General features: G+C 49.5%; 2 protein-coding genes across 2 annotated transcripts; one reads left to right on the top strand and one right to left on the bottom strand.

The window, feature by feature from the left end:
- Positions 1-2,187: 2,187 nt before the first annotated feature.
- On the top strand, positions 2,188-4,308 carry LOC311202636 (A-kinase anchor protein 1, mitochondrial-like; the record flags this gene model as incomplete). Its single annotated transcript, XM_084277224.1, has 6 exons — positions 2,188-2,242; positions 2,530-2,680; positions 2,859-2,926; positions 3,648-3,721; positions 4,027-4,092; positions 4,227-4,308. 6 exons carry the CDS (start codon positions 2,188-2,190, stop codon positions 4,293-4,295), a joined length of 483 nt encoding a protein of 160 aa, XP_084133350.1. The 3' UTR covers positions 4,296-4,308.
- A 13,881-nt stretch (positions 4,309-18,189) lies between these two features.
- LOC311202637 (ATPase family AAA domain-containing protein 2-like) lies at positions 18,190-27,399 on the bottom strand (the record flags this gene model as incomplete). Its single annotated transcript, XM_084277225.1, has 9 exons — positions 18,190-18,240; positions 19,548-19,676; positions 20,045-20,145; positions 24,249-24,563; positions 25,001-25,091; positions 25,566-25,725; positions 26,060-26,148; positions 26,410-26,584; positions 27,353-27,399. The coding sequence occupies 9 exons, from the start codon at positions 27,397-27,399 to the stop codon at positions 18,190-18,192; spliced, it is 1,158 nt and encodes a 385-aa protein (XP_084133351.1).
- Positions 27,400-71,279: the final 43,880 nt, after the last annotated feature.

Here is a 71,279-nt window from a genome sequence, read left to right on the forward strand (position 1 = left end):
AAGAGCTGGCATGGCCCCCCCACGTGCTGAACTCCCTGTGAAGAGCCCTGATGAAGCCATGGGGAACTGCAGAGTCCCTCTCTGCAGCAGCTCTGTTAGCGTGGCTCTCCTCACGCTGGTAGCTTTGACTTTGTGTCTTGGCTTGACTTTGTGCACCGTGGCACTGTTTGGAAGGAGTCCTGCTGAACTCAGGCCTCTGCTGCATTCCTAGAGCTGTGCAGCCTTTTCTTCAGGTCTAAAAGGAAACTTTGGGTAGGTGACGTGCAGCAGGACTTTCCCCTCTCTGAAATACCCCAGACCCCAGTACAGGAGCCTCCTGGCTGAGTGCAGAGGAGAAGCTCTGTGAAACGCTGCATTTTCCTGGCCTGGTGTCTGGTAGCTGGCTCAGGAGGGCTGTCTGAACTCTGACACGTGTGCATGTCTCGTAGACTTGGATGTCAAAACCATGGACTCTGTGGGCAGTGGCTGTGCCATGGGGAAGATGGTGACAGGCCAGAAGTCAAGGCCTGAAGAAACCTCCACCGAGCCCGACCTGGTCAGCTGGGAAATAGAGGTCCCAAGGGTAAGCAGCCGCTGGCCTGCTCGCACATCCTGCCCTGCGCTCCCTACCCATCTCCTGCTTCTTCCAGGCTGGTGCTGGCTCAGAGCCATCCCAGGGAGATCAACAGCAAATAACAAGGACTGAAGTGTTTTGCATAGCGTTAGACTCAACAGGGGTGAAGAGCCAGTCCCAGCTGTAAGCATGAGGCGTCTCAGGGCTGTGTTCAGGGTATCACTGGCTCATTGTTCCCTGTTATCTTCCATCCATGTTGTTCTCCAAGATGTGAAGATGAATCTATGAAAATGAGCGGTATTTACTGGCCTGTATCTAGCCTGACTTATCCCAGACCAGCTCTGCACTGGTCCAGCATGGCCTTTACTTATCCTGCCTGGCCCTGCGCTACAGGAACTGGGCACATGGGTGAAATAAGCCCCAGCAGGGAGTGTGGTTTGACCTCCATTCCTTCTCTTGACTGCTGCTTTCCTCTCTTTCGCAAAGGGTTTAGTTGGCCGCTTGATTGGCAAACAAGGAAGATTCATGAACTTCCTAAAGCAAACATCTGGGGCCAAAATTTATGTCTCCTCACCACCTCATCTGCGTGACTCTCAAGTCTGTCACATTGAAGGTAAGCGAATCGTCTCTGTGTTTGTGGTCCAATATGTAGCTCGGGGGCCAGAATGAGATGGGCAAGGAATTAAACAGCACGTATCTGCAAATGCAAGCCTTGCCTGTGAAGGATGTTACATTAATTGTGGGTGAAAACTACCTGCCAGTGAACTGGGTTCATCCTGGAAGCTAAAGCGGTGCGATTGGGGCCTGGTGGTCTTGAGTGTCTCACGTTGGTCTGACAGCCACCTACACGGCCGGTCTGTGGAACCTGAAGCTGTTGATGTGGTGCAGACAACTTTTGGCAGCTCTGTTTCTTCACGGGGTGGGGGGTGTCCTCAGCATAGCTGTGCCACAGACTTTCTACGGGACGTTTATCTTCCAGGCTTCCCTCAGCAAGTAGAAAAAGCACTGAGCCTGATTGGCCAGAAGTTCAGAAGTCTGCGCCTCACCAACGTCCACACTCCACCTCCACCAACACCACCAACGCCTCGTTTTCTCCCGACGACTTGCTGGGTAAGTCCCAGCTCTCTGGCTGCGCTGATGTCGGGGGCAAAGGCTGCTGTTGGTCACCGCTGTCGCAGTACACTCCATGCAGGTGGCTGGTTCACAGAGGCCCTCACAGCCAGGCTGGTTTTGTGTAGCTCTCTCTTGCCTGGCTTGTGTCACTGTAACGGGTCAGACTGATCTTCCTGTTGGAAGGTGGCCTTGCCCCAAGTCTGATGTCCTTGAGAGCAGCATGGAGTAACTTTATGCTCCTGATCCAGAGCAGCCTTTGGAAGTCAAATGCTGGAGTGGCAGGGATTTTGCACCCATGGCTGTCAGCCTCAGGCCACGCTGGTGGACCATGGAGTGGCTGTGAATGAAGCTTGTGTTGCAGTGAACTCTAACAAGATTTTCTTTCTTCCACGTGACAGCTGTGCCTCCCAGAGGGAACTGCTGTAGAAGTGGTGGTGTCAAACCAAGTCAATGCTGGCCACATGTTTTTACAGCAGTATACACACCCCACTTTCTGTGTCCTGCGTAGACTTGGCCAGCACATGAATGTCTGCTACTCCCAACCGGATATTCCCACTCTGCCAACTCCAATAGAAGGCAAGTAACTCAATTGCTGAGACGCTGTTCACTTGAGAAACTTGTAGGGTTGTGCAAGAGCCTGATGCCCCTGAGCATGGTGGTGGCAGACAGACTTGAGAGTCCAAGGCAGCTCTGCTGAGTCGCAGCTGCAGGCGGGTCTGATGGAGGGGCAGGGGTGTGGAAGGGAGATGGGAGTAGCAGAAGGAATGCTGTTGGTGCTCAGGAGGTCGCTGCGCAGCGTGGCTGATCCACCCGAAGGGCTCGTTTCTGGGCATCCACTCACCCTGAGCTCTTGTGCTTTGCAGTTGGCACGATCTGCGCGGCTCCGGCTCTGGATGGGGTGTGGTTACGGGCTCAAGTCAATAGGTACTTTGAGGAGACAGGTGAAGTGGAGCTCCGCTACGTGGACTACGGAGGCTATGAGAGAGTGAAGATCCACCAGCTCAGGAAGATCAGGTCTGTAGCTCCTGCTGCTGCCACCGCTTGGATTGCTGGGAGCGTGGTCTGGGGTCTTTGGAGGGTCGTTACTTTTAAACTGAATTCCTGCTAAAGCAATTGATTAATTGCTGTAACCTTCAAGGACACAGGAGAAACTTAAATCCAACTTCTTTGGGTTTGTTCCCTTTTCTTTCAGGTCTGACTTCTTATCGCTGCCTTTCCAAGCAGCAGAAGTTTTACTGGATAACGTGGTCCCACTGGCAGGTAACGGAGCTCTCGAGACGTACCCTGGGTGGTGCTCCGGCAGGTTTCCCTGGGTGCCAGCTGTGTACCAGCCATGATTCTGTCTCAGCCTTCTCCCTCCCCTGGCGAGCGCAGCCTCTGGAGGGACTGGAGTGAGGGCTGGAGAAACATATTTTCTTCCAAATGTGCGAGCGAGTGTGGCACAACCTGTCAGGCTCCAGGGGAGGGATGGGGAAGGGCCAGGCTTTCTCCTGTGTGGAGGGAGGAGAGAAGGAATGACTTTACTGAGGAGCAGGTTGGCAGGATGGGCAGGGTATAGGTGAAGTAGCTGGAGCTACTCTGCCACCTTCTGTCCCGCAGGAGTTCCCAAGGCAAACTTAGCTTTTAATCTGCTAGACAAACACCTGAGATTTTCCTACTAGTCAGAGTCAAAACAGCAATGGCAGATGAAAAGTCTGCTCTTCTGCCTTTCAAGCCTCCCAATTCACCCGCTGCTGGTGTTCACATGAAGGTGGCTTTAGAAAGCGCTCGGTCCTTTCCCTTCGGCAGCACAGCAGGGATAATACTTGTGTGACCTCCAGCTCGATAGGCTGGGTCCAGCAAATGCCTCGAGCGGTGGCAGGGGAGGGTTCTCTGGCTGGGCTGCAGTCGGAGGTCAGGCAGGGTTGGTTGCATAGTCCCTCCTGGCCTGTGAAGCCTGGCCCCATCTCATCTGCTGTCTCCCGCTCTGCTCTCTCCACAGACGAGGACCACTTCTCATCCCAAGCAGACGCTGCTGTTGTGGAGATGACCAGAGGCGCAGTCCTGCTGGCGCAGGTCAGTGGGAGCTGTCTGGGAAAGCCTTGCTGCTGCTTTGAGTGCTGCTGTTGTCCCCTCTCCCCCAGCATCCTGTGTGTGCTCCAGGCCAGAACAAAGGCCCAGCTTGGACGCCCGGCTGCTGGGCAGGGCTCTGTTGGAGAAACCTTGGTGCTGAGACCTTCCTGGTGCAGCATCGGCAGCGCTGTGGCTGACGCTGGCCGTGCCAACTCTGTGGCTCAGGGCAGGGCACTGCTGAGAATCGCTCAGGCTCGCGACCAGGACTGGTGTCTGTCTGCACGCTGATGTCGGTCTGTCTTTTCCAGGTCACAAATTATGACAGTGCAACAGGTCTGCCACTGGTAGAGCTCTGGAACTCGATGGGAGATGAGGTGCGTCTGGCCACATGCCTGTTTATTCAACACTGTTAGAGTTGACGATGGTGATGCAGAGGGTGGCATAGCAACTGGCTGATGGTTCTTCCCAGTGGCCTGTTCACCTTTCTACTTCTTTTCCCCCCCTTTAGATGCTGTCAGTGAACAGAGCTCTAGTAGAAAGAGGACTGGCTCAGCAAAACAGACTCAGCACAGAATAAAAGTGATTTATTACTACTACAACTACACACCCAGTGAACCGGAGTCAAGATAATGAGAAGCACAGCCAGGTCTTAAAGCACCTTCCCCTCACCCCTCTCTTCTTAGCAGCCTAAAGTACTTTCACAATCTTATTCCCTTCTTCCCCCCCTAACATGGTGTGTGGTGGGGCAGGGAATGGGCGTTTTCAGTCTGTTCCTCCTGAGTTCCTTCTTAGCTGGGGGGGCATTCCACACATCCACCCTCTTCACCTGCGGCACTGTGGTGTCCCACCCACAGGGGACAGTCCTCCAACTTCTCCAGCATGAGTCCTCTCTACTGGGGAGTCATCTCCTCACCACAGGCCTCTCAGTAGGACTCCTTTCCATGGGTGCTTACCTTCGGGCCCAGACTGCTCCAGCCTGGTCCCCCACAGAGTCACAAGTCCCCCAGCAAACCTGCCTATGCATGGATCAACCTCTCCACAGGCCATAGATGGTCTCTGCTCCCCATCCTTATCCATGGGCTGTGAGGGGACACCCGCTCCACCATGGTCTTCTCCACAGGCTGCAGGGGAATCTCTCTCTCCGGCACCTGGAGGGCCTCATTCTCCTTCCCCCTCCCTCCTTCCTCCCTGGCTTCTTACATCTTCTCACTCCCTTCTCTGGTGGAAAAATCCACCTGCCTGTGGGGTTTTTCTCCTCACTGTGATTCCCAGAGGTGCTGTGACCATCACCGACTGGCTCAGCCCTGGTCAGCAGCAGCTCTGGCCTTGAATTGGCCGATGTTTCCTCTCTAAGTCCTGCAGAGAGCTTCTGGCTGCTGCTTGCAGGAGCCATCTCAGCAGCACAGCTACACAAAACTGCAACAGCTGTGAATCTGTAAATAGAAAGGAGATTGAGGGGGGCTTCAGGTAGGCAAACGTGGCAGTGCTAACAAACAGGGAGACCACCTCCAGGTAAGGGAGGCATGTGGAAAAGGCTTTGTGCCATCCCTACTCCGAGGGGATCCTCAGCACCGACCTGAAGATCTGAACACAGGACACCATGATGAACACAAACCACCCAAAACCTAAACAATCTCTGACCACAGTTTCACTGAGATAGGGCCGTGAGCAAGAGAGCTTGAGGATCTGGGGGATGTCACAGAAGAACTGGTCAGCAGCATTGCCTTGGCAGAGGGACACTGAAAATGGATTGGCAGTGTGGAGCAGAGCATTGTGAAGAGCAGCTCTGTGACAAGGAGCTGGCTGGAGGGCCGGGCTCAGAGAGTGGTAGTAAATGGAGTTAAATCCAGCTGGTGACCGGTCACGAGTGGTGTTCCCCAGGGGTCGGTGCTGGGGCCTGTCCTCTTCAATATCTTTATTGATGACCTAGATGAGGGCATTGAGTGCACCCTCAGTCAGTTTGCAGATGACACTAAATTGGCTGGGAGTGTGGATCTGCCTGGGGGTAGCGAGGCCCCACAGAGGGATCTGGACAGGCTGGAGAGCTGGGCTGAAGCCAATGGCATGAGGTTCAACAAGAGCAAATGCCGAGTCCTGCACTTTGGCCACAACAACCCCAGGCAGCGCTATAGGCTTGGGGCGGAGTGGCTGGAGGACTGTGTGGAGGAAATGGACCTGGGGGTACTGATTGATGCCCGGCTGAACATGAGCCGACAGTGTGCGCGGGTGGCCAAGAAGGCCAACGGCATCCTGGCTTGCATCAAAAATAGTGTTACTAGTAGGAACAGGGAGGTCATTGTCCCCCTGTACTCAGCACTTGCGAGGCCGCATCTCGAGTACTGTGTTCAGTTTTGGGCCCCTCACTACAGGAAAGACATGGAGGCCCTGGAACGCGTTCAGAGGAGGGCTACTAAGCTGGTGAGGGGTCTGGAACACAGGCCTTACGAGGAGTGGCTGAGGGAGCTGGGATTGTTCAGCCTGGAGAAGAGGAGGCTCAGGGGAGACCTTATAGCTCTCTATATCTTCCTGAAGGGAGGTTGTAGTGAGCTGGGGGTCGGCCTCTTCTCCCGTGTAGACAGCGACAGAACTAGAGGGAATGGTATCAAGCTGCGCCAGGGGAGATTCAGGCTGGACATTAGGAAGCACTACTTCTCTGAAAGGGTAGTCAGGCACTGGAATGCACTGCCCAGGGAGGTGGTGGAGTCACCGACCCTGGGGGTGTTCAAGGAAAGACTAGATGTTGTATTGAGGGACATGGTTTAGTGGGAGCTAGTAGTAATAGGTGAATGGTTGGACTAGATGATCTTTTAGGTCTTTTCCAACCTTGATAATTCTGTGATTCTGTGATTCTGTGACAATATTTTTAAGTGGAAAAATAAAAATTAGCATCAGCTTTTTTTCTGCCAGAGAATGGAGCGAGAAAGTGTAAGGAACTTTGCAGAATACAAGGTCAGTGAAGAAGGTCCTCCAAGCCCTGTAGCTGAGTTTCACCCACAGCCCGTGGAGAAGACCATGGTGACTGAGGCTGTTCCCCCGCAGCCCATGCTGGATGATGTAGAACAGTGATTCTACTCACAGAGTGTAGAGGTCCCCACGCCTGAGCAGATGCAGACACTGAAGGAGGCTGTGACCTCCTAGGAAGCCTGTGCTGCAGCAGGTTTGCTGGCAGGGCTGTGGAGGCCCCATGCTGGCACAGTCTGTTGCTGAAGGACGGCACCCCATTCAGGTGACCCACACTGGAAAAGCTGGTGATGATCAGAAGCTATGTGGGAAGGGCTCATGTGGGAAGGTTCATGGATGACCGTCTCCCATGGGTGGGACCCAAAACTGGAGCAAGGGGAGACTGTGAGGAGTCCTCCTTCTGAGGAGGAAGGAGCGGCCGAGACAATGTGTGATGAACTGACCCCAATGCCCATTCCCTGTCCCTCTGTGCTGCTGAATCGGAGGAAGGAGAAAATGAGAGAGTGACGTGGATCCTGGGAAAAAGAGGGTGGGATGTGAGTAGGTGCTTTAATATTTATTTTTTTTTCTGTCTCTGCCTTTCTCTCCCATTGCTCCTGCCCCTGCTCCCCATCCTGAAGCGAAGTGACACTGTCACCCTTCAGGCACTCGCTGGCAGAGAAGCTGCGATGGGCAAGGTGGAAGAACATTAGACGTAGAGGGGCTCTTTCCAGTGTTGATTGTAATAAAAATGTAAAAGCTCAACAGGCCTTATTCGTTCTCACCACCAGAAATGTTTCTGATGGAAATGTTTTTGAAATATGCTAGGGGAAAGCTTGGCTTGCCCTGTGAGCAGTCAGGAGTTGGGCTCCATGATCCCTAAGGGTCCCTTCCCACTCAGTGTAGTCTAGGATTCCAGGATTTTATTTGGTCACAAGCATCATCACGACAGTTGCCTCCTGACAGCACCACACACGGCCCTGGTGTCTCTGTTGCCCTTATCAGTAACACGGCCGTTGTGCCTCTCTCCCCCTCCATGACAAGTGCCGGGCTCTGGCACTCTTGGCAGCCCAAGGCCTGGACAACCACGTCTGCACGGCACCTCTGATTTCTGGGCGGCCACATTCCTTCTGGTGACAGCTTTGCCCAGTTTGCAGCCATGAATGGCCAAGCCCGTAGGACCGACTGCTCAGACCGGGGTGCCAGGCCCAGGTGCCTCACTCTGCCCCCTTTGCTGGGTCTAGCTCAGTGCACAGGGGTCTGAGAAGCCTCCCTGAGGGTGGGGGTGCAGAGGGGTCGAGTCGAGGGGCCTGTGGGGCCTTGGACCCTCGTTAGGATCAGCCGCAGGTGATGCTGGCTCACCCCGTGCCACCTCAGCAGGCCGCCAGCAAGCGGCTGGCTCCTGGAACAGTCCTGCAGCTTCTCTGGGCCTCAAGAAGCCCCAAAGAGCGCTCTTTGCTGGCCCTTTTTTGCTGCAGATCACTTCCCAGTGCGGGCATCCCGGCATTGGAGCTGGTTTCCTCAGTGAGGAGGAGACTGCAGCTTCTGCTCCCACTTGCCTTTTGTGAAGCCTATACGGGTAACCAGTGTCAGTGGGCTCCTGTGCCTCCCCAAAAGCCATCCCAAGCAGACTCCTCGGGCCAGGCCTATACATAAAACTCCAGGGATGGGGATTGACGAGGAGGGGACCTGGGGGGCAGGCCCTCTGCCCAAGGGGCAGCAAAATAGCACAGGGTAGTCATCCACAGGAAAAGGACGCTCCCCTCACCACAAAACCTCATTATTCTCTCCCATTAAATTGATTAAAGGGGGAATCAAGCAGCTATCATTCCTATGACAGTGTCAATCCTATCAAGGGCTAATTGCACTGAAGGAGCTGATGGATACCTTTAAGCCTGGAGATCAGTTTCCTTTTAGAAGAAATAATGAGGGTTTGAAGGGCTATTCAGACCCTGTCAAAAGGCAAAAGTTAGGGAACAAAATATCTATATCATTTTGAAAAGCCATATAGAATGTCTCCTTAGGTTTTGCACTACCAACCACTTCACATAAAAAAAAAATTGGGAGAAATGGGCAGATAGAGTGACCAATAATGGGAATGCAGTCTCTTTCTGCTAATTAGTGGCTGACTGATCTCTTTCCCATGTGAGTAGGTCAGGTTTCTTGTGTGATTTTAGTCACCTAGTAAGACCAGAAAAAAAAATAATGCATTCCTCTTCCAGACAGGTAAATCTAAACAAAGTCCTTGAGCTTCCCTGGATGTGCACAGTCCTGATCCCGTCTGTAGTGCTGGGGAGCACAGAGCAATAAATCCTTTACCAGTGACAAGTCTCCCTTTGGTCTGATTCCCGGGGTGGGGGGGGGGGGTGGGGGGGTGGGGGGTTGGAGGGTTGGGCCTTTTCCTTTCCAGCTGCTGTCTCTTGCCAGATGAAGAAGGGCCATTCCTTACCGCCCTGGAGGAACCTTTATTTGAATTCCATGGGCTCCCAAGGAGTCATTCCTGGTCTTCAGTTTTGGGTACGGATGAATGGAGGTGACACACAGTTTCCATCACATGAAATCCACACTCATGGAGAAGGGGATCTTGGCAACTCTCCTCCACCCCCAGTAATTCCCATGGGAGCTGGGACCAGCAGCTCCCAGGAAGAAGGTGCCTATTTTGTGCCCACCAGGACTGGGGTAAGAGGAATCCCATCTCTGGTGGGTTTGTGAAAGCCATAGGCCAGAGCTGCATCCCCTTCCAGCCCCAGGGCTGCAAAGCAAAGATGAGGTGCCTGGAGTGGCTCGCCTGAACCCCTTCCTTTCACAGGGGTAGAGTCCCCTCCCTGTCCCTGCCTGGAGGTCCTGCCTCATGCGGAGACAAGGAAAGATGATTATCCTGCCCAGCTCTGGTTTGATCGGGAGAAAGGACTCTGCTGGAGAGAAGGATTTCTCCCTAGCTGAGGGAGATGGGGATGGGATGGGATCACAGAATGATCCCCATGAGGCCTGAGGCACCAGGAGGGAGCCTAGAAGAACTGGTCTTCTCCTGCTGAGCTGGGCCAGGCTCCTGGGATGGAGGGAGCTCATGGCAACCCAGCAGCACTGCAGAGAGACAGCTCTGCCCAGGAGCAGCTCCTCTGCCCAGCGCACTGGCCTTATTCTCGAAGCTTTAAGGATGCTGAGAATCAGTATTTCTGCCTGGGAAAAGGGGAGGTTTGTGGTTAGCCTGGCCTTGGGAGCAGCCAAACGCAACGTACGTAAACATCCAGTTGTACTTAGGGGCCCATTGAGAGTGATAAAATCTGTATTAGCTGGGACACCACCCCCTGACGGGGTGGCACCAAGAAACTCGAATGGAGCGCTTGGATAGAATGTTACTGTAATAGCTATACAGTTTCAGAGGGTGCAGCCAAAACCCTGGCTCTTCAGGAAAGAGCTGCTTTAGAAACTGAAACCAGTACAACTTCCCCTGGGCTGCAAATCCGCCCCCCCCCCCACCCCCCCCCCATTTTCAGAACAGTTACTGAATGCTTGGATACGGATGATGCTGCTAAAAGAGAGGGCAAAACATGGGAACATCGAGCTGTTGCCTTGCAAATAAAGACCAAACAAAAAATCATCGCTGAAGGGGAGGGTAGTGCTCAAGTAGGAGAACTGGTAGTAGTATGGAGTGTGTTTCAACACGAGGCATAATCTCCTTCTCCTGTCCGTATCTACACTGACTCTTTCGCTGCCTTCAAGGGATGTACGGAATCGCTTCCATTGGGAACACAATGGGTGGGAAGTCAACCAAGTACCTGTCTGGCCAAAGGGAAATGGCAAGATATCTGAACTATTGCAAAGCAAGGGAATTGGGCAGTGGCATAGGTCCCTGGCAGCAGCCCAGCCCAGCCCAGACTGAGAAGGAAGAGTGGGAACAAAGGGGAGTGGGGCTCAGGGCAGGGCCCACAGAATGCGGCCCATGGAACATGAGTGATGCAACGAACAGGAGGGCAGGCGGAGTGAACGGGCAGGAAAGGGCTCTCCTCCCATTGGCTCCACGGGCTGCCCATCCAGAGGGTGGAACGCCCCTTTCCCTCGGTTGCGGAGTGCCCGCGTCACCATGCCCCATGGCTCCAGCCGCCGAGCAGCCTCTCGCCCTCATTCCCTGTGTGCCCTGGGCAGAGGCGCCACAGCCGTGCAGCTGTCTGCGTGGTGGAGCTCCTGAGAGAGAGCAAGGAGCAGTATTGCCAGTGCAATTAGAGACATGTTCCGATCAATATGGGATGCCCTGATGGGCTGGGGGTGGCTGTGGCAGGCCGGGCTTCCTCCTCACGCTCCAGAGGGTTATTTTCTGGCACCTCTTGAGGCGGCTCGGGACCCAAATTCAAGAGAGGGTGCCGGTAAAATGGTGAGGGGTGAGAGCAGTGGCCAGGCCGGGTCTTCTGGAGAATCCAGGGCGGGTTCCAGGGTTGGTACCAGGGCCGGTAGGAGGCTGAGGACGAGTGCAGCAGTGGGGCGGCCTGGGCAAGGCATTCAGCGCTGGCCCGGAGGTGACAGGGCTCTCCGGGGGAAGGCTGGAGCTGCCACTGTCAGTGAGGAGCTGTGGTCGGGGTCGTGTGGCGCTGCAGCTCCGCTTGGCGAGGGGTCAGAGCTGCTGCGGGGATGGGGGGGACACTGGAACAACAGGCAGGTCCAGTGACGGGCTCCTGTCACCAATCCGTGACCTTGGTCACAGCGCCATACCCTGCCCTTCCCAAGGGACTCCCTGGGAGCCTTCCCTTGATGGGACACTTGGAAGCGAGCCTAAAACCGCTCCCTGTCCCCCTTCCCCCATTCCCCTCGTGCTCCCCAGGGCTGCCCTCGCTGTGGAACCGAAATGTCTCGCCGGCACTGGCGAGCCCATCCCGGAGAGGATGTGTGCCACTCCCCGACAGCCCTGAACCCTGCCAGGGATCCAGGGGCAGCCACAGCTTCTCTGGGCACCCTGTGCCAGGGCCTCCTCCCCCCGGCCCTTCACCCAGGAAGGATTTCTTCCAAAGAGCTCAGCTAAATGTACCCTCTTTCAGCTTGAAGCCGTCGCCCCTTGGCCTGTCCCTGCACTCCCTGGGGACCAGTCCCTCTCCCACTTCACTGTAGGACCCCAGAGCAGGGTAGAGGGGCAGAATCCCCCCTCCTCATCCTGCAGGCCACAGTGTCTTTGATGCAGCCCAGGGCCCGGTTGGCCTTCTGGGGACTATTCTGTGACACCATTGCAGGAAGTGAGCAGCAAGATGGTAAAAATGGGAGTATTTCACCTGACCTGGGATGACAAGCAGTGGGAAATGAAAGAATAGCTCTTGGCCTGGCACATGCCAAAAGGCCACCAGTCGAGTGGTTCCTCAGGGGTGGTGTAGGAGATACGGTGTGCAGCACATCAGCTGCCGATGTCACAGTACTGACTGAATTCAAAAGTCATCTCAGGAAAAAGGAACTTGATTGTTCTTTGAGACCAGGAGCATTAACAACAAGGACAGAAGCAACAGGGAAGAGTTTACAGGATTTGCACACAGTGCTGGAAAAATAACACCTAAATAACCTAAAATAACACCTAAAATAAGACCTAAAATAACACCTAAAAATAGCACCCATACCCCCCTAAAAAAACCCCAACCAAACCTAAACCTAATTGAACTAAAACGCCATGGCAGTTTCCTTAAGAGTTGTTTCTGCTTTAGAGCTCGTTTTTACCAGTTTGTAAATTAATAGTTGTAAATGGATCCAGTTTGAGCAATGGATGTGATTTAGGGGGTGATGTTGCACCTCTTTGGTGTCATTTTCTGGTGCTCCCTGCCCATCCCATGCAGACACAGAAAGGTTCTGAATAAATGGCTTTTAATGGAAAAAGAGAACAAAACAGTCATCAATGGTACTAAATCTATAATCAACACCGTTCTTCCCTCCCTGCCTTCCAACTTCCCTCCCTCCCTTCCTCCCTCTCTCCCTTCCTTCATTCCAACCTGTCATACCCTACCCATCCCTGCAACAGAGCTAAGAGTGATGGCACTGCCTGGCAGGCTTTCCTCTTCCATTAGGACATCGATGTCCATATATATCTCGCAGCCTGTGACACTGTCCACATCCATGGGGACAGGAGAGATGTCAAAGACTTCCACACTGTCCACATCCATGGGCACAGGACCACCTGAGTGGCTGACGGTGCCCAGGGATGCCCCCAAGGGCTTACCAGCACAGGACTGGCTGGACTGGCTGCAGCGCCCTGGGAGGGGGTGGTATTAGGGAAGGGATGCTGGCAGTCCTGCTGCTGACCCCTGATGGGCGTGGGGCAGGAACAGCTGTGGTTGTCCCTGGGTGCCTGTTGGTCTGAGCAGCCTGCTGGTCATCTGCAGCTGTGGGGTCCCTGAAGGGCACTGACTGATGGAGAAGCAGTGCCATGGCTGATCTTGGAGGTGGCTGACAGTGCAGCATATCTGGTGCTGATCCACTGGAGGTTGCAGAGGTGGAGGTTGAAGCAGCTGCCCCACAGGCCGTTTTGGGGATCTGCAAGGACAGACCTGCTGCTGGTCAAAGCTGAGACAATCAGTGATGGTGTTTGTGCCTCTGTGAAAACATATTTAAATGGCAGAAAAAGCTGTAAGCAGCTGCTTTTTACCAGCAGAGAAAGGAATGAGAACATGTGAGAAGCTCTGCAGCCCCCAAGGTCAGTGCAGAAGGAGGACAGGAGGTGCTCCATGTGCCAGAGGAGAGACCCCTCTGCAGCCTGTGGAGAAGACCATGGTGAAGCAAGTTGTCCCCCAGCAGCCTACGGAGGATGAAGAGAAGCAAAGTTCCCCCCTGTAGGCTGTGGAGGATCCCACGCTGGAGTGGGTGGAGACATATGGAAGATGCTGTGACCCAGTGGGGAGCCCATCCTGGAGCAATGTCCTGTCAACACCTGCAGCCCATGGAGAGGGAGGCCCAAACCAGAGCAGGATTGCTGTGGGGACGTGTGACCCCGTGGGTGACGAGGCTGAAGCAGTCTGGGCCCAAGAGACTGACCCCATGGAAGGGACCCACACTGGGGCTGTTTTACTGATATAAAATGCCAAGGCAGTTTCCTGAGAGGGATGTTTCTGCTTTACAGCTCGATTTTACCAGATTATAAATTAATAGTGACAAATGGATCCGATTTCAGCAATGGATGCGATTTGGGGGGTGCTCTTGCACCTCTCTGGTGTCGTTTTCTGGTGCCCCCTGCACTCCCTGATTATCACATGCAGACACAGAAAGGTTCTCAATAAATGACTTTTAATGGAAAAGCAGAACAAAAGAGTCAACAAAGGTACTAAATCCATCATCAAAAACTTTCTTCCTTTCTTCCCACCCACCACCCTTCCCTCTCATGTTCTCCCAGCCCTGCAAGAGAGCTGAGTAAGATGGCAGTGCCTGGCAGGCTGTCCTATTCCATGGGGACATCGGTGTCCACAGAGATGTCACAGCCTGTGACACTGTCCACATCCATGGGGACTGGATGGTCTGGGTGCCTGCCAGTGCAGCTGCTCTGGTGTTGATCCACTTGGAATTGAAGCCGTGGCGGTTGAATCAGCTGTCCCACGGGCCGTTTTGGAGATCTGCAGGGGGGAGAGGGAGATGCATCAGGCTGGGGGCTGGAGGGAGTCCCCCAGGCACCCGCCGAGCAGGCCCCAAGCGTGGACGTACCTCAGCTCTGTTGCAGGGCAGCAGGAGGGTGCAGGTAACGGCTGCTGCTGCTGCCCAGGCAGTTAGTGGCGGTTGGTGGGTCCTGAAAGAGAGACATGAACACGCGCTGGTGATCATATCCCCGGCTGGGACAGCAGCGTGCGCGAGGGCACTGAGAGGGAGGAGGAAGAGGTGCGATGGAGGAGGGGCTGTGGAGTTCCCCAGAGTGGGTCCCTGAGCAGACAGGAGTGGGGTCAGGCCTTACCTCCCAGGTAGTGGTTCGGTAACACAAATGGCATCATGGTGGGGGCAGAGGGACCCCACGATGTGTGCCACAGAGGTGGGAGCGCCATGGTCGCTGGATGGTCAGTTGCCAACCAACGTCTGGATGCTTCTGTTTGAGTGTATCCTTGGTAGCAACAGGGGCCCTCCCAGAGTTCTTTGCTGTCCCCAGCAGCTTTGCCAGCTCTCCATGGGGATGGAAAGGGTTAACAAGAAGGTTAAAGGAAGAGTTACCCTCCATGGCTCAATGTCCAAGTGGAAACCACTACAAAGTGCTGCCCCTCCAAGGTTCATCCTGCCACCCATCCTATAGAATATTTCCACCCGTGACATGCAGAGTGGGATCGAGTGCACCCTCAGCAAGGTGTGGGTGACACTGAGCTGTGTGGTGCACTTGACACACTGGAGGGAAGGGATGCTGTCCAGAGGGACCTTGACACGTGTTGTGGTTGTGTGTGGCAGGGGTTTGGTGGTGGGGTGGGGGAGCTGCATGTGTGGCTTCTGCAAGGCGCAGCGAGAAGCTTTCCCCAGGCCTGACAGAGCAAACACCAGCCGGCTCAAGGCCGGAGTCTCAGCATCACAGAATTACAAGACTGGAAAACACCAACAAAAGATCTTGATGTCCAACCGTTCCTGTCCTATGCTAAACCATATCCCTAAATTAACACATCTACCCTTTTTTTAAACACATCCAGGGATGGTGACTCAAATCCTGCCCTGGGTGGCCTGTTCCACATCCCCACAACACTTGCAGCGATAAATTTTCTCCTAACATCTGATCTGACCCTGCTCTGGTGCAGCTTGAGGCCCTGTCCACTTGTCCTATTTCCTGTCACCAGGACTCCTTGCTGACCAAGGCTGAGCCCATCAGCGATGGTCACAGATCCTCTGGGAATCACACTGAGGAGATAAAACCGCCAGCAGCCGCTTGTTGACCCCAGAGAAGGGAGTGAGAAGATGTTAGATACTGTGCAGGAACCAAGGCCAGGGAAATGGGGAGGAGGCGCCCAAGGTGCCAGAGATAAAGATGCCCCTGCAGCCCCTGGAGAAACCCATGGTGGAGCGGGTGTCCCCCCGCATCCCATGGAAAAGGCCCAGACCCCACCTGCAGCCCGTGGAGAAGCCCCACACTGGAGCAGGGGAAGACAGACAGGAGATTTGGTGACCCACGTTACAACAAACCCCTGCCAGCACTTACAGCCCATGAAGAGAGACGGAGACACAGAGATTGTCGCGACGGAGGGACGACATGGATACGCTCAGTATGAGCAATCAGCAGGCTTCGATTTATGATGGCCAACGGCTTTCTTTTATGCTATCGTTAATACATATTAATTGCTACTAATGCATATTATAATTGTCACAACTTGATTGGTTCTTGGTTAAAGGTTACATCACTCATCTTGCGGTCTGGGAACAGTGTTTCTCATTCTCAGGAACAGCAGATCCTTGAAACATACATCTTGTTTCCACACCTTGTTACTGTGTTAACATTGCTATCAAAAATACTGACCGTCCTCTCTGTCGTTTGCGTCGGGATGGTGCAACGCCTACTCATACTATTAAGTTACACAGGAGACTGCTCGAACAATGGCTCCATAGAGCCATGGCCTTGCTTCTCACACAGCCACTCTTCCACAAGAAACATTCGTTTAGGAAATCATTTTTTGGTACCAAGATGGGTTTCGCTTCTTCCAAGAAAGTTTTTCTCTGTTGTCCCTTCAGAAGCATCTTAAAGAACTGGAGTAAATCTGGAGGGATGCCCCTGCCTAGGGATAGATTAAAATGGTATTGTAATGTGTGGTGTCCCCAGTATCACTTGGTCAGTGGTGAAAATGGCCAGAAAATGGGACCTTGAAATATCCTACTCTGTTTCAGGTGCTGTTGTTTTGTCCCAGAAATGAGAAATGGAAAGAGAGCGCATATGCGGGCTTGCTCTTGGCATTGCAGTGATTTGGATATTGGACAGAGATATGGTTGATGGATTTGGAACACCAGAAGAGAACCTGCACTTGAAGTGAGGAAAAAAATAAAAGGAAAAGGTCTGTTTGTGTTGTGCTGCTCGTAAGCTCAGAAAGGATGGGGTGTGTTGTGAGGATTCTAAGATGAAAACCGAGTGTGTTTATTGTAGTGACTGCGAGATGAGAAACACTGAAGCATCAGAGTAAACTACTTTGGAAAAGAAGGATTATTGCAACTTCTAGTGTCTTTAGAGCTAGATTGGCTTTTTTTTTGGTATATGGGGTATTTTACTCACATGAAAGCAGCTGATCTCAGTAAAAGAATATTCCTATTTCTAAGAAAAGGATAAAGTAGGCAATGTAACGGTTGTGTTTGGCTTCAGACTGTTGATTGTTCCAGAAAGGGTGATACTGAATACAGCTGTGTTCTTAGGCATGATTGCTGTTAAGTTCCACCCATACCAGCAACCAGGGCAATGAAAATGGTCCTGGAACTTCCCGTTTGGTCTGACAATACCTGTATGTGTCTATCTGCATGCTTGACTTTGTAGCTGTGAATAATCCTTCTGAGCTTAGGGTAGCAGTTCATACCCATAAAATCATTGCATGTAGAGCTCCAGCAGTGAGGCCAGAGTTGCAGACTGGGGAAGATGCAGCGCACAAAGAGAGATTTAATATCGAGGACAAAATGAGGTCCTGCTGATGGGATTCAGTAGCTTTAGTCCATTAATGACTATTTGATTGTGCAGGACATTTTTCCCCCTGCTACCTACTTTTTACCCGGACTGGGAACTCACAGATGGGTTTTGTATATAGGAAAGGTTCTGTTGATTATCAGAATTAGTAATCCTTTTTTTTCATATTACAATGAGGTGTTTTTTGGTAAATGACACCACTTTAGATTTAAATGTACAAAATTATGGACAAGTTGGTGTGTAAAAGTAATGAAAGGGAAAGCAGAATGGCAAAGGGCTCCAGAGATGCTGTTACCTGACAACTGACAAATTATTTGGCACTGAAGTAAAGTGCTTTTAAATCCTGTGTTTCTGGACACTGGAGTTGGTGTAACTTTCGTCCCCACCAGCCAATCCTGAGGCCCACATCCCCTAGTAGGACTTTGCTTAGGAGTGCCCTTCCTTTCCTAGCAGTAGGAATATATTTCCCAGTCAGTCTTTGATCTCTGTTCTGCTCTGGTGCCTGCTGGGCTTGCAGTGAGGATCAGTCACTCTGCTGCCCAGCATGGCAGCCGTCCTGCTTGTCATAAACTGCAGTTGGGATTCTGGGAGGCAAATCTGTTCCTGGTTTCCTGGACTGGGACTTGAGACAGCACTTGTGTGTTTTGGTAGGAGAGTGTTTCCTGTGATCAAAAGCCCGGTCTTTCCCCCTGATTTACTAAGTGCTGTTCCTGGACTTAGAGGTTAATTTCCCTGTGAAAACCAGGAGTGTCTCAGTGCAGAAAGATCAGGCAAAGATTTAGGATGGGCCTTCTAGATAATGATGAAAATATCAAAAGCAGCTAAAGGACTTTGAGCGTTCCTAATCAATTTTACAATATATTTGTTTAATAGATGTGGAAGTAACATTTATTTAAGAATAGAGAAAGAACAGCGTGCAGCGAGAAGAGAACAGCCAAGTGGAAGAATGCTGAAGTCAGTCATGATGGAAGGCATGACTGAAGGCTTCAATTTCTTTCTTCATTTCCTAGGAAGAAGAAAAGACAAACCATCAGTCAGCATGAACAAGAGCTTCAGGACCCTGCTTATTTATTCATCACAGGAATAAAGAATCTGTCCACACACACACAACTGTTAGCAATATTTAGCAAATACATGTGCTGCTACCACCACCACCACGTCTTTCTTTACTTCCACAGATGTTAAAAACATGTATCTTTGGATCCTGTCAGCACAGACAAGAGAGACAGTGTGGATCTGTATCAGGGGACCGTGGCTCTGTATCAACAGTGGTTCCAACAGGTAGAAATAGGAGAGAGTTCCAGAAAAGCCCCAACTAAATGCTGGAAATGCTCCCTTCTGCACCCTGAATCATTACTTGTTAAAGACTTCTCTCTTCATACACAGAGTTTGCTCCTGACTGACTTGCAGCACCACTCTGAATAGGAGGCTTGGGGTCTTTTTGGTTAGAGCTAAAGTAGGAAACAAAGAAATCAAGTCTCTCTTAATTTAAGCATTACAAGTGAAGTCGCAAAACCTCACAAGCCCCAGGCAACAGAAACACATCCCTTCCCATGCTAAGCCACATCACTACGCTGGATGAGAGATGGGCCTGTTTGTCAGGAATGGCATCCCTGAATCCAAAGAATCCTCAGGGCTGCACAGTCAGAACAGAACGTCCGGAATAACTCTTTGTCAGATGTGGAAAACAAGGGCCAAAGACCAGGTCTTACTCTTTTTCAAGGCAGGCTGAGAAGTAGAAGGAATTTGCTCTCTTCTCAGGCACAAGCAGCTCAAAGACAAATGGATTCAAGGATCTTGTATCTAAAGACTCAATATCCAACCTATCTAAATAGACTGAAGGCTGGGAACGCCTGACTGGCACCATGGGTGCCTCTGGACGATTTCTGCTGAGTTCTGACAAGTCAGAAGTCTTCTCTTAGAGGAAGGGATCAGAGAATGTGATTTTTAAAACGTCAGAGGCAGGAATCTCCCCCTGTGTCAAAATAAAGATGCTCACGACAAAGGTTGTGGGAAGGACTCCTGACACACAGAGGTTAACTGCTTGGAGATGGCTGTGGGGGTGGACCCACTGTCTTCCAGATCAAGCCATTCCCTGCAGAAACTGCCAACGACTCTGCCAAGTACAACAAGGGGTTTGCAATACGGAGAAATGGCCTCAGAGTGAAATGGAAAAGTCTTCTAACACAGGCAACTAAGCAGTGAAGAGTAACGCCCTGCTAAGTGCCATGTCCAGAGCGCACACACACGCAGGCGGGACTCACGCACGCTTAACAGTGAGACAAAGTGCTGTAAGACACAGGAAAGAATCACCTGCACTAGTTGGGTTGTGTCGTAATCTTCCCGATGCCGGTAAATGCACTGAGCAAGACCATTATACAGTCTTTCCAAGTGAGAGACGGTGAAGTTCTTAGTTGCCACAGTGGCTAAAGTCAACAGTTGCTGAAGAGAAAACGGAAACAAGTTTAGAATAGCCCCTAAATCCATCATACAAACTGCTGCAACACAAAGAACCAACCTTACAAGCGGCTGGTCGGTGGGCTATTTTAAACAAGCCCTTTGAAATGAAGAATTAGGAAGAGAAGCCAGCCTCCTACATCTTAATTCCCCCAAAGATCCAACAGCAGCCTACACCACGTGTGGCAACACAACAGTCGTAGTCCGTTACAGGTGGAATGTTTCCACAAACTCTACATCCTTCCCATAAATTGTTTCCACTGGCACCTTTCAACAACGGGCTTAATTTACAGCCGTCCATGTAGCAAGAATATGTCCCACTTCCATATTAACAACATTGAAATTCGACTTACTCTGAGCTCACTGCCAGCCACAGTCCCTGGCCCTCTGTGAACTCCCGCTGCGTTACCGACACGAGAACAGCTCGCACCAGTCACAGGGTGTACCAAGGCACCTGGAACGGCACAAATTGCTTCAGTCGGGATTTCTGCTTCTCTGGGTGGGCTACAGGGTCAGTGAATTATCCTGGAATACAGTCTCTCTGCAGGGCCAGAGACAGAACTGTTACCAGTTATTTCTTCACTGAGAAGCACTTGACTTTTACTTTCTCTCTGGCCAAAGTCACTGCTCCATCAACAGAAGGCACTCGGGCATACAAGAAAAGCACTAGAGAGAAAGGCAGGCTACAGCCAGGGGGGAAATACACCGGCGTTGTCGTGACAGTCTGGCAGGCTAACACTCACTCCCAAGTCATGTAGCTTAGGAAACACACCTTGCACTGCAAACAGGAGCATGTAAGCCTTCTGTTCAACAGGTGACGCTGGGGCCACACTGCCTGAAGTACAGCTTTTTAACTCACGCTGCTCATTACTGGGAAGATACTCATACAATAAAAGGAAGTCAAAGGCTGTTTTCCCATTAGGTACCACTTGAAAAACAACCTGCAGGAGCAAAACACCAGCATCTGCAGAAAGACACGACTTGGGCTTTCAGTAACTACAGGGGCAGCATCTTTACGCAAGAAACACACTGTGCCGACTGCAGAGAGGTGTTACAGGAAGAATGGAACCTAAGAAGGCTCATCAATAGTGTAATCCAAAAGCAGCTTAAATGAGCTGCTTGACCTTTCACTTAGCATTTGAATCTCTCTCTTCAGAACCTTGTGCTCATTGGCACCCCAGCATTTCACTCTTTCTCAAGCCTGAATGTTCAGGAAGCACCACACTCTCCTTCTCAGAAGCAGATGTTGCCCACCAGAACTTTTTTTTTAGTTTCATGACCATTTTCATGTTGTTCCACCACATCAGAAACTCTCATTCAATCCATGTTACCCCAAGACAAGCCTGTGAAAAGTTACTGATAGAAAAATACCACAAAGCAAAAACTCTACAACTACTAACTTACAGGTACCCACGTTTTGTATGTAGAGTATCCTCACCTGCATTGCTTACGGACTCAGGACGTGCAGGAGCTTGATTTAGAAGTAGGTCTTCAAAAAACCTTCTTCTTTCTCCCTCATCAGGACACTGGACATTGAAAACTTCGTCTCGATAAATAAACAGCTCTTTTATCTATAGCCCAAAGAGAAAAGTTATTTCAGATACAAGACGACACATGCTCAGACTCTATTCCCAGAAGATGAGTACCTGTCTAAATTCTAAATTGTCACCTGAGTAAGACACACTGTGAGGAGTTGTCTTCCTGCCCTTTCCAAGCATCTGATGACAATCACCTCTAGGTAAGCTGACCCCGTATATGAGACAAAATATGTCTAGGATGCTCAGCATGGACTCTTGCTGAATTTTGTGAAGGAATACGCCTACAGATCGATTTACAAGTGACTAAACAGGACTTGGAATTCAGTTATCGACTCTGTAAAGCTTTCACTTCTATGAAAAATACAACGTTGCAGTCCATTGTTACAGCGTGACCACCGTACTTTCTCAGTAAAAATATCCCTTTTCAGTAAAAATGTTTTCAGTTTAAATAGGTTTCCCAGTGCCATTAGCCAGCACTACATATTCTTCACTAATGTTCAGACCTAACCACCTTGAACTCATATGAGTTCTTGTCTGAAGATAACGGACAGATCTGCCGAATAAGCAGGAGTGTGTGAGAAGGGGGGAAAAGTTGGGTCAAAGTCAATCCCTTTACTCAGAAAACACTGGAGACAAATGCTTTTGGCATTGCTTTGTCTAAGCAGATTTGAGGAGACCTGGCCAGGGTGCCTGAGTAATAACAGGATGCATTTGTTTCGTACCCCAATGCTTCAAGGAGCTCCAGATGAACAGGAAATTGAATCAAAAGAGAAGGAAAAGTATTCATGTCAATACCTCTCTTGGGAGATCTGTGTAACTCACATCCGATGTTGCAAGCAGCAGAACTGGGGCAAATGATGGGATGTCCTGCAGTAGTCTTATAAAGGTTGCTTTCAGTGGCTCTCCAGCAGCTTTCCACCACGAGTTGATAAGTGGAATATAAATGATACTTGGTGTCTTTCTTTGAGCTTCCTGCATCACCTGGTAAAATGAAAGCTTGGATAAGAAGACTGAGCCATTTGGAACAGGCTCCTAAGTAACCAGGGATCAGTCAAACGCTCTTACCAAATAGGAGTACATGAAAGCCAAAACACAAAACCAAACCACCCCCAGAACAACTCTCCAACCCAAAGATAGAATTTTCACTTTGACTCAAAGATAGACATTGTTACACAGACAGGAACAGAGCTGGTGTAAGGAACCTCACAATGTACATGTTGTATGTGGTGGTGTGCCTGAAAAGACAAGACTAACCCTGTCTTCTTCAAGACAGCTCAATTTGGGTAAATGGTTACATGATGGAGACTAGACCATTTTCAGTTTGGAGCAGGAACACATCTGAGTCAGTCGAGTCTGGAGCAGTCTGAACAGGCAAAGACCAACATGAAAAGATGAGGGCTGATGCTGATGAAGTGGATTTCCAGGCAGAAGTAAACCAAACAGCATGCCCAAACCAGGCCACCTCCATTAACAATGAATGTCACTTCCTTTACAAGTTTAGAGACAGTTTGTGAATCCCATGAGAATAAAAAGAGGAGATACCTGTCCACACGTTTGTTCCCGTGATTTGTTGCCAACAAACGAATCAGGCACGTCCAGTGTATAAACAGGAAACTTTTCCAGGGCATGTATTACTGCAGGTGCCAAATGAGAAGTTTGCCCATACCCTGGCTCTCCAACTAGTAAGAACCGTGGCCTCACACACGTTGGCTGGTAACGAGCAGTTCTAGAACAAGGAGGAGGAAAGAACTTTCAGAGTGAAGTGATGAATAGACACACAGCCGTCAAAGGCTTTTCCCTAACCTCCTTTGTTGGTAAAGACTCTCTCTGTTCCAGCAAATAAGAAGCTGCTCTGTGATCAGAAAGACTTTCAAAACCCTTTTTCTTACCAACTCATCCCCTAGCTCCCCTACGAAATCCCACCAATCCTGCTATTTGCTTGGCTGGGTGAAGCAACAGCTCTTGAATCACAAAGGGGGACTGTCCAGCTCAAATACACACACACCAGCTGGTCAGTAACCTGATATGGGGCAGAACAACTGTCATTCAGGACACACGTCTCTGGATCTCTTCACCACCCGCCCACCCCAATTTTCAGCACATCTGAAGTGTAAGTAGCTAGGAGACCTCTGTATCTCTCAAGTTTAGCTGAAATAACTGACCCAACAGTAGCGACAACAGTAAAACTTTTCAGCTGTTAGCTTATACAAGCTGCACATTAAAATGTCTGAAGATCAGCATAGTTACCCTCTAAGATGGAGGAACTGCCTCTCTTCTCTTCTGGGCTTTTTACGTGGTGGCATTTCTTCAAAGGTTGATGGTGATCCTGGTAGGATATTTTCCAGAGATTAGCATAATAGCTGTTAACAAACCTCCATTTGTCTGGGGTGGAGCAAATTTATCACTTTACAGACTCTCACCAACGGACAGACTAAACCGGCTCAGGCCTGAGGCTGTCATAGGCAGCACCTCACATCTGCTGGGCAAGCCGAGCCCCAGCGTATATAGTGCTAAACCATTCTGATCTCATGTACAAGTGTGCACTGCAATCCACAGCCAGTCAGGCTAAAACCCTAGGGTTAGAAATCATGGTAGCTAAAGCAGTATTTAGCTTAAACCACTTATACGTGACTTGTGGGCCTGACATTCTTCAGACAGGCATTAGAAGCCTTCCCTTCTGCCCCTAGTTAAATGTTTTGAAAGAGCTACCTTGTACATTCAATCTGAGATCCATATTTACACCTGAGAAATAGGATGTTAGCTACTGCCACAAACAGGATGCTGAAGTAGAGAAGGCTGTTGTCGACTGCATATTGCAAGTCATCCACAGCTCCCATCCCACACTCCAGTTTAGAATCCGGAACACAAGCTGTGTGTGGTATTCCTGCAATGAAGGTGTGCCCCTGCCTGTTATACAGTGCTGCTGCCATTCCGCTGGAGAGGCTGGTGGATGGCGATGGCACAAATGAGCAGCTTTAGCTTTGGCAGAATGTTAAAGAAGTGAATGCTACTGTTGTACCTTGTTGGTGGTCCTTCTGTAGCGCAGACTCTGCGTGGGGAAATACTCTCTGCAAGGCCTGTAAAATCCTTGCGAGGGAGTTTTCAAGCAGCGGTTTGGCAATAGGACATAGCGCTCGCCCAGGGGAAGCCAAAGCCCTCTGTGAAGCTGGAGTAATCTTCTGCATAGCCACAAGAAAATCCTCTGCTGTTATTTCAAGAGAAGCAACATCGATCGGCAGCTTCTCGTCACTTTCATAGATCTGAGGATAGTGGCGGCGCAAAGCACAGAGGGCAGCTTCAGCACATAAGGCTCGAATGTCAGCACCGCAATACCCTAAGAAACAAGACAAAAGCCAAATGGGACATCAGTCTCAGGCAGCACACCACTCAAAGCCCAGGCTTCTGAAGTGCAGTGCTGAAAGACTTTGCACGCAGCCAACAATTAACAGGTTAACAGAGCACTTCAAGAGGCACCGCGCTGCAGAGAAGATTTGTTACGTAGCTCGCAGCCTGGTCTCCCACCCTTAGGAAGCAGTCTCCTCATCAGAACTTTGCTCCTGAGGAAGATGCCCCAAACCCATTCAACGTTCTCAGAGACACAAAAAGAATATTCACGAAAAGAAAAGAATCTCTTCACTTCTCCCACGCCGTGCCAGGTGCCTCACTGCCACGCTGTGCAGCAAGGTGCAAGAGCCTGGGTACTGCCTGGTAGAAGCTCAGATTCCTTCGGACTCAGCCACACGCAGAAGCTCACTTTGTTTTCAGACTTACCAACACATCTGTCAGCGAGCTCTTGCAGGAACATGTCTGGTGGCTTAGGCCTCCAATGTTGTGTGTGAATCTCAAAAATCTCCTTTCTAGCCTGGAAAGAAAATGGTTGTGGTTTGTCCTACGTTTTCTCTTAAAAAACCCCAACCAAACCAACCAACACAAAATGCCCCAGATCCTCACATGAATACAAATAGAGGACATTGTCAGGTGGATACAGTACATAAACAAACTGAACGTCTTTGGGAATGAAAACAAGTTCATTCACTCCGGCTCCAGCCTTGGTAAAAGTTTTTCCTAGCAAAAAAGGAATGCTTGTGTGCACAACATTTCTTTCCTTTTCAAGATGTGAAAGCAGTAATTTATAGTTAATTGAGAGTTTTACTGCCAGAGCCACATACAATCACAGAGATCCAGTACCCGACCTTACTGCCAATGCAGCGTCACTCTTGTCCAAGTTGTCAAAACTGATTTTCACCTGAACTGCTCTGCAATACCGCACTGTGACCCTGGTTCTGTTCTCAAGGACTTTGTCACACCAACATGAAGGTTGAGTTTCAATTCTGACCTTTGTATCTGGCAAACTGAAGAAGAACTCGCGATCAAAGCGTCCAGGTCTTCGTAAAGCAGGATCGACAGAATCCAGCCTGTTGGTGGCTCCGATTACCACCACCTCTCCTCTGCTGTCAAAGCCATCCATAAGGGCCAGAAGAGTTGTTACGACAGAGCTAAGGGAAAAAACAGAATTTCCATTCACTGGTTTAGAACATTTTCTGATATTCTACACAGTCTTCTCCAATGATGACTCAAAAAGAACAAGCTTTTGTCAGTGAGATGCTGGTTAGCTAAAGACTCACTGGAAGACATAAAGAAACCATTAAGCTAACACAGGCCTTGTGCTCCTATCAAGCTTAGTGAATTGATTTCAAAAATACTCTGTAATTTAGCAGCATTCAATGACTGGTTTGCAGGATCAATTCCCATGTTGCAGTGTTAAACAGGTTCTGGTCTTCTTTTCACAGAGGTCAAGCAACTTCTATGTAGCTGCAAAAAAGGCACTACCTATGAATCTGGTCTTGTTTGTCGGACCGCACAGGAGCAAGGCCGTCTATCTCATCAAAGAAAATGATTGAAGGTCGCATCTTGCAGGCCTAGAATGGAAACACAGGATCCTGACATCATAAAGCCAGCACTATTTTAAGGAGAAAGAAATCCTTTAACAGGGGTTTGTTTCGCAGGGTTTTCCCATTTGCTCTATTTATCTTTCCCAATACAGGTCAAGACCTCATGCCCCTAAAGAACCCAATGCAAAAGGAAACACTGACAAAACACGAAAAAGCAGGGAGTTCCTCCTAAAAATACTGACCACAGAAGTTTACAGTTACAGAACACAGGGCACATTTCAGCCTTACCTGATCAAACAATTCACGAAGCCGTCGTTCAGTTTCCCCTGCCCATTTACTCAGGCAGTCGGCACCTTTTCTCATAAAAAAGGCAATTCTCCTGCCACCTCGGCTATATTCATTAGCCAGCGCATGAGCAACCAGTGTCTTCCCAGTTCCTGGTGGACCGTAGAACAGACAGCCTCTGCAATGAAAACAAAACACAACCCCACAAAACCCCCATTAAATTCACATATGGTAACCCCCGTAATGGAAAAATACCTATTACAACCCCCATCCCTAAACTACACGCCTCTTCTCTCCTAACCAGAACTAGCGGCAACAGCTGAAGAGGGAGAAGGCAAAAAGAGATGGAAGTTCTGGGTTCCAATGCAATTTAACAAGGCAGGAAGTGCAATTGATAGAGAGAACGGAGATGTACAAACCTTGAGAGCACATCATAGCATCCCAGAAGGACACTTCCAAAACTGCCGACAAACTAGCAGGGCAGGTTACAGCACAGCACAGCCAAGCAAGAATAAACCTCAGCACAAAATCCAAGACTGGCATAACTTGGGAATCACCAATTCATTCTTCAGTGATACGATAGAGAGACTGGCATAACTTGGGAATTACCAGTTCATTCTTCAGTGATACGCTGCATTGAAATGCTTGTTTTTGCAGAAGGCAAGATTTGACAGTGAAGCATTGCACTCTCCCCTCAAAAGCTCTAAGTTACTGGATTTGCTCTCCTAGACCATGCATTGCTGATGCTAAAAAAGGTGCAGGTCTAAGGCTGGGAGAGAAAACTGCATTTCCAGATAAATACAGTCATCAGTGAGAACAGCTGAAACGTTGCTGTTTCAAAAAGAATTTCAGTGCATAAAGAAGCCAAACCCTGGAAGACTTTCCTTCCGTTACTTGTAATACTTTCAAACCGACTGAAAGCAAAGAATTTGAAGTCGTATTTCACTGTAGCACGACTGAACTTTGCTGACCTGTTGCTTTTTGGTAAGGCATGGCGACCTGGTTCAGGAACGGCAACGGTGCCACACTCTGGCAGCACGGTCCATCAGCTCACAGACACCAATGTGGTGGCCGGCAAATGGCGTTTATTAGAGAGGGGCGCGGGGCTTTATACCCCAGGGATCGGATGTCACTTCCGTCCGCTTACCTCACCGGCTACCTACTATTGGTTACCTAAAGAGAGGGGGTGGGGTCCTACCTTTCCGTACAGCCCGAAATCTTCCGACCGCCAGGCCCTATCTACCGACATTTCCCCCCTCCCTGTGCTCACTAAAACTACTTATAGTGCAAGGTACAAAAGTGACATACAATACTGATATATAAAAAGATGATAGCTTATAACAGTGTTGGACTACAGTAGTGACAATATATAATAGTGATAATATATAATAGTGATAATATATAATAGTGGTAATAGTGATAATATGTTAGTAATAATATATAATAGTGATAAGTTATAATATTGATAGCTTATAATAGTGATAGCTTATAATGTTAGTAGCATAAGGCACATTAAGTGAATGATAGTCAGAGGTAGCTTAGACAGTAGGGTATACTAGGGACAACCACAGAACAGTAGTGCTCAGTGGTTACTTTCTTAAAGCATCTGTCTGTTTTCTACAAAGAGAATGTTAACCCTCTCTAGATGACTCTTGACGAATGCTGTGAGCTTGTTCAGTACGCAGGGTCTGAAAATCAGTGCTATTATGATCATTACAACTGGTCCCAACAAGGTAGATATTAAGGTGGTTAGCCATGGCGAGTAACTAAACCATGATCCCAACCATCCTTGTTGGGCCTCTCTTTCCTTTTTTCTCTGAGCTAACCTTTCTCTCAGTTGAGCCATCGAATCCCTGACTAATCCTGTGTGGTCAGCATAAAAGCAGCATTCCTCTTTCAAGGCGGCACAAAGGCCTCCTTGTTGCATGAACAGGAGGTCTAGTCCTCGTCTGTTCTGCAAGACAACCTCTGAGAGTGAAGAGACAGATTTTTCTAGATGGGTCATAGATTCCTCGAGTCTTTGCAGATCTTCGTCGATGGCAGTTTGTAGTCGAGCCAGGTCTTGGTGATGGTTCAGCATAGCGGTCGCTCCTGTGGCTGTACCAGCTACTCCCAGGCCGAGCAGTGTTGCTATTGTCAGTGCTGTCAGTATTTCTCTCTTTTGGATCCTGTTGTCTGCATCTCCCCCGTAGTTGCTCATTTCTTCATCCGAATGATATAGGACCCTGGGAATAATCAAAACTTGTACACAAAAGTCAGTTGATGAGTTAAAACGCTTAATGGACACACAGAGACCTGTCTGATGACAGATCCACATCCCTGATGCGGATGGAACTGCCCATTTATGGGTTCTATCGATCGCAACCGTTTTTGCACAGACCGCACTGTTCCAGCTCGCTAAGGTGGCATTGCCAAAACATATGCCTTGGCCTTTAACTTGGTCCAAAGTGATTCCTCTCCGAGGTGTATCCCACTTGCACTGAGTTGGGTTATCTTTCAATGAGTAGCTAAAAGGAGTGTTGAGGGCAATACCCTCATAGTAAGGGGGATAAGCATCATAACATAGCCAACATGCCTTAGTAAGATTGGGGTTGGATCGATTTAGTGATAGGAAATTAGCATCTAACACATCTAAGAATGATTTGCCAGCCGAAAGGTGAGAGTCTGTGATCGAATTGCCTAAGGGAACCTTTCGTTTAGCTGGTAGGGGACTGTTTGGGACAGAAGTAGAAATTGGCAAGCTGTCCTTTCCTTGTTTGTCGTGATTTTGGAAATGCAAAACTGATCAGTTTTGGAATATGCAATGCAGTCAGTCCACAGTTTTTCCACCCCGTCACCCATTACTTAGCAAATTAAGCTTTAAGTGGGTCTCCATGCCCAGTCAAAACCGACTGGAGTCTTCTTTTTGTCATGCGTCATCATAAATACTGGGTTCACTGGATTCACACATGCATGAGCTTCCTTTTCTAGTACTTTCTGTGGGGAGGTGGTGAGGGAAAACTGCTCATGCGCGTTTCCGAAAGCACACAGTTAGGTGAACACGCAGTTGAGCAGCAGAGCCGTACAAAATGGCTGGAGTTAGAGAAGACGAGACCTCAAACCCCCTGCCTGAATCACGGGATGCGTCTACAACTCCACGAGTGGTAAATTTTCCTTTCTACAGCACTATAGCCAGGCAGTAGGGGCAATGTCCTTGCTATGGCTCTAGTGGTATATTGTTCCTTTGCCCTTAGACTTTCAGGTTGTCGCCTTCGGAACAAGTGCGGCTTTACCCATTGGAGCAACCAGACAGGTGGGTGTTACTGAGACTAAAAGGTCTCTTCAAGCTCAGATAATTTAGAAAGAATCCAGATTTTCCTTTTCTGTTAATTGTTTTAATTCTAGGCAGACTACCCAGTCTTCTCATGAAAATGATCGGGAGATGTGGGAGCGACGCTTTAAAATTGAATGTTATATATTGTCAGGACTTATTATTATTTTGATTATTTTTCTTTTTGCGGCTGGTTTCTATTGTTGTTATAGTTGTGCACATCAGTAAAGTTTAGTTTTTGTTCAGTTATACAGTTATGTGCACCAATAAAGTTTAGCTTTGTTCAGTTAATCAAGAGTTTCTATCTGTGTCTCTATTAGACCTCAGGGGGAGAAAGTTGCTACACCACGTGGCTAATAACTTTATAGTAAGCATAGAAGGGATAGGGTTATATGATCCTAACCGTTACTTGTTTTGTTGGTTTTAGAAACTTGATATTTTATTCTGTCATGGTAATTGCTTGCATGCGGTTCACCACGTTTTGGATCCATAGGATCAGACACGGTAGAAATATTTAATTTGCCATATATTCTCTTAAGATTGTTGATTCAGGAGATCTGTAGCATTGGCAGTTTTGTTGGAAATTATTTCCAAAACTGCCTGCAAGCGAATTATGCAGTTCAAGTTGTAAATTGGTTCCCATGCCCCTGTTATCAATTCATTAGGCTTCCACGTGGCCAGCCTGTAATGCTTTGTTCTTTTGGGAGGCCACTCATTTTTCCCCCTAATTTTGTGTTCCACCTATTTCAATCTCGACAAATCTTTTACAATTGCCTTGTAACTCCAGCTGCTGAGTTGAGTCTTGTATTTCCTCTAATACCAATTCCTGTTATTTTCCATTTTCTTTGCTACGTAACCAGCCTTGCTCTCAATTAGCTAATTCGTGAACGCTGCAAACCGACCCATCAGACAAGCGACATTGCAAGATGCGAGTTGCTACATTCCATTGGCTTCCCTCTACCCCCATAAATGAGGGCAGGGATAAACACAGCTGATAAGGCAGGCATCCTCACTGTGACTTCTTTCTTCCCTCCTGGAAAGAAAATAAACAAATTCGCTTCTCAGTGAGAAGAGGAAAAAACAGCAAGGTGGGGAAAAGAGGTGGGGAACAGTGAGCCCTTAATGTTAAAGGCAGCAACAAGGCAATTTCTTATGTAGATAGAATCTTCTGTTCTAAGTGTGGAGATAAACTGTAGTGTCTACCAAAAATGTTACAGGTATTAATTTAGGTTCTACAAAACAAGTAATCAGTAAATCACCTCAGTGGTTTTCAGTGAGTTTTCTGATATATATATACACCCTTCACCCCCCACTCACTTACAAGGGGACGAAGGAGCTAGCCTCCCATCAGCTTGGGGGACACGGTTAAATACAATAAAAGAGCAGGATTTTCGACCTTGATTTGTGGATTTTTGGGTTGTCTTAGTACTAACTTTTCCAATTTATCTGTTGGCACCCCATCATGAGTTCTCAGGGAATGCCTTTTCACCATCCCATGGTCCACAGACGATTATGTTTGTTTTCTATACCTTCCGTAATTATTTCCCTTTTGCTTCTCTTTCTGATAACAAAATTCCATCTCCTACTGACAGGGACACTCTCAACACATAGTCTGACTCCTGTCCACACAAAAAGCTTAAATTTGCCACTTGCTTTGTCTGTCTCCAGCTGCTCTCCTTGCAGAGACATGGAACCACAGATCAGAACTCACACTCGCTTCACAGTCAGACTGCATCTCAGTCAAACACTTAAATCATTCAAACAACACACGGTACCGGGCACAAAGATTTCTTGCATATGCAAAGCATAACAATGGTTACGAAAAGTGTTTCTCTCTCTCGCAGATACGCTGCAGCTCAGTCACATACCACTCACACCAGAGTTAACTCATTTCACTCACACAAATAGTTCGTCAAATTTAAATCAATTTCCAAAACTCAGTTCCTTTTAACAATATCTGAAGTCGATACCAATAAATCAATGTCACCAGAAAAGAATTCCCTGTTGGGGAATGGAACCCCGGTCTCCTGTGTGACAGGCAGGAGTTCTCTTGCTTAGCAGCAACTGTTTGTTTACTTCTACCGACTGCCATAGGGGCAGCCATTCTATACAACTCAAAGGGGCAATACATCCTGAGAGGGTCCAACTTAAGTATCAAATTTCCCCTATTCACTCTCAGGACCTCACACCTTTCTGTTCTCCAAGAATCCTGCCGACTACACTATTAAAATGTCACGATCCACACCCAGATAAATGGCTTTGGCAGAGGTTAAACCCCCTTGCATTCCAACCGACCTCAGGTTGCTCTGGGTGGCTGGGGGCGGCTGGGCTTAACCCCTGAGTGATGTCCAATTAGGTGCTTTATCATGAGGAGGTCTTCACAATTCTCGGGAACAGAATTAAGACTCAAAACTGAGTCAAGGTTTAAGTTACTTTATTTAGCCTGCAACATGCACACACTAACAATGATACTTATTCATTAGGTTACCTCATACCCCTGTTCATATTCCCAACTCATCCCACTTCATATTAAAATGTGCCCCAAGAAGTGATTTCCATTAACTCCTCCCCATTGTGCCTGTGCACTGCTGTTTGGTGGTGGTCGTTGAGGGTCGTGGGGATGAAGTCGGATGGCTCCTCTTCATCACCGCAAGTAACCTTCTGTCTTGCGCAGACTCAGTTACCCCTTGACTCTGATCCAAACTACAAGTTTGGATTTAGCAGGTTTTGTATACCTTCAAGGACAAAGGGGAGCTTGAACTAGTTAAAGTGAAATGCTTTGCCTGCATTCGTGGCCAATTAGAGACAAGCAAGGAATTCATGAACAGATAAGGAGGAGGGGGTACTGGAACTCATCAAAGAAGTAATTTTATTTCCACAGAGCACATAGTCCTTGAGTGTGCAATTTACTTATGATATGGTGTTAGACCCAAACTTACGTCCCTTTTGATGTTTCTTCTTTATCAGTGAGGCAGAGGCCTTCAAGCGAGGCATTGTTTATGGGAGGTCACTGCTATGGCACTTCAAGCTATCCTGTTAGCAAGTCTTCCTTAACCCTTTACAAGCATCTTAATGTAATATTTCAGCAATGTTGAGACATAAGTCCTCTGGTACAGGCATTCGTGGAGGGATACAGTATGTCACACCACCCCGTGGCTCAACATTGCCATCTTATTGATGGTACTCCGTGATAGATAGAGGATAGAGATAAAGTAATGAGAAAGGAAAAGTGTGTGCACAATAGCTCAATAACTACAATCAAAACATTCAAACAATTAACAATTTTCAAATTGCATTTGCAATAGTCAGTAAGAACTGTTAACATTAGATAGACATTAATTAACAATTTGAATTTGTCCAATTGCAAAAATCCAAATTACGTCATATTGCTGTCCCTTGTAGTTCAGGGGCTGGAGGAAAACAAAACAATGATACTTTGCATAAACTTTCACGAGGCATATTGCCCTTTTGATCTTTGGGCTCAGCAGGCTTATCACCATCTGGGGGCTGCAAAGTTTGTGTGGCCGCCCTGATTCCAAATTTTTGGGATGACCGACAAACATTCTTTCGCCTCCCTCCAAGTGTCCTGCTCTTGTATCGCTTTTCGGAGTGCCTGCACAACTCTCCCCCACAATTTCAGATTTTTCCCACTGCCGGAGGACATAGTTTCCTCAGCTAAAACTTTAGTACATTTAACCCACACCTTAGGATGGAGAATATCAACCGGCTGGTCAATGACCCCGATTTTCAAAAGTCTCGCAACGGCGAGAGTAAAATCTTTAACCTCACACTCAATACCCCACTGCACACTCAATACCAATACGACCTTCACAAGGGCTTCCATCCTCCTTGCGGGTCCAAGGGCGTCCCCTCCGCCGGGCTGGTCCTGCCGCCCGGCCGCCGTTCACCTGACGCAGGCGAGTCTCCCGGGTTTCCGGCACCATTTGTTGCCTTTTGGTAAGGCATGGCGACCTGGTTCAGGAACGGCAACGGTGCCACACTCTGGCAGCACGGTCCATTCAGCTCACAGACACCAATGTGGTGGACGGCAAATGGCGTTTATTAGAGAGGGGCGCGGGGCTTTATACCCCAGAGCTCAGATGTCACTTCCATCCGCTTACCTCACCGGCTACCTACTATTGGTTTACCTAAAGAGAGGGGGGGGGGTCCTACCTTTCCGTACAGCCCGAAATCTTCCGACCGCCAGGCCCTATCTACCGACACTTTCATTCTGCCAGTGACTCTCGGCTTGTGCATGCTATGTTCAGATGTTGATTTTGTGTACTGTTTTCAATGTTTTGGTTTGTATTTGCCTGTCCTTGCTCTTACATCAACTTTTTGTCTTAGTACTGCAGAAGCAGTTCAGCAGAAAGTAGACGACATGGGGAAGAGGCGCAGAGGACAAATGGGAGAAGACCCTGGGGTATTCCACAGCCTGGGAGCTGCTAATCTGTTCTGTTATTTTTGTATAACTGGTGTAGTCCAGATAGGGAAATGAATTAGTTGTGATTTTAATTTAGCGGTTCCAAAACCCACTCTAGTCTAAAAGAACATGAGGTTTTGCTCCCTAATTGGGATGTAACATCTTCCTCTTACGGTTGGGCTACAGAGACAGTCTTAAGGGTGGGTGGTGGAAGACTCTTCTTCAAGAGATAGGAAATAGCAGTGTTATGCTGAAATCCATGTCTTCTACCACGCTTTCTGAACTGCCTTGTGAGTTTTGAATGCATGCTCTTTGCATACAGCTGTTTCAGGGCTTGGGTTTTCACTTCAAATCTTAGTTTTGCTCTATGAATTTAGGTTCTCCTGTCCTTTTGAATGGAGGGGCACTTTGTTTTTGAAACATCCTCATAGGCTGCTTTCACAGGTTTTTCTTTTGATCTGAGTTACCTTTTTGTTTTTAATGAAAGCAGAATTGCAGGTAGTTTCATAGAATGATACGAGATCCTGAGGTGGAAGAGACCCCTAAGGATCAGTGAGTACATCGTCACTCAAGTGCCCAGATGCATTTTTTTATCTGCTAGAAATTGTTTTTCCTAGGTTTTGCCTGGGTTCTTGGATTATTGATGTGTGATTAATTGATAGACTGGGCTTTGTATTTAAGTGTCACATGTACAAAGCCCTATTTTAGAGCAGGAGATCTTGTCACTGCTCCTGGGTGCCAGACTGATGTACCTATTCTCTCCTCCTGTTCCTTACTTCACTCGTTAGTCTGTATAGAGCGCAGCGATGATGTTTCTACAGGGGCACCCGATAAAATACGCACGTCAGGTTTTCTGCATGCCTGTGACTGATCTTTCTGGTTTGGGGGTTGTTTTTTTCTTATTTAGGAGAACGTCAACAGGACCTCCAAGGGAAAGAAAGAAGTGCCAAGAGCTGACAAAGAAAGAACTGATGAGCAGGGTGGGACTGTAGGTTAGTTCTGGTTTAAGTTTTCTTTCCGATGCTCCAGCCAAAAGCCTTGTCCTAAACACTTGACACAAGCTTAACTGTGGGGCATATTTAATCTCTTTAAAACAATGATCCATCTTGCTTTTGGCTTTACAAGCTATAGTCAGGGCTGTACTTTAGGGCTGTACTGTAGTGAGCTCAGAACAGGTATTCAGAGAGGAAAATATTCATCGGGCTTCTCCAAAAAGCTTCCAAGATAAAAGGCAGCAGATGGCTGTACCCAGGTGAGAATACAAAGAGAAGTTATTCCTCAGAAGAAGGAAGAGCAGTCTCACTACAACAGGAACGTGCCAGTTTTCCTGCTTGTGAGCAGCAGGGAGAGACTTCTCAGGAAGTAAGGCAGGTTGCCAGATGTGTACGGAAAGCTCCTGCAGAGTGTGAAGATCAGCAGGGGAGAAGAGAGTGGTGTTCCTTTCTGTGTTTAGCTGGTGATTGGAAGAAGCTGCTGCTCAGGCCTGTAATTAGGAGCTGTCACCCCAGTGCTCAGCGGGCAATTAAATGAGCAGTGAGGTTATTTGGTAAAAATGTAAAAGACCATATTGACTTTATGCTTGGAGCGAGGGGGCAGATGTGAAGGTTTAGTGAGAATGATGGTTGTGATGAGGGCAGTCGGCCCAGCGATCCTTGTGGGAGATTTCTGGATGGGACAGAACGAGGCAAGAGGGTGCTTAAGGACAGGAAAGGATGTGGTGGTTGTTGAGCCAACCAGTGTTAGGTTTTGTGATGGACCAACTTACCTGTTGGCAAGTTTGAAAACAAAGTGAGTTTCTGCATGTGGCTGAGTCCGAAGGAATCTGAGCTTCTACCAGGTAGTACCCAGGCTCTTGCACCTTGCTGCACAGCGTGGCAGTGAGGCACCTGGCACGGCGTGGGAGAAGTGAAGAGATTCTTTTCTTTTCGTGAATATTCTTTTTGTGTCTCCGAGAAAGTTGAATGGGTTTGGGGCATCTTCCTCAGGAGCAAAGTTCTGATGAGGAGACTGCTTCCTAAGTGTGGGAGACCAGGCTGCGAGCTACGTAACAAATCTTCTCTGCAGCGCGGTGCCTCTTGAAGTGCTCTGTTAACCTGTTAATTGTTGGCTGCGTGCAAAGTCTTTCAGCACTGCACTTCAGAAACCTGGGCTTTGAGTGGTGTGCTGCCTGAGACTGATGTCACATTTGGCTTTTGTCTTGTTTCTTAGGGTATTGTGGTGCTGACATTCGAGCCTTATGTGCTGAAGCTGCCCTCTGTGCTTTGCGCCGCCACTATCCTCAGATCTATGAAAGTGACGAGAAGGTGCCGATCGATGTTGCTTCTCTTGAAGTAACAGCAGAGGATTTTCTTGTGGCTATGCAGAAGATTACTCCAGCTTCACAGAGGGCTTTGGCTTCCCCTGGGCGAGCGCTATGTCCTGTTGCCAAACTGCCAGAGGGTATTTCCCCATGCAGAGTCTGCGCTACAGAAGGACCACCAACAAGGTACAACAGTAGCATTCACTTCTTTAACATTCTGCCAAAGCTAAAGCTGCTCATTTGTGCCATCGCCATCCACCAGCCTCTCCAGCGGAATGGCAGCAGCACTGTATAACAGGCAGGGGCACACCTTCATTGCAGGAATACCACACACAGCTTGTGTTCCGGATTCTAAACTGGAGTGTGGGATGGGAGCTGTGGATGACTTGCAATATGCAGTCGACAACAGCCTTCTCTACTTCAGCATCCTGTTTGTGGCAGTAGCTAACATCCTATTTCTCAGGTGTAAATATGGATCTCAGATTGAATGTACAAGGTAGCTCTTCAAAACATTTAACTAGGGGCAGAAGGGAAGGCTTCTAATGCCTGTCTGAAGAATGTCAGGCCCACAAGTCACGTATAAGTGGTTTAAGCTAAATACTGCTTTAGCTACCATGATTTCTAACCCTAGGGTTTTAGCCTGACTGGCTGTGGATTGCAGTGCACACTTGTACATGAGATCAGAATGGTTTAGCACTATATACGCTGGGGCTCGGCTTGCCCAGCAGATGTGAGGTGCTGCCTATGACAGCCTCAGACCTGAGCCGGTTTAGTCTGTCCGTTGGTGAGAGTCTGTAAAGTGATAAATTTGCTCCACCCCAGACAAATGGAGGTTTGTTAACAGCTATTATGCTAATCTCTGGAAAATATCCTACCAGGATCACCATCAACCTTTGAAGAAATGCCACCGCATAAAAGACCCAGAAGAGAAGAGTGGCAGTTCCTCCATCTTAGAGGGTAACTATGCTGATCTTCAGACATTTTAATGTGCAGCTTGTATAAGCTAACAGCTGAAAAGTTTTACTGTTGTCGCTACTGTTGGGTCAGTTATTTCAGCTAAACTCCTCCTTGTTCTAGAACTGCTCGTTACCAGCCAACGTGTGTGAGGCCACGGTTCTTACTAGTTGGAGAGCCAGGGTATGGGCAAACTTCTCATTTGGCACCTGCAGTAATACATGCCCTGGAAAAGTTTCCTGTTTATACACTGGACGTGCCTGATTTGTTTGTTGGCAACAGATCACGGGAACAAACGTGTGGACAGGTATCTCCTATTTTATGCTCATGGGATTCACAAACGTTCTCTAAACTAGTAAAGGAAGTGACATTCATTGTTAATGGAGGTGGCCTGGTTTGGGCGTGCTGTTTGGTTTACTTCTGCCTGAAAATCCACTTTTCTTCTGGATGGAATGATACCGATTGTGGCTGTTTGGGGAATTGCAGTGTTTCTGTTTTAGATGTGTGTCTGTGTATATTTTTATATATATACCTATCTGCACACCAGCTTCCACTGCTGTAGTATATGCAATAAAAGCATTAAGATTCATGGAACACTTCTGTCATCGAGGTACCATCTGCAGGCAGTGGCTTGTGGCCATCCAAAGCATGTAGTCTGGTCTGCCGGGCTCGCTGGTAATGAGAGGCTGCGCTTGAGTTAGCTGTTCAGGCAGGATGGAGACTGGTCACCTGTTTGCAAAGGGACTTGAGATTTTGAATTGTGAACCAGGCTTATTTACAGCATCAGCCCTCATCTTTTCACCTTGGTCTTTGCCTGTTCAGACTGCTCCAGACTCGACTGACTCAGATGTGTTCCTGCTCCAAACTGAAAATGGTCTAGTCTCCATCATGTAACCATTTACCCAAACTAAGCTGTCTTGAAGAAGACAGGGTTAGTCTTGTCTTTTCAGGCACACCTCCACATACAGCATGTACATTGTGAGGTTCCTTACACCAGCTCTGTTCCTGTCTGTGTAACAATGTCTATCTTTGAGTCAAGGTGAAAATTCTATCTTTGGGTTGGAGAGTTGTTCTGGGGGTGGTTTGGTTTTGTGTTTTGGCTTTCATGTACTCCTATTTGGTAAGAGCGTTTGACTGATCCCTGGTTACTTAGGAGCCTGTTCCAAATGGCTCAGTCTTCTTATCCAGGCTTTCATTTTACCAGGTGATGCGAGAAGCTCAAAGAAAGGCACCAAGTATCATTTATATTCCACTTATCAACTCGTGGTGGAAAGCTGTTGGAGATCCACTGAAAACAACCTTTACAAGACTACTGCAGAACATCCCATCATTTGCCCCAGTTCTGCTGCTTGCAACATCGGATGTGAGTTACACAGATCTCCCAAGAGAGGTATTGACATGAATACTTTTCCTTCTCTTTTGATTCAATCTCCTGTTCATCTAGAGCTCCTTGAAGCATTGGGGTACGAAACAAATGCCTCCTGTTATTACTCGGGCACCCTAGCCAGGTCTCCTCAAATCTGCTTAGACAAAGCAATGCCAAAAGCGTTTGTCTCCAGTGTTTTCTGAGTAAAGGGATTGACTTTGACCCAACTTTTCCCCCCTTCTCACACACTCCTGCCTATTCGACAGATGTGTCCGTTTTCTTCAGACAAGAACTCATGTGAGTTCAAGATGGTTGGGTCTGAACATTAGTCAAGAATATGTAGTGCTGGCAATGGCACTGGGAAACCTATTTAAACTGAAAACATTTTTACTGAAAAGGGATATTTTTACTGAGAAAGTAAGGTGGTCACGCTGTAACAATGGACTGTGACTTTGTATTTCAATTCTTGAATAAGCATTTTTCATAGAAGTGAAAGCTTTACAGAGTCGACAGCTGAATTCCAACTCCTGTTTAGTCACTTGTAAATCAATCTGTAGGCGTATTCCTTCACAAAATTCAGCAAGAGTCCATGCTGAGCATCCTAGACCTATTTTGTCTCAAATGCGGGGTCAGCTTACCTAGAGGTGGTTATCATCAGATGCTTGGAAAGGGCAGGAAGACAACTCCTCACAGTGTGTCTTACTCAGGTGACAATTTAGAATTTAGACAGGTACTCATCTTCTGGGAATAGAGTCTGAGCATGTGTCGACGTGTATCTGAAATAACTTTCCTCTTTGGACTATAGATACGAGAGCTGTTTATTGGTCGAGATGAAGTTTTCAATGTCCAGTGTCCTGATGAGGGAGAAAGAAGAAGGTTTTTTGAAGACCTACTTCTAAATCAAGCTCCTGCACGTCCTGAGTCCGTAAGCAATGCAGGTGAGGATATTCTACATACAAAACGTGGGTACCTGTAAGTCAGTAGCTGTAGAGTTTTTGCTTTGTGGTATTTTTCTCTCAGTAACTTTTCACAGGCTTGTCTTGGGGTAACATGGATTGAATGAGAGTATCTGATGTGGTGGAACAACATGAAAATGGTCATGAAACTAAATGTGGGACAGAAAATGAAAGCGAGAAAGTTCTGGTGGGCAACATCTGCTTCTGAGAAGGAGAGTGTGGTGCTTCCTGAACATTCAGGCTTGAGAAAGAGTGAAATGCTGGGGTGCCAACGAGCACAAGGTTCTGAAGACAGAGATTCAAAAGCTAAGGTCAAGCAGCTCATTTAAGCTGCTTTTGGATTACACTATTGATGAGCCTTCTTTGGTCCCATTCTTCCTGTAACACCTCTCTGCAGTCGGCACAGTGTGTTTCTTGTGTAAGGATGCTGCCCCTGTAGTTACTGAAAGCCCAAGTCGTGTCTTTCTGCAGATGCTGGTGTTCTGCTCCTGCAGGTTGTTTTTCAAGTGGTACCTAATGGGAAAACAGCCTTTGACTTCCTTTTATTGTATGAGTATCTTCCCAGTAATGAGCAGCGTGAGTTAAAAAGCTGTACTTCAGGCAGTGTGGCCCCAGAGTCACCTGTTGAACAGAAGGCTTACATGCTCCTGTTTGCAGTGCAAGGTGTGTTTCCTAAGCTACATGACTTGGGAGTGAGTGTTAGCCTGCCAGACTGTCACGACAACGCCGGTGTATTTCCCCCCTGGCTGTAGCCTGCCTTTCTCTCTAGTGCTTTTCTTGTATGCCCGAGTGCCTTCTGTTGATGGAGCAGTGACTTTGGCCAGAGAGAAAGTAAAAGTCAAGTGCTTCTCAGTGAAGAAATAACTGGTAACAGTTCTGTCTCTGGCCCTGCAGAGAGACTGTATTCCAGGATAATTCACTGACCCTGTAGCCCACCCAGAGAAGCAGAAATCCCGACTGAAGCAATTTGTGCCGTTCCAGGTGCCTTGGTACACCCTGTGACTGGTGCGAGCTGTTCTCGTGTCGGTAACGCAGCGGGAGTTCACAGAGGGCCAGGGACTGTGGCTGGCAGTGAGCTCAGAGTAAGTCGAATTTCAATGTTGTTAATATGGAAGTGGGACATATTCTTGCTACATGGACGGCTGTAAATTAAGCCCGTTGTTGAAAGGTGCCAGTGGAAACAATTTATGGGAAGGATGTAGAGTTTGTGGAAACATTCCACCTGTAACGGACTACGACTGTTGTGTTGCCACACGTGGTGTAGGCTGCTGTTGGATCTTTGGGGGAATTAAGATGTAGGAGGCTGGCTTCTCTTCCTAATTCTTCATTTCAAAGGGCTTGTTTAAAATAGCCCACCGACCAGCCGCTTGTAAGGTTGGTTCTTTGTGTTGCAGCAGTTTGTATGATGGATTTAGGGGCTATTCTAAACTTGTTTCCGTTTTCTCTTCAGCAACTGTTGACTTTAGCCACTGTGGCAACTAAGAACTTCACCGTCTCTCACTTGGAAAGACTGTATAATGGTCTTGCTCAGTGCATTTACCGGCATCGGGAAGATTACGACACAACCCAACTAGTGCAGGTGATTCTTTCCTGTGTCTTACAGCACTTTGTCTCACTGTTAAGCGTGCGTGAGTCCCGCCTGCGTGTGTGTGCGCTCTGGACATGGCACTTAGCAGGGCGTTACTCTTCACTGCTTAGTTGCCTGTGTTAGAAGACTTTTCCATTTCACTCTGAGGCCATTTCTCCGTATTGCAAACCCCTTGTTGTACTTGGCAGAGTCGTTGGCAGTTTCTGCAGGGAATGGCTTGATCTGGAAGACAGTGGGTCCACCCCCACAGCCATCTCCAAGCAGTTAACCTCTGTCTGTCAGGAGTCCTTCCCACAACCTTTGTCGTGAGCATCTTTATTTTGACACAGGGGGAGATTCCTGCCTCTGACGTTTTAAAAATCACATTCTCTGATCCCTTCCTCTAAGAGAAGACTTCTGACTTGTCAGAACTCAGCAGAAATCGTCCAGAGGCACCCATGGTGCCAGTCAGGCGTTCCCAGCCTTCAGTCTATTTAGATAGGTTGGATATTGAGTCTTTAGATACAAGATCCTTGAATCCATTTGTCTTTGAGCTGCTTGTGCCTGAGAAGAGAGCAAATTCCTTCTACTTCTCAGCCTGCCTTGAAAAAGAGTAAGACCTGGTCTTTGGCCCTTGTTTTCCACATCTGACAAAGAGTTATTCCGGACGTTCTGTTCTGACTGTGCAGCCCTGAGGATTCTTTGGATTCAGGGATGCCATTCCTGACAAACAGGCCCATCTCTCATCCAGCGTAGTGATGTGGCTTAGCATGGGAAGGGATGTGTTTCTGTTGCCTGGGGCTTGTGAGGTTTTGCGACTTCACTTGTAATGCTTAAATTAAGAGAGACTTGATTTCTTTGTTTCCTACTTTAGCTCTAACCAAAAAGACCCCAAGCCTCCTATTCAGAGTGGTGCTGCAAGTCAGTCAGGAGCAAACTCTGTGTATGAAGAGAGAAGTCTTTAACAAGTAATGATTCAGGGTGCAGAAGGGAGCATTTCCAGCATTTAGTTGGGGCTTTTCTGGAACTCTCTCCTATTTCTACCTGTTGGAACCACTGTTGATACAGAGCCATGGTCCCCTGATACAGATCCACACTGTCTCTCTTGTCTGTGCTGACAGGATCCAAAGATACATGTTTTTAACATCTGTGGAAGTAAAGAAAGTCGTGGTGGTGGTGGTAGCAGCACATGTATTTGCTAAATATTGCTAACAGTTGTGTGTGTGGACAGATTCTTTATTCCTTTGATGAATAAATAAGCAGGGTCCTGAAGCTCTTGTTCATGCTGACTGCTGGTTTGTCTTTTCTTCCTAGGAAATGAAGAAAGAAATTGAAGCCTTCAGTCATGCCTTCCATCATGACTGACTTCAGCATTCTTCCACTTGGCTGTTCTCTTCTCGCTGCACGCTGTTCTTTCTCTATTCTTAAATAAATGTTACTTCCACATCTATTAAACAAATATATTGTAAAATTGATTAGGAACGCTCAAAGTCCTTTAGCTGCTTTTGATATTTTCATCATTATCTAGAAGGCCCATCCTAAATCTTTGCCTGATCTTTCTGCACTGAGACACTCCTGGTTTTCACAGGGAAATTAACCTCTAAGTCCAGGAACAGCACTTAGTAAATCAGGGGGAAAGACCGGGCTTTGGATCACAGGAAACACTCTCCTACCAAAACACACAAGCGCTGTCTCAAGTCCCAGTCCAGGAAACCAGGAACAGATTTGCCTCCCAGAATCCCAACTGCAGTTTATGACAAGCAGGACGGCTGCCATGCTGGGCAGCAGAGTGACTGATCCTCACTGCAAGCCCAGCAGGCACCAGAGCAGAACAGAGATCAAAGACTGACTGGGAAATATATTCCTACTGCTAGGAAAGGAAGGGCACTCCTAAGCAAAGTCCTACTAGGGGATGTGGGCCTTCAGGATTGACTGGTGGGGATGAAAGTTACACCAACTCCAGTGTCCAGAAACACAGGATTTAAAAGCATTTTAAAGCTCATCAATGCCAAATAATTTGTCAGTTGTCAGGTAACAGCATCTCTGGAGCCCTTTGCCATTCTGCTTTCCCTTTCATTACTTTTACACACCAACTTGTCCATAATTTTGTACATTTAAATCTAAAGTGGTGTCAGTTACCAAAAAACACCTCATTGTAATATGAAAAAAAAAAAAGATTACTAATTGTGATAATCAACAGAACCTTTCCTATATACAAAACCCATGTGTGAGTTCCCAGTCTGGGTAAAAAGTTTCATTGCTAAGCATTACTTCACCAGTTGCAGTCAGGTCCTACTTAACCATTGAAATGTAAGCTTTTATGGAGGCAAAATAAATAGAATTTACATCTTTAAGAAAGCCTCTAGAATAAATCACCAGGAAGAGGCTCCGTAAGAGCTGACTCCCTGTTGCCAAGCAGGAAAACTCCATGTCTTCAGCTGGTCAGTCTGACAATAGAGCACACACAATAGCACCATTTCAGCCCCTCAAGGGCTCAGGCTGGTCCCCACCCTGTCACTCAAGCCCTCACGTCACACTGGGAGGAGAGCCAGCCACGTGTCAGGCAGGAATCAGGAGTGGGGTTCATGGCAGCGCCAGGATGCGCGTGCTACAGAAACTGAATAATTGGATTTCTCTGGAGTTCCTATCAATGCCTACACCAGATCTGTCACCCTGCTGCCCTCTCCCTGCAGTGCCCTGGTTCCTGTGATGGGATCTGTCACTCAAGCCTTCCCCACAAATGCCTGACATCTAATACCCAATCAATGCTTTTCCAGAACCTAAGAGTCCTAACGAATCCTACTGCCCATCTCTACCAATGCAGAGGAAGGACACAGGTAACACCACGTTACCCAAGGGAGAGGGGACACCTACAAATAAACATGGCAGGAGAAGCACAGCAGTCAAGTTTTTAAAGCAGAGGAGAAATTCCTAGTCCAAATCCCTGGTTTTCCACTGTCAGAGTCCAGAGTCAGTTCAATTCTAACAGGCACAAATGCATTAACTTGTTCTTGGAACAGAACAGAGAAAAATCACCTCTAACACCCTGGAGGAACTTTCCTGCCACACTGCTAAAGTACTGCAAATCTCCTCTCACCACACAGCTCTGGAATAAGGGCAAAGCAATTTACTGCTGGCAAAGCTTCACCTTGCCCTGAAAGCTCTGGGCTGACATTGCAACTTCCCCATAGCTGCTGTGCACGGGCAAATCCCTCCCTGCCCAGCCACACGTGAAAAACACTGTCACTCTTTGCAACAGAAAGCCCCTCCTGTCAGTCCATACAGAGTGGGAAGGGCAAAGAGCCATCACTGTATTTGTCATAAAAACCCCTCTCCCCCTTTCCCTGGGAACTGAGCAAAGGGAACCACAGCAGCACCTGCACTGAAAGGATCAAGTAACTGTATCCATCCCACTGCTCAGACAGAGTATCACCAGGCAGAGTCATTAACCTGTGTCAGCTCCACAAATACCTGTCTCCAGGCTTCCCGGGGAGATAAATGATCCACACTCTGTTAGGTGGTTTTATTTGCTACACTAGTGGTACAAAGCAGAAAACTCTGGGACAAGTGGACCTCTTTCAACCCCCATTTAAGCTGTACAATGCTCCAAAGCTTTTCCTGACTGAGCTCGTCAACTGTTACCTGCCTATGCCATCAGTAAGCACCCTTGGTATGGCCTCGGTACTGAGCAGGGAAAAAGAGATTCCGAAAAGCAGAAGAAAACAGCTAAAGCAGGGAAAGCAGCAGTGCCACTGCGTTCCAATGGCTTTTCCTTCCTGGCTTCCATACCAGTCAACTTGACCTTGGCTTCCAGAGCTATGGAATATTAAGGCTTGAGACAACAACTTCATGTAACTGGCCACAACGGGATTTTAGCCACACACACAAAGCTGATTTAGTCCAAGTAACTGTGAAAAGATTCTTGTCAAAACATGCAGGAGAAAACTACTACCCAAACCTCGTCTCACCCCAAATGACGTGGGCCTTTCCACCCTGGCAAACTGAGATTATTATTGGAGATGTTAAATTTTAAGACAATGTGGGGGCTTATTGCTTCCAACGTGCCCGTATCTGTCACTCTTTCTCCTAACGAGCAACCACACCCCAGAAAGGCTGATCAGGTGTTTGACTGCAGAATCTATAGTGCAGATCTGCAAGACTGTAAAATGAGACCTTCTGACCACTGCACAGTGTCACCTAAGAAAAATACATCTCACATGATGGTTCAGGTTTTAATCCTCCAGATTCTCATCTTCAGAAGGTAATTTTGCTGTAATGAAACCAAACTTCCTGGAACAGGAAGGCAAAGTCTGAGAGAGAGAACTGCTGACCCTGCACACACTGAGCAAACACATCCCGTTATCAGGGGAGGAAAATCAGTGAAAGTTCCTTGTACACATCTGTCAGAACACTGAGTAATATGGTATCTACACAAACTCTCAGAGGCGCAGAGCCCAGGCGGTAGCAGGGGGAAAAATGTCCTGCACAATCCACTATTTATTAATGGACTAAAGCTACTGAATCCCATCAGCAGGAGCTCATTTTCTCCTCGATATTAAATCTCTCTCTGCGCTCCATCTTCCCCAGTCTGCAACTCTGGCCTCACTGCTGGAGCTCTACATGCAAATGATTTTATGGGTATGAATTGTTGCCCTAAGCTCAGAAGGATTATTCACAGCTACAAAGTCAATCATGCGGATACACACACACAGGTATTTTCAAACCCGACTGGAAGTTCCAGGACAGGATTTTCATTGCCCTGGTTGCTGGTATGGTTGGTACTTAACAGCAATCATGCCTAAGAACACAGCTGTATTCAGTATCACCCTTTCTGGAACAATCAACAGTCTGAAGCCAAACACAACCGTTACATTGCCTACTTTATCCCTTTCTTATAAACAGGAATATTCTTTTACTCAGAGCAGCTGCTGTCATGTGAGCAAAATATCCCATATACAAAAAAAGCCAATCTAGCTCTAAAGACACCAAAAGGTGTAAGAATCCTTCTTTTCCAAAGTAATTTGCTCTGATGTTTCAGTGTCCTCACTCTTCAAACAGTGCTTCAGGGAACATGTGAATTTGCAGGCGTTCGCTTGCCAGTTTTTTACTCTGATGCTCCCTTTTACGTTTCACCATTCACACACTGAAAGTGAAGCTGCAATTTCATACCCACTAAATAAAGCAGGTGGTGACTGGGGCTGAATCCAGCACTGCCACCTGAAATAACGTCGGTAGGAAACCCTCCCTTCAGTGATGACTCTTCACTGACAGACAATACTTGTGAAGATCTATCAGTCAACTTCCCTAGATTTATAATACATGTGATGAACCACGCAGGATGTGCCATAAAATTCTCTGCTGCTGCCTTTACAAAATACACCTATTATTCCTTCCAAAGAGTAAAAAATATCCAAAAGCTTCATGACAGAGAGATGTGTTCTTTAGAAAAAATTCTGACTGGCACTAATGACAGTCCTTCCTCTAAATCCTGTTGACATCTGTCATCCCTCTCCTTTCCTTATCTGGGGTATTATCCAAATTAATCAATCTGCAGTTACACAGGTCACTGCACTTCTCCTCTGTGTCGCCGATTCAGCTTTAGCACTTTTAGTTTCTGGAACACCCTCAGTCAAGTAAAACCTGACCCAAAATTCTGCTGCCCCTTTCAACTGCATTCTTTTAGAATACCACTAATCTGAGACTGCCCTTCTTAGGAGCCACAGGAGGAGGAACAGCAGCAACAGGAGGAAGAAGACATCCCCAAAAAACAGAACAGAGCAGGAGGAAGCAGCAAAAGGGGAAAAGAAACAACTTAAACCACGAGAAGAGTACAGAAGGCAATGACAAAAGGGGAAGAAAAAGAACCCAAATGGAGAAAAGACGAGAAAGAAGCAATGAGCGAGGGTAAAAAACCCTCAAAACAAGAAGAGAGCAGAACAAAGAGATAGGAGGGGATAAAGACACCACACAATGAATTAAAGACTTCAGAAGGAAGTGATGAAATGGGAAAACACAACCAAAGCAACCAGAAAAGAAGGAAGCCACCAAAGGGGAAAGAACAACCTCAAAAAAGAGAAGACAGCAGAAGACAAGAAAAGGGGAAATAATAAGGAAGTTACTTAGGAAGTGACTAAAAGGGGAAAAAATCCCCAAAAATCTGGATGAGAGGAGAAGGAAGAAACAAAAGGGGAAAAAATCCCAAAGAAACCGAGAGTGGAGAGAAACAATTGAAAGGGGAACATTCCCTCCCCCCCCAAAAAAGAGCCAGGAGAGAGCAGAAAGAAGCAACAAAAATAGAAAAAGAAAAAACCCAAAAGAAACCCCCAAAAGATAACGAGAGCAGAGAGAAACGATGAAATAGGAAAAAACCACCAAATAAGCTGACAACAGAATGAAGCAACAAATTGGGGAAAATAAACAACCCAAAAAAAAAAGAGAAGAGAGAAGAATGAAGCGATGAAAGGGCAAAAATTAAAAAAGCCAACAATGAAAACAGAGAGAAGGAAGTGACCAAAGGAGAAACAAAAGCCCAGGAGACAGCAGAAAGAAGGGATGAACAAGGAAACACGTCCAGCTAAACTCCAGAGTGTCAGGACATCAAAGCCATCGCATGGCACAGTCAGGCTTTCTACAGTTCAGTCTTTAGATTTAAGTCGCAAGAGAGTTTCTCAAGCGACTTTTCTGGCAACATTCACACCCAAGTCAAAGAGAGGGACAGATCTATTCCTAAGGCAGCTCATCCCAACTCTCCTTCCCTTGAACAACGCTGTGCAGCTCCAAGGAAAACACCTGACTGTGGCACTGGGATGCACACGTACGTCAGAGCTTGGATCTGCAACCGCAGCACAGCCTTGACACGGCTCCTTCTTGCTTTCCTCGTTCCTGTGTATGTGCTGGGACGTCTTCATTTCCCTCAAGTCCTCCCAGACAGACAGGGAAGTGGCTTCTGTCCGGTCCACGGGCCATGAAGACAAGTTCACAAGGTTGAGGATTTGCTCTCCCAAACCAAGCACTCAAAATACACCCCTACCAGGCTCAGCCCAGTGTCAGCAATGACTGAGGCATCACGCCCGTGTCCCTTCCAAAGCACACCACGCCGCAGCAAGTGACCTGGGGCCATTCCAAAGTTTCTCTTGCCCAGCCAAGGGGCTCGCTGCCTCACAGGGTCCCCGGCCCCCACCTCCCCCTGCCGTGTCCCCAGCGGTCACTGCCGCTGTGGGGAAGCTGCTGGCATCTTTTCCCAGAAACCACCTCTGTAGCAGCCCCGCTAGCAAAACCCTGCCATGCCAACCCAAAACGCAGTAAAACTCACACCCGTTAATGTCATTCCACGCTCCCAAAGATGTGCTGCTCTCCCACGGTTACCACAACCAAAGCACCAAAGTGGAAAAAGCTCTGTCCAGAAAACAACCCTGTGTGGACTGCCAAACTCTTCAGTTTCCATACCAGCCTTCAACGTGCAAAATTTCAGAGCCATCAGGCGTTAAGAACTTTCCTGTGCTTTCGCTGCCTCCTGCAGACCTGTGGGCTGTGACCAAGCCAAAGTTGGTAGCCCCTGGCTGGGCTTCCTGACTGGAGCATCAGGTAACTCAAGAGTAAGTGCTTGAGCTGCTTCTCAGAACAGCAGCCTCTGTGTGTCTGTCTACCTGCAGGCAGAGCAGCAGGCTCCCACTTCTCCCGATGCTTCTGCCCCTCCGGTAACTCCCAGACCACCTCTGCCTGCCCATGGGGTTCCCCATCACCCCTCTTTGCTTCCCCCAACAGAGGGTCCCTGTGCGGCTGCCCATGGATTTGGAGGCGCCCAGCCTGAGATTCACCACCCTGTTCGTGCCACCAGCGCTCCCTCCCAGCGTGCTGCTTTCTGGCTTTGGGGATGGCGAGGTCTCCTGCGACAGCATCCCCAACTCCACCAGCTCCTTCAACCACCCCTTTGGCACCTATGAGTATGTGGCAGAGGACAGATGCCCCAAAGAACCAGTAGCTGCAGTGGGGCCGAAGGACAGTGAGGACACTGACTGTCATGTCCCTTCTTTCCCCAACAGCCTCACCAGCACCACATTCCTCATGGAGCCCCGTGACTCCCTGGGGAATGCAGTGTGCTGTGACGGCCCGCAGGAACAAGCCCTGGGACTGCACAGAGAGAACAAGGAGGCCACTGACATCACTGCCCCTGTTCCTAGCCTGACCACTGAGGCCCTCACTGTGCTCCCTGACATCTCCCACTGAGTGGCAGAGGGTAGCTGCCTGAAAGAGTAACACCTCCAAGGGAGGTATGTGGATCACTGGGGGATGGCAAGAACACCTTCCCTAATGTGCCACACCCCCCACCTTGACCACATCCCTGAAAAACCTTTGACATCTCTTAGAATATAGGGCAGAGGGCGACTACACCCTGGAGCAAGTGGTGGCGGTGATGCTGGTGGATGGCGAAAACATCCTCAATGATGTTCCCGAATGCCTGGCCAGCCCTTCCTCCTTCACCCAAATCCCCGAGTTCCTGGAGTACAGGGAGGAGGGGGACGGCCTCCAGGAAAATCTGGCAGCAGCCATCCTTTCAGACAATGACCCCCTCTGGGGGGTGGCGGCCTCCCCATTCCAGGACCCAGACGGGAAGCAGGGTGAGGCAGTGGCAGACCTCCCAACCACGCTGCCACTAAGTCCCACCCTGGAGACTTTGGAGGAGTCATCAGAGGACAGTCTGCTGGAGGGTCCCCCACAGGGCCCCCCACTGAATCCTCTGGCCAGATGACAGGCTGCTCCCCAGCACCATCCACCCTGCACGGCCCAGCTGCTCGAGGAGGCTCTGCAGAGGAACCCACGGGTGGTCCTGACCCGCTTGCCTCTTCCCACGGCTGCTGGCGCAAGACACCAGGGGCTCAGATCCAGCAAGCGGGCCAAGCGCTCTGCACCAGCTGGCACCTCTGGCATCCCAGAGACATCCATGGGGGTCAACCATCCACCCAGGAAGCGGCAGAAGATGCTGGCCAAACACTCCGGGACCCTGGCAAGAACAACCTGAGCAGGGACGGCGTGGCTGCGGGGGGAAGGTCAGCAGAAAGCGGGCACCTAAATGGCTGGCAATAGAAAGGGGTTTAGCTCGTGTCTACATCTGCTGCCTGCTCTCCCTCAAAGTTAAGAGCCGTAAAGCCACACAGCCCCAGGGAAACCCTTGTCTTTTCCAGCACCTGGGGTCTTCCCGTCACTCTTCCTTAAGCAGGAGAAATGACCCTGTATTTGGAAGTGCCCCTGCATTCACAAGTACCCTCAGTCCTCTGGCAGGTGCTCCCTATGGGCCAAAAGCCCTCTCACCCTTCACAAGCTGGCTGTCGCTCACCTGGCAGTTACTCCATCCAGGAGCCTTGCCATTTCCCTGACTTGGCCTACCGACTCAAGCCATCCCCAAAGCTGCAAACATCTGGCACAGAAGGAGAATGGAGCATCTGATCTTCCTTCCCAGTGCCTACAAGGAAAAGATAGGCCTTGCTTCTTAGGAAGAAGACGAAGAAACTCTTTGGAAGCTCGCTCCAGCCTAAACTCCAAAACTTTTACAAGACTCAGAAGGCAGAAAGCTCGCAGACAGTAAGCACAACTGACACCAGCTGCATCAAAGCAACCCAGAAACTGCAACTGCGAGGAGTACAGATTCCACAGCATCCTTCTGTACAGGCAGAGAAGACCTGTTTTGCCACAAAACAGTTAAAGAATCAAAAACCCCTCTAGCCAAGGACAGAACTGCTGACTGCTCTGCCAGTCATCTGGGCTGGTAGGTACCATTGATCTCTTCTGCTGCTCTAGTTTGCCTTTCGGAGGAAGAAAAGGCAGCTTCAAAACCTGCAAAAAGAAATGAAACCAAGTGGAGGAGATATTTCGGCATTTAAGAGTTCCAGGAGCTTCTCCAGGTGCAAAGTTTTGTTGTCTGGTTCAATGGAAGCACCTTAAGTTACATATTTAGCCAAAAGACCTAGACTGGGAACAAAGGCAGAGGATTCATCTGCACTTGCCTGGGTGCCTTTTGCATCGATTCCCACAACAAAATCAACCTCTGCTTCCCCAAAGGCAGGAAACAAGTCATAACCAAGCCTTGACAAGCAAATCCAACGCTGTCTCCACATACACAGCCAGGAACAAAAAGCTGTCCTGGTTCTGCTCCAGCCGAGCACCACACAGCTGCCTCTCTGAGGGGGTGTGAGGGGGGAATTTGCCAGGGCTGGGGGGGTGAAATGGAAAAGAAAACCAAAACCACCCCAAACCTCGTACGTTGGGATAAGGACAGTTTACTGGACAGCAGGAGATAACAAGAACAACAGAAAAGTCCTTGACTGCTGGGCAACAACTAAAACCAGCAGTGTGGTATCAGCACTGCTCTAATCCCAACTCCCAAACACGGCGTTACACCGGATGCTGGAAAGAACATTCTCTCTATCCCAGCTGAAACCAGGACAAAAGCCTTTCTCTCCACTGCTCCCCAAAACACCATCCAACCCAGAACTGACCAAGAGCCGTAACCACCATCTGCACCTTTCTACAGCATCTGCATTTGGAGACATCACTTCTTCAACGGGACCGAGGACTTCCACCAACGTTCACAAGTTCCCTTTCCTTGAACGTTTGGATTGATCAGCTCCCGTGGCAGTAAGGACAGCTACGGCTGACCACGGCCACACACTACACCAACACACTGCTCTATCCCTGCCCTGTTCAGTTCTGACTTACAGCTGCCACTGCTCAGCCAAACCCACCCCCTTTCAGATCTGTCAAGCGCTTTGATGTCAGACAGCATATCCTTGGGAACCAAATGCCTCAGCCCTTCTGCAGAGAGGAGGAGATCTGCATCATTCAACGCCACACCAACCACCTGGTCTGGTTTCACAGCCCCCAGCTTAAAGCCCTCTCTGTCCCCATCAAATTGCCCAACATGACTGCACAGGTCTGACCACAAAGACGCTGGAAAGATGTCCCTGACAGACATGGAGAACAGTCACTCTGCTCAACGCAAGCAAGGACACAGCACAGAAAAGAAAACTGTTAGTTCTCATCCAGGCTTGTCCCTCATCTGATGTTTTAACAGCAGTTTGAGCCCAGACACATTCTGCAGCACAGCTGAGTCACTTGGGGCCACACCAGGATATGTTTGTGTGTGTGTGTGTGTCTGTGTGTGTCTGTGCGTCTGTCTCTGTGTGTGTGTCCGTCTGTCTGTCTGTGCACGCACGAAGACTCAGTAACAGAAAGGGGTCAGCCCTTCCTACAGTCCTTTCAGCTAGAAATGGCCTTATCCCCACTGAGCTCCTTGGGGGCGTAAAGACAACTTGCCAGGCAGCAGTTACATCCTGCTGCGTCGGCGGTCAGGTATTCCCGCTGAACGAGACAGCCAGCAGACTGGGGTACAAAAGACAACGCTCCCACGGAAAGACAGCTTCACAGACAGATGCACAAGACAGCTGGATGGACCACAACCTTGCCCAGACACGTGGCTCTCTTGGAGGAAGAACCCCGCCGAGAGGCGCCTTCATGGCTGGCAACAGAAAGGGGGTCAGCTCATGTGTACCTCGGCTTTGTTCTTTCCTTCCAAGCAAGAACCAAAGAGCCACAGAGCAGGAGAAATGACCCTGGCTCTGGAACATTCCCAGCTACGGACATTCCCAGCTACACTGAGTCCTCTGGCAATTGCCACCCATGGGCCAGAAGCACCCTCAGCCCTCCTGGACCCGGCTCTCGCTCACCTGGCACTCATTCTCCATGGACCACAAGTGCACCAGACCTACCGACTGCCCAGAAAGGAGTCACGCTGTGCCACAAGGGACACTGCCCAGCCTGCAGCAGACATATTAGACTCTGCGGGGGAGAACTTTGTTCATGCAGCTCCTCAAGTGTCACGGTCCCTTTGTGTCAATGTTTTCTGCCTCCAGGCTGTGAACAACTTCAGCAACGGAACCAGCTACACCAAAAGGCTACAGAAAAATGCAGAAGCATCTGCAGCAGCTTGTTTTAGTCACCCTAAAAAAATTCTAGTTTTTTGCTTGTAGCTTAGAATATGATTTTGATGTTAAAGGAGTTACAGCAGCTCTGAGAATATAAAGCACGTTCAGACCATTAGCAATACGTAACTAGGACGGTGTGTGCCTTGATCTCTGTGGGAAGCTTTATGTGCTCTGTATTAAAACAGTGGGTACTGGCTATGGACCTGGACTCCAAAAAACATAAGGACTTTCAGGAAAGAACATAAATACACTGAGCATTACCCTCCATTCTTTATATTCAAAGGAATTAATAAATTTAACGAATGATTTCTGTAGAATAAGGATATAGGTAAGGTGAGACAACTGAAAGCCAACCTGTATTTCAAGAAACAAAGCCTGAGCCACACAGTAAACCCCTACACCGTTGTCAATTTGGTCCCATTATCTCCCCCCACAAATGACCTTCATCACCTGAGGAAGAAGTTGTGGTCCCATAAATACAGCCAGCTCACTAGTAGCCACCCGCTGACCAAGGAAGGAACAGGGATCAGATGGTGGAAAGGAAATATATTCTAAACACATCTGGTATTTGTTCTTCCCTGATCGAATACAGTACCTAAGCTCACTGACTGGGAGCTGTTTGGATATCAGAGAAGTGAACTGGGGCATCGTTCATTTTATAGCAAAGTTCATTAGTGCCTGTTGTAGTTTTGCGTGGCTGGGTTCAGGTGGAGAAGGGGGGCTGCAGGGGGGGCTGCTGCAAGAAGCAGCCAGAAGCTCTCTGCAGGCTCCACGGAGCAAACACCACCCGGCTCAAGGCTGGAGTCACTGCTGACCAAGGCTGAGCCCATCAGTGATGGTCAGGGTTCCTCTGGGAATCACTCGTAGGAGGGAAAAACCCACAAGCAGCTGCTTTGTGCCCCCAGAAAAAGGGAGTGAGAAGATGTAAGAAACTGTGCAGACACCAAAGCTAGGGAAGGGGGGAAGCACCCCAGGTGCTGGAGAGAATGAAGCCCCTGCAGCCCCTGCAGAAACCCATGGTGGAGTGGGTGTCCCCCCACAGCCCAGGGAAAAGGCCCAGACCCCACCTGCAGCCCGTGGAGAGGCCCCACGCTGGAGCAGGGGCAGACAGACAGGAGCTGCTGTGACCCACGCTGCAGCCAGCCCCTGGCAGCACTTGCAGCCCACAGAGAGAGACAGAGACACAGAGATGAGCGAGGGACAGAGAGATCCACGCTGGAGCAGGTTTGCTGAGCAGGGGGGCTTGTGACCCTGTGGAGGACAGGATGGAGTAGTCTGGGCCTGATAAATATTCTGTGATTTTATGACTGCACCCCATAGCAGTGACCCATGCTGGGGCAGCTGGGGAAGAGCTGGAGTCCACAGCATTTCCCAGCTCCTTGTGCCCAGCTCTCCCGGGTCACCTCACAGAAACAAGGCTCCTTCCTGCTTTTCAAGCCCGTCCTGCTTGTCACAGCAGCTCAGTGGGTACCCAGAGCCAAGACACAAATTCCCAGTGTGCTCAGGAAAGAGCTGGGGGCCTTTGGCCATCGGGACCCGCTTGCTGGTGGTCCTTGCGAGTCTCCCCAGCCAGTCACCGCTCCCTCTCCCTCACACAGGTCTGGAAAAGGCTCCAGGCAGCTACTTCTTCCATCACCTGAGGGAGTGGACAAGCAAAAACCTGCCTCCACCGGGCAGCTCCACCTTTGGCCATGGCACCACACAAGTTCTGTCATCACCGGAAAGGTACCGGGGGGAAACCAAAGAGAGAACAGAAACAGCAGGAAACGGGGGGGGGGGGGTGGCAGGGAAAAAAATGAACATGAAACAGCAATTCAAAAGAAAAAGAAAAGAGCAGGAAGCATCAGGCAAAGAAATATGAAAACAAATCCAAAACCAAACAAGACAAGAAAAGTAGGAGGGGGCGGGCAGGGGAGGAATTGAAAAATGAACCACACAAAACCAGAAATGAGAAGGAAACTCCTGGAAAGGGGGTTGGATGGGGAAGTGAAAAAATAGGAATAAACAGAAGGAAGGAATTAAAAAGTAAAAGGCAAAAGAAAGCGGGTGGGTAGAAAGCAAGAGTAAGGACAGGTGTGAGCAGGGAGCTGCAAGCAGAAAATAAAGGAGATGAAGAGGTGGCAAAAAGGAAAAAAAATTGGAGGTGGAAGCGGTGGGTTGAAACCCAAAGAAACAGCAGATGGAAACAGCAGGCTGGAAGAAAACTAAAAGGGTTTAAAGAAGCACAGGGCAGGAAGCAATAAAAGAGGCAGGTAGAAGGGGCAAGCTGGAATCTAAAACCCAGCAGATTAAAAAAAAAAAACAACTGAAAATTGGAAAAACAAAACCTGAGGAGACAGCAGAAGGCATCGATGACATGCGGGTGGCGTGTACCACTGGGCCCAAATATGTGTTGCTGTCTACTTGCCTGATGCTTTATGGTTTTATATATATATTTACATTATTCTTTAAATGCAGACATAGCCATATTTTTATATTTATGTTATTGTCAGGTAGGCACTCTATAGATAGCAGGGCCTGTATTGCCCTGGACAGGGTGCACTGTCCTGTCTGCACTGTGCTGTGTCACACGGTGTTCGTTTCTCCATCCTATTGCTCAGTGTATTTTGTGTTGCTCCCCAGGGGACTTTCTGTTGTAGTTTCCATCATTCTGCTGCCTGTATTTTTTAGTGCTCTGTACAGTCTCTTGTGGGCACTGTCTGGTGTGATGTGTCTGACACGTGTGGTACTGCAGTGGGGGTGTTTTGTTGTTTCCTTTCACTGTCGGGGAAAAAAAATCCCAAACCAAACCAGTCCTAAAACCCCAAGGAAAGACAAGGAGAAAGGGGCGGGGAGGGAGAAGAGGAAAAAAAGAAATAACCCAAGAAAAAGGGAAGAAGGAAGAGCCAGAGGAAGGGGCTGGAAGGCGGTGCTGGAAGGAAGAAAAAATCAGAAGAAAGAGAATCAGAAAGAGCAAGAGGAAGAGGTGGGTGGGTGGAGGGTGTAAAGAGAAAAAGACAAAAGGAACGACCAGGAGAGAAGGCGGATGTGAGGGGTCGGTTGCTTATGGGTGGGTCAAACGGCTTTGTGGGGGCCCCTCGAGCAGCTCTGGGTGGCCAGGCCTCTTTGGTTGCACAGTGAGGAGAAGCTCTGTGTCGGGGAGCCTTGGATGCCCCTCCAGCAGTCTGCCCGAGGACGCTGAGAGACCCCAGAGTTCCCCAACAGCTCCGGCCATCTGCTCAAGGGGCTCCCAAAAAGCCACAGGGATGGGATTTTTGGGATCCTGGTGAGGGACACCGGTACATCGTGACATTTTTGGCCATCTGAGCAGTCCCTGCACTTTTTAAAGGCTGGAGTGACAAGGGCTTTGGTCTGACCTTCAGGCCCCTCGCCTGTTCGTCAGGACCTTTCCTTCCCCTCACAGCTCCCAAGAGCTGCTGGGGGGGGCTGAGGGCACCACCAAGCCCCTTCCCTGCTCATGAACAGCTGGGAGGCAGATGGGGTGAGGCTGAAGCAGAGCTGCCCACCGCCCAGCGCTCCTGTCTCTCTCTCAGGCTCAGCCAACCTGTGCCCTCCGCCTGGCCAGCAGCAGCAGCCCTTCCCTGCAGCCCAGGCACCCTTAGTGGGGGGGCACCCCAGGGCCCCCAGGCACCACCAGCAGCTACGGCAGCCCGCTCTGCTCTGGCATATATACACACATATACACACATTGTGAGAGTATTGGAAGGTATATGCCAGGCCCTGTGCACACTGTACACATCACCTTGTCTGTGTTGTGGGGCTTTAGTGTATTTCCCATTGGGTGTAGCCTTGCCCTGTCTGTATGTTACGGGGTGGGACTGCACTGTAAGTCCCGTGCTGTCCTCTTGCTCTCTGCAGTGCACTTTGTGTTGTATTCCAGGCGCTGCACTGCACTGGATGCTGTTGCACTGTACAATGTACAGCGCGGGTACGTCCGGAAGCGCACTGTGCACTGCACGCTGGGTGCTCTCCTGCACGCTGCAGGGCTGCCTGTCACACAGCTTGTGCCTTTTTGATCCCAGTGTTGGAAAGAGCAGTTGGAATCCAAACAGAAAGACTAAAAAAGCACGGGGCTGGAAGAAATCAGAGAGGCAGGTGGAAGAGACAGACAAAGAAGAGGTTGAGGTAGAGGAAGAAGAGGACGGGGAGAACCAGGATTCCAGAAATGAATACAGAGAATGACATGTGGAGGAGTAGGAGGTGGTGGAGGAAGATGCAGAGGAGAAGGATAACAGATACTGAACAATATGAGAAAGAAAAATTTAGGAAGAATAAAGGCAAGTGGAGGATAAATAAGAGGAGGAGGAGGAGAATCGAACAAGCAGCTGAGAAAGAGGAAGAAGAAGATGAGGTAAAAGAAGATTCCAGAAAGGAATACAGGCAAGACTATGAGGAGGAGGTGGAGGCAGAGGTAAGTGGATGAGGAGGAGGAGGAGGATGAGACAGAGGAAGAAGTGGATGAGAAGAAAGAAGAATCCAAGAATGAACACATGGAGGAGTATGAGGAAGAGCCAGATTAGGAGGTGGATTTGGAGGAGGACCGACAATGAACAGTATGAGGAGGAGGAGGAAGAGAGACAATGAACAGTATAAGGAAGAATACTAAGGAAGAATAGAGGTAAGTGCAGTGAAAATACAAAGAGCAGAATGAGACAGAGGAAGAAGAGGTTGAGAAAGAGGAAGAAGAGGACGAGGAGAAACAAGAATCCAAAAATGAATACAGGGAGTAACATGAAGAAGAGGAGGAGGATGAGGAGGACAGAGAATGAACAGTGTGAGGAAGAATACTAAGGAAGAAAAGAGGTAAGTAGAGGAGGGTGAGGAAGAGGATGAGATGGAGGAAGATGACGACAAGGAGGAAGAAGAAAGGAGAAGGAGGTGAAGGTGGAAGAGGAGGCGGAGGAGGAAGACAGTACGAGGATGAGAATGAGACAGAGGAAGAAGAGATTGAAAAAGAAAGAAGAAGAGGAGAAAGAAGATTCCAGAAAGGAATACTGAGAAAAATATGAGTAGAAGGTGGAGGAGGATGGGTAGGAATAATAAGGAAGAATACAGGTAAGTGGAGTAAGTGGAGGAAGACGAGGAGGAGCATGAGATGCAACAGCAGCACCAGCAGCAACACGAGCAGCAGCACCAGCAGCACCAGCACCAGCAGTAGCACCAGCAACAGCAGCACCAGCAACAGCAGAAGAACCAGCAGCACCAGCAGCAGCAGCACAAACAACACCAGCAGCAGCAACAGCAGCAACACGAGCAGCAGCACCAGCAGCACCAACAGCAGCACCAGGACCAGCAGCACCAGCAACACCATCAGCAGCACCAGCAGCACCATCAGCAGCAGCACCAGCAGTAGCAGTACAAGCAGTAGCAGCACAAGCAGCAGAACCAGCAGCAGAACCAGCAGCACCAGCAGCACGAGCACAAACAGCAGCAGCAGCAGCACCAGCATGAGCAGCAGCAGCACCACAAGCACCAGCAGCACCACCACCACTACCACCAGCAGCAGCACCAGCACCACCACAAACAGCAGCAGCAGCAGCACCAGCAGCAGTACCAGCACAAGCAGCAGCAGCACCAGTAGCAGCAGCACCAGCAGCACCAGCACCAGCAGCAACAGCACCAGCACGAGCACCACAAACAGCACCAGGAGCACCAGCAGCACCACCAGCAGCACCAGGACTAGCAGCACCAGCAACACCAGCAGCAGCACAAATAGCAGCACCAGCAACACCAGCAGCACCAGCATCAGCAGCAACACCACCAGGAGTAGCACCAGCAGCAGCACCACCAGCAGCAGCAGAGGCAGGACCAGCACCAGCAGCACCAGCATCAGCAGCAACACCACCAGGAGTAGCACCAGCAGCAGCACCAGCACCAGCAGCACCAGCAGCACCAGAAGCACCAGCAACACCAGCACCAGCAGCACCAGCAGTAGCAGCGTTTCCCTCAAGTCCTCCCAGACAGACAGGGAAGTGGCTTCTGTCCGGTCCACGGGCCATGAAAACAAGTTCACAAGGTTGAGGATTTGCTCTCCCAAACCAAGCACTCAAAATACACCCCTACCAGGCTCAGCCCAGTGTCAGCAATGACTGAGGCATCACGCCCGTGTCCCTTCCAAAGCACACCACGCCGCAGCAAGTGACCTGGGGCCATTCCAAAGTTTCTCTTGCCCAGCCAAGGGGCTCGCTGCCTCACAGGGTCCCCGGCCCCCACCTCCCCCTGCCGTGTCCCCAGAGGTCACTGTCGCTGTGGGGCAGCTGCTGGCATCTTTTCCCAGAAACCACCTCTGTAGCAGCCCCGCTAGCAAAACCCTGCCATGCCAACCCAAAACGCAGTAAAACTCACACCCGTTAATGTCATTCCACGCTCCCAAAGATGTGCTGCTCTCCCACGGTTACCACAACCAAAGCACCAAAGTGGAAAAAGCTCTGTCCAGAAAACAACCCTGTGTGGACTGCCAAACTCTTCAGTTTCCATACCAGCCTTCAACGTGCAAAATTTCAGAGCCATCAGGCGTTAAGAACCTTCCTGTGCTTTCACTGCCTCCTGCAGACCTGTGGGCTGTGACCAAGCCAAAGTTGGTAGCCCCTGGCTGGGCTTCCTGACTGGAGCATCAGGTAACTCAAGAGTAAGTGCTTGAGCTGCTTCTCAGAACAGCAGCCTCTGTGTGTCTGTCTACCTGCAGGTAGAGCAGCAGGCTCCCAATTCTCCCGATGCTTCCGCCCCTCCGGTAACTCCCAGACCACCTCTGCCTGCCCATGGGGTTCCCCATCACCCCTCTTTGCTTCCCCCAACAGAGGGTCCCTGTGCGGCTGCCCATGGATTTGGAGGCGCCCAGCCTGAGATTCACCACCCTGTCCGTGCCACCAGCGCTCCCTCCCAGCGTGCTGCTTTCTGGCTTTGGGGATGGCGAGGTCTCCTGCGACAGCATCCCCAACTCCACCAGCTCCTTCAACCACCCCTTTGGCACCTATGAGTATGTGGCAGAGGACAGATGCCCCAAAGAACCAGTAGCTGCAGTGGGGCCGAAGGACAGTGAGGACACTGACTGTCATGTCCCTTCTTTCCCCAACAGCCTCACCAGCACCACATTCCTCATGGAGCCCCGTGACTCCCTGGGGAATGCGGTGTGCTGTGACGGCCCGCAGGAACAAGCCCTGGGACTGCACAGAGAGAACAAGGAGGCCACTGACATCACTGCCCCTGTTCCTAGCCTGACCACTGAGGCCCTCACTGTGCTCCCTGACATCTCCCACTGAGTGGCAGAGGGTAGCTGCCTGAAAGAGTAACACCTCCAAGGGAGGTATGTGGATCACTGGGGGATGGCAAGAACACCTTCCCTAATGTACCACACCCCCCACCTTGACCACATCCCTGAAAAACCTTTCACATCTCTTAGAATATAGGGCAGAGGGCGACTACACCCTGGAGCAAGTGGCGGCGGTGATGCTGGTAGATGGCGAAAACATCCTCAATGATGTTCCCGAATGCCTGGCCAGCCCTTCCTCCTTCACCCAAATCCCCGAGTTCCTGGAGTACAGGGAGGAGGGGGACAGCCTCCAGGAAAATCTGGCAGCAGCCATCCTTTCAGACAATGACCCCCTCTGGGGGGTGGCGGCCTCCCCATTCCAGGACCCAGACGGGAAGCAGGGTGAGGCAGTGGCAGACCTCCCAACCACGCTGCCACTAAGTCCCACCCTGGAGACTTCGGAGGAGTCATCAGAGGACAGTCTGCTGGAGAGTCCCCCACAGGGCCCCCCACTGAATCCTCTGGCCAGATGACAGGCTGCTCCCCAGCACCATCCACCCTGCACGGCCCAGCTGCTCGAGGAGGCTCTGCAGAGGAACCCACGGGTGGTCCTGACCCGCTTGCCTCTTCCCATGGCTGCTGGCGCAAGACACCAGGGGCTCAGATCCAGCAAGCGGGCCAAGCGCTCTGCACCAGCTGGCACCTCTGGCATCCCAGAGACATCCATGGGGGTCAACCATCCACCCAGGAAGCGGCAGAAGATGCTGGCCAAACACTCCGGGACCCTGGCAAGAACAACCTGAGCAGGGACGGCGTGGCTGCGGGGGGAAGGTCAGCAGAAAGCGGGCACCTAAATGGCTGGCAATAGAAAGGGGTTTAGCTCGTGTCTACATCTGCTGCCTGCTCTCCCTCAAAGTTAAGAGCCGTAAAGCCACACAGCCCCAGGGAAACCCTTGTCTTTTCCAGCACCTGGGGTCTTCCCGTCACTCTTCCTTTAGCGGGAGAAATGACCCTGTATTTGGAAGTGCCCCTGCATTCACAAGTACCCTCAGTCCTCTGGCAGGTGCTCCCTATGGGCCAAAAGCCCTCTCACCCTTCACAAGCTGGCTGTCGCTCACCTGGCAGTTACTCCATCCAGGAGCCTTGCCATTTCCCTGACTTGGCCTACCGACTCAAGCCATCCCCAAAGCTGCAAACATCTGGCACAGAAGGAGAATGGAGCATCTGATCTTCCTTCCCAGTGCCTACAAGGAAAAGATAGGCCTTGCTTCTTAGGAAGAAGACGAAGAAACTCTTTGGAAGCTCGCTCCAGCCTAAACTCCAAAACTTTTACAAGACTCAGAAGGCAGAAAGCTCGCAGACAGTAAGCACAACTGACACCAGCTGCATCAAAGCAACCCAGAAACAGCAATGGCGAGGAGTACAGATTCCACAGCATCCTTCTGTACAGGCAGAGAAGACCCGTTTTGTCACAAAACAGTTAAAGAATCAAAAACCCCTTCTAGCCAAGGACAGAACTGCTGACTGCTCTGCCAGTCATCTGGGCTGGTAGGTACCATTAATCTCTTCTGCTGTTCTAGTTTGCCTTTCAGAGGAAGAAAAGGCAGCTTCAAAACCTGCAAAAAGAAATGAAACCAAGTAGAGGAGATATTTCGGCATTTAAGAGTTCCAGGAGCTTCTCCAGGTGCAAAGTTTTGTTGTCTGGTTCACTGGAAGCACCTTAAGTTACGTAGTTAGCCGACAGACCTAGACTGGGAACCAAGGCAGAGGATTCATCTGCACTTGCCTGGGTGCCTTTTGCATCGATTCCCACAACAAAATCAACCTCTGCTTCCCCAAAGGCAGGAAACAAGTCATAACCAAGCCTTGACAAGCAAATCCAACACTGTCTCCACATACACAGCCAGGAACAAAAAGCTGTCCTAGTTCTGCTCCAGCCGAGCACCACACAGCTGCCTCTCTGAGGGGGTGTGAGGGGGGAATTTGCCAGGGCTGGGGGGGTGAAATGGAAAAGAAAACCAAAACCACCCCAAACCTCGTGCGTTGGGATAAGGACAGTTTACTGGACAGCAGGAAATAACAAGAACAGACTTCACAGCAAAATATCCCTCACTGGCACAGAATGCCCTGTTTGGCCAGTTTCAGGCACCTGCCCTGGCTGTGTCCCCTCCAAGCTTTCTGGGTGCCCCCCAGCCACCTTCTCCTTAGCAGGCCAGCGTGAACAACAGAAAAGTCCTTGACTGCTGGGCAACAACTAAAACCAGCAGTGTGGTATCAGCACTGCTCTAATCCCAACTCCCAAACACGGCGTTACACCGGATGCTGGAAAGAACATTCTCTCTATCCCAGCTGAAACCAGGACAAAAGCCTTTCTCTCCACTGCTCCCCAAAACACCATCCAACCCAGAACTGACCAAGAGCCGTAACCACCATCTGCACCTTTCTACAGCATCTGCATTTGGAGACATCACTTCTTCTTCAACGGGACCGAGGACTTCCACCAACGTTCACAAGTTCCCTTTCCTTGAACGTTTGGATTGATCAGCTCCCGTGGCAGTAAGGACAGCTACGGCTGACCACGGCCACACACTACACCAACACACTGCTCTATCCCTGCCCTGTTCAGTTCTGACTTACAGCTGCCACTGCTCAGCCAAACCCACCCCTTTTCAGACCTGTCAAGCGCTTTGATATCAGACAGCATATCCTTGGGAACCAAATGCCTCAGCCCTTCTGCAAAGAGGAGGAGATCTGCATCATTCAACGCCACACCAACCACCTGGTCTGGTTTCACAGCCCCCAGCTTAAAGCCCTCTCTGTCCCCATCAAATTGCCCAACATGACTGCACAGGTCTGACCACAAAGACGCTGGAAAGATGTCCCTGACAGACATGGAGAACAGTCACTCTGCTCAACGCAAGCAAGGACACAGCACGGAAAAGAAAACTGTTAGTTCTCATCCAGGCTTGTCCCTCATCTGATGTTTTAACAGCAGTTTGAGCCCAGACACATTCTGCAGCACAGCTGAGTCACTTGGGGCCACACCAGGATATGTTTGTGTGTGTGTGTGTGTGTGTGTTTGTGTGTGTGTCTGTGCGTCTGTCTCTGTGTGTGTGTCCGTCTGTCTGTCTGTGCGTGCACAAAGACTCAGTAACAGAAAGGGGTCAGCCCTTCCTACAGTCCTTTCAGCTAGAAATGGCCTTATCCCCACTGAGCTCCTTGGGGGCGTAAAGATAACTTGCCAGGTAGTGGTTACATCCTGCTGCATTGCCTGTCAGGTATTCCCGCTGACCGAGACAGCCAGCAGACTGGGGTACAAAAGACAACGCTCCCACGGAAAGACAGCTTCACAGACAGATGCACAAGACAGCTGGATGGACCACAACCTTGCCCAGACACGTGGCTCTCTTGGAGGAAGAACCCCGCCGAGAGGCGCCTTCATGGCTGGCAACAGAAAGGGGGTCAGCTCATGTGTACCTCGGCTTTGTTCTTTCCTTCCAAGCAAGAACCAAAGAGCCACAGAGCAGGAGAAATGACCCTGGCTCTGGAACATTCCCAGCTACGGACATTCCCAGCTACACTGAGTCCTCTGGCAATTGCCACCCATGGGCCAGAAGCACCCTCAGCCCTCCCGGACCCGGCTCTCGCTCACCTGGCACTCATTCTCCATGGACCACAAGTGCACCAGACCTACCGACTGCCCAGAAAGGAGTCACGCTGTGCCACAAGGGACACTGCCCAGCCTGCAGCAGACATATTAGACTCTGCGGGGGAGAACTTTGTTCATGCAGCTCCTCAAGTGTCACGGTCCCTTTGTGTCAATGTTTTCTGCCTCCAGGCTGTGAACAACTTCAGCAACGGAACCAGCTACACCAAAAGGCTACAGAAAAATGCAGAAGCATCTGCAGCAGCTTGTTTTAGTCACCCTAAAAAAATTCTAGTTTTTTGCTTGTAGCTTAGAATATGATTTTGATGTTAAAGGAGTTACAGCAGCTCTGAGAATATAAAGCACGTTCAGACCATTAGCAATACGTAACTAGGACGGTGTGTGCCTTGATCTCTGTGGGAAGCTTTATGTGCTCTGTATTAAAACAGTGGGTACTGGCTATGGACCTGGACTCCAAAAAACATAAGGACTTTCAGGAAAGAACATAAATACACTGAGCATTACCCTCCATTCTTTATATTCAAAGGAATTAATAAATTTAACGAATGATTTCTGTAGAATAAGGATATAGGTAAGGTGAGACAACTGAAAGCCAACCTGTATTTCAAGAAACAAAGCCTGAGCCACACAGTAAACCCCTACACCGTTGTCAATTTGGTCCCATTATCTCCCCCCACAAATGACCTTCATCACCTGAGGAAGAAGTTGTGGTCCCATAAATACAGCCAGCTCACTAGTAGCCACCCGCTGACCAAGGAAGGAACAGGGATCAGATGGTGGAAAGGAAATATATTCTAAACACATCTGGTATTTGTTCTTCCCTGATCGAATACAGTACCTAAGCTCACTGACTGGGAGCTGTTTGGATATCAGAGAAGTGAACTGGGGCATCGTTCATTTTATAGCAAAGTTCATTAGTGCCTGTTGTAGTTTTGCGTGGCTGGGTTCAGGTGGAGAAGGGGGGCTGCAGGGGGGGCTGCTGCAAGAAGCAGCCAGAAGCTCTCTGCAGGCTCCACGGAGCAAACACCACCCGGCTCAAGGCTGGAGTCACTGCTGACCAAGGCTGAGCCCATCAGTGATGGTCAGGGTTCCTCTGGGAATCACTCGTAGGAGGGAAAAACCCACAAGCAGCTGCTTTGTGCCCCCAGAAAAAGGGAGTGAGAAGATGTAAGAAACTGTGCAGACACCAAAGCTAGGGAAGGGGGGAAGCACCCCAGGTGCTGGAGAGAATGAAGCCCCTGCAGCCCCTGCAGAAACCCATGGTGGAGTGGGTGTCCCCCCACAGCCCAGGGAAAAGGCCCAGACCCCACCTGCAGCCCGTGGAGAGGCCCCACGCTGGAGCAGGGGCAGACAGACAGGAGCTGCTGTGACCCACGCTGCAGCCAGCCCCTGCCAGCACTTGCAGCCCACAGAGAGAGACAGAGACACAGAGATGAGCGAGGGACAGAGAGATCCACGCTGGAGCAGGTTTGCTGAGCAGGGGGGCTTGTGACCCTGTGGAGGACAGGATGGAGTAGTCTGGGCCTGATAAATATTCTGTGATTTTATGACTGCACCCCATAGCAGTGACCCATGCTGGGGCAGCTGGGGAAGAGCTGGAGTCCACAGCATTTCCCAGCTCCTTGTGCCCAGCTCTCCCGGGTCACCTCACAGAAACAAGGCTCCTTCCTGCTTTTCAAGCCCGTCCTGCTTGTCACAGCAGCTCAGTGGGTACCCAGAGCCAAGACACAAATTCCCAGTGTGCTCAGGAAAGAGCTGGGGGCCTTTGGCCATCGGGACCCGCTTGCTGGTGGTCCTTGCGAGTCTCCCCAGCCAGTCACCGCTCCCTCTCCCTCACACAGGTCTGGAAAAGGCTCCAGGCAGCTACTTCTTCCATCACCTGAGGGAGTGGACAAGCAAAAACCTGCCTCCACCGGGCAGCTCCACCTTTGGCCATGGCACCACACAAGTTCTGTCATCACCGGAAAGGTACCGGGGGGAAACCAAAGAGAGAACAGAAACAGCAGGAAACGGGGGGGGGGGGGTGGCAGGGAAAAAAATGAACATGAAACAGCAATTCAAAAGAAAAAGAAAAGAGCAGGAAGCATCAGGCAAAGAAATATGAAAACAAATCCAAAACCAAACAAGACAAGAAAAGTAGGAGGGGGCGGGCAGGGGAGGAATTGAAAAATGAACCACACAAAACCAGAAATGAGAAGGAAACTCCTGGAAAGGGGGTTGGATGGGGAAGTGAAAAAATAGGAATAAACAGAAGGAAGGAATTAAAAAGTAAAAGGCAAAAGAAAGCGGGTGGGTAGAAAGCAAGAGTAAGGACAGGTGTGAGCAGGGAGCTGCAAGCAGAAAATAAAGGAGATGAAGAGGTGGCAAAAAGGAAAAAAAATTGGAGGTGGAAGCGGTGGGTTGAAACCCAAAGAAACAGCAGATGGAAACAGCAGGCTGGAAGAAAACTAAAAGGGTTTAAAGAAGCACAGGGCAGGAAGCAATAAAAGAGGCAGGTAGAAGGGGCAAGCTGGAATCTAAAAACCAGCAGATTAAAAAAAAAAAACAACTGAAAATTGGAAAAACAAAACCTGAGGAGACAGCAGAAGGCATCGATGACATGCGGGTGGCGTGTACCACTGGGCCCAAATATGTGTTGCTGTCTACTTGCCTGATGCTTTATGGTTTTATATATATATTTACATTATTCTTTAAATGCAGACATAGCCATATTTTTATATTTATGTTATTGTCAGGTAGGCACTCTATAGATAGCAGGGCCTGTATTGCCCTGGACAGGGTGCACTGTCCTGTCTGCACTGTGCTGTGTCACACGGTGTTCGTTTCTCCATCCTATTGCTCAGTGTATTTTGTGTTGCTCCCCAGGGGACTTTCTGTTGTAGTTTCCATCATTCTGCTGCCTGTATTTTTTAGTGCTCTGTACAGTCTCTTGTGGGCACTGTCTGGTGTGATGTGTCTGACACGTGTGGTACTGCAGTGGGGGTGTTTTGTTGTTTCCTTTCACTGTCGGGGAAAAAAAATCCCAAACCAAACCAGTCCTAAAACCCCAAGGAAAGACAAGGAGAAAGGGGCGGGGAGGGAGAAGAGGAAAAAAAGAAATAACCCAAGAAAAAGGGAAGAAGGAAGAGCCAGAGGAAGGGGCTGGAAGGCGGTGCTGGAAGGAAGAAAAAATCAGAAGAAAGAGAATCAGAAAGAGCAAGAGGAAGAGGTGGGTGGGTGGAGGGTGTAAAGAGAAAAAGACAAAAGGAACGACCAGGAGAGAAGGCGGATGTGAGGGGTCGGTTGCTTATGGGTGGGTCAAACGGCTTTGTGGGGGCCCCTCGAGCAGCTCTGGGTGGCCAGGCCTCTTTGGTTGCACAGTGAGGAGAAGCTCTGTGTCGGGGAGCCTTGGATGCCCCTCCAGCAGTCTGCCCGAGGACGCTGAGAGACCCCAGAGTTCCCCAACAGCTCCGGCCATCTGCTCAAGGGGCTCCCAAAAAGCCACAGGGATGGGATTTTTGGGATCCTGGTGAGGGACACCGGTACATCGTGACATTTTTGGCCATCTGAGCAGTCCCTGCACTTTTTAAAGGCTGGAGTGACAAGGGCTTTGGTCTGACCTTCAGGCCCCTCGCCTGTTCGTCAGGACCTTTCCTTCCTCTCACAGCTCCCAAGAGCTGCTGGGGGGGGCTGAGGGCACCACCAAGCCCCTTCCCTGCTCATGAACAGCTGGGAGGCAGATGGGGTGAGGCTGAAGCAGAGCTGCCCACCGCCCAGCGCTCCTGTCTCTCTCTCAGGCTCAGCCAACCTGTGCCCTCCGCCTGGCCAGCAGCAGCAGCCCTTCCCTGCAGCCCAGGCACCCTTAGTGGGGGGGCACCCCAGGGCCCCCAGGCACCACCAGCAGCTACGGCAGCCCGCTCTGCTCTGGCATATATACACACATATACACACATTGTGAGAGTATTGGAAGGTATATGCCAGGTCCTGTGCACACTGTACACATCACCTTGTCTGTGTTGTGGGGCTTTATTGTATTTCCCATTGGGTGTAGCCTTGCCCTGTCTGTATGTTACGGGGTGGGACTGCACTGTAAGTCCCGTGCTGTCCTCTTGCTCTCTGCAGTGCACTTTGTGTTGTATTCCAGGCGCTGCACTGCACTGGATGCTGTTGCACTGTACAATGTACAGCGCGGGTACGTCCGGAAGCGCACTGTGCACTGCACGCTGGGTGCTCTCCTGCACGCTGCAGGGCTGCCTGTCACACAGCTTGTGCCTTTTTGATCCCAGTGTTGGAAAGAGCAGTTGGAATCCAAACAGAAAGACTAAAAAAGCACGGGGCTGGAAGAAATCAGAGAGGCAGGTGGAAGAGACAGACAAAGAAGAGGTTGAGGTAGAGGAAGAAGAGGACGGGGAGAACCAGGATTCCAGAAATGAATACAGAGAATGACATTTGGAGGAGTAGGAGGTGGTGGAGGAAGATGCAGAGGAGAAGGATAACAGATACTGAACAATATGAGAAAGAAAAATTTAGGAAGAATAAAGGCAAGTGGAGGATAAATAAGAGGAGGAGGAGGAGAATCGAACAAGCAGCTGAGAAAGAGGAAGAAGAAGATGAGGTAAAAGAAGATTCCAGAAAGGAATACAGGCAAGACTATGAGGAGGAGGTGGAGGCAGAGGTAAGTGGATGAGGAGGAGGAGGAGGATGAGACAGAGGAAGAAGTGGATGAGGAGAAAGTAGAATCCAAGAATGAACACAGGGAGGAATATGAGGAAGAGCAGGATTAGGAGGTGGATTTGGAGGAGGACCGACAATGAACAGTATGAGGAGGAGGAGGAAGAGAGACAATGAACAGTATAAGGAAGAATACTAAGGAAGAATAGAGGTAAGTGCAGTGAAAATACAAAGAGCAGAATGAGACAGAGGAAGAAGAGGTTGAGAAAGAGGAAGAAGAGGACGAGGAGAAACAAGAATCCAAAAATGAATACAGGGAGTAACATGAAGAAGAGGAGGAGGATGAGGAGGACAGAGAATGAACAGTGTGAGGAAGAATACTAAGGAAGAAAAGAGGTAAGTAGAGGAGGGTGAGGAAGAGGATGAGATGGAGGAAGATGACGACAAGGAGGAAGAAGAAAGGAGAAGGAGGTGAAGGTGGAAGAGGAGGCGGAGGAGGAAGACAGTACGAGGATGAGAATGAGACAGAGGAAGAAGAGATTGAAAAAGAAAGAAGAAGAGGAGAAAGAAGATTCCAGAAAGGAATACTGAGAAAAATATGAGTAGAAGGTGGAGGAGGATGGGTAGGAATAATAAGGAAGAATACAGGTAAGTGGAGTAAGTGGAGGAAGACGAGGAGGAGCATGAGATGCAACAGCAGCACCAGCAGCAACACGAGCAGCAGCACCAGCAGCACCAGCACCAGCAGTAGCACCAGCAACAGCAGCACCAGCAACAGCAGAAGAACCAGCAGCACCAGCAGCAGCAGCACAAACAACACCAGCAGCAGCAACAGCAGCAACACGAGCAGCAGCACCAGCAGCACCAACAGCAGCACCAGGACCAGCAGCACCAGCAACACCATCAGCAGCACCAGCAGCACCATCAGCAGCAGCACCAGCTGTAGCAGTACAAGCAGTAGCAGCACAAGCAGCAGAACCAGCAGCAGAACCAGCAGCACCAGCAGCACGAGCACAAACAGCAGCAGCAGCAGCACCAGCATGAGCAGCAGCAGCACCACAAGCACCAGCAGCACCACCACCACTACCACCAGCAGCAGCACCAGCACCACCACAAACAGCAGCAGCAGCAGCACCAGCAGCAGTACCAGCACAAGCAGCAGCAGCACCAGTAGCAGCAGCACCAGCAGCACCAGCACCAGCAGCAACAGCACCAGCACGAGCACCACAAACAGCACCAGGAGCACCAGCAGCACCACCAGCAGCACCAGGACTAGCAGCACCAGCAACACCAGCAGCAGCACAAATAGCAGCACCAGCAACACCAGCAGCACCAGCATCAGCAGCAACACCACCAGGAGTAGCACCAGCAGCAGCAGCACCACCAGCAGCAGAGGCAGGACCAGCACCAGCAGCACCAGCATCAGCAGCAACACCACCAGGAGTAGCACCAGCAGCAGCACCAGCACCAGCAGCACCAGCAGCACCAGAAGCACCAGCAACACCAGCACCAGCAGCACCAGCAGTAGCAGCGTTTCCCTCAAGTCCTCCCAGACAGACAGGGAAGTGGCTTCTGTCCGGTCCACGGGCCATGAAAACAAGTTCACAAGGTTGAGGATTTGCTCTCCCAAACCAAGCACTCAAAATACACCCCTACCAGGCTCAGCCCAGTGTCAGCAATGACTGAGGCATCACGCCCGTGTCCCTTCCAAAGCACACCACGCCGCAGCAAGTGACCTGGGGCCATTCCAAAGTTTCTCTTGCCCAGCCAAGGGGCTCGCTGCCTCACAGGGTCCCCGGCCCCCACCTCCCCCTGCCGTGTCCCCAGAGGTCACTGTCGCTGTGGGGCAGCTGCTGGCATCTTTTCCCAGAAACCACCTCTGTAGCAGCCCCGCTAGCAAAACCCTGCCATGCCAACCCAAAACGCAGTAAAACTCACACCCGTTAATGTCATTCCACGCTCCCAAAGATGTGCTGCTCTCCCACGGTTACCACAACCAAAGCACCAAAGTGGAAAAAGCTCTGTCCAGAAAACAACCCTGTGTGGACTGCCAAACTCTTCAGTTTCCATACCAGCCTTCAACGTGCAAAATTTCAGAGCCATCAGGCGTTAAGAACCTTCCTGTGCTTTCACTGCCTCCTGCAGACCTGTGGGCTGTGACCAAGCCAAAGTTGGTAGCCCCTGGCTGGGCTTCCTGACTGGAGCATCAGGTAACTCAAGAGTAAGTGCTTGAGCTGCTTCTCAGAACAGCAGCCTCTGTGTGTCTGTCTACCTGCAGGTAGAGCAGCAGGCTCCCAATTCTCCCGATGCTTCCGCCCCTCCGGTAACTCCCAGACCACCTCTGCCTGCCCATGGGGTTCCCCATCACCCCTCTTTGCTTCCCCCAACAGAGGGTCCCTGTGCGGCTGCCCATGGATTTGGAGGCGCCCAGCCTGAGATTCACCACCCTGTCCG

Source organism: Gallinula chloropus (assembly GCF_964237585.1).
Source record: "Gallinula chloropus genome assembly, chromosome: 31".
NCBI lineage: Eukaryota > Metazoa > Chordata > Aves > Gruiformes > Rallidae > Gallinula > Gallinula chloropus.